This window comes from Brachyhypopomus gauderio, chromosome 8 (genome assembly GCF_052324685.1).
Source record: "Brachyhypopomus gauderio isolate BG-103 chromosome 8, BGAUD_0.2, whole genome shotgun sequence".
NCBI lineage: Eukaryota > Metazoa > Chordata > Actinopteri > Gymnotiformes > Hypopomidae > Brachyhypopomus > Brachyhypopomus gauderio.
In genome coordinates this window covers 1,494,276-1,555,763 of record NC_135218.1, presented here as the reverse complement: position 1 = coordinate 1,555,763, position 61,488 = coordinate 1,494,276, and the positions used below count along the sequence as shown (strand labels likewise).

Below are 61,488 nucleotides of genomic sequence, written 5' to 3'. Positions count from 1 at the left end.
CTAATAAACTAATTTCTGATCCTATCCTTCCTCGTCACTCCAAATGAGAATCTCAACATCTTCATCTCAGACACCTCCATCTCCCTCACCTGTCTCTTTGTCAGTGCCACTGTCTCCAGTCCATACAACAAAGCAGGTCTCACTACTGTCCTATAGATCTTTCCTTTCATTCTAGCTGACACCCTTCTATCACAGATCACCCCAGACACATTATGCCATCCACACCACCCTGCCTGCACTCTCTTCTTTACCTCTCTTTCACTTCCTCCATTACTCTGTACCTTCGACCCCAAGTAAGTAAACTCATCAACCTTCACCAAATCAATTCCTTGTAACTGGACCTGTCCACCGTCTGCCCTCTCATTCACACACATGTACTCTGTTTTACTCCTGCTCACTTTCATTCCCCTGCTCTCCAAAGCATATCTCCATCTTTCTAAGCTCATCTCCACCTGCTCCCTACTCTCACTACAGATCACAATGTCATCAGCAAACATCATAGTCCAAGGGGACTCCTGCCTAACCTCGTCCGTCAGTCTGTCCATGACAATTACGAACAGCAAGGGACTCAGGGCTGATCCCTGATGTAGTCCTACCCCCACTTTAAACCGGTCTATCATTCCTACCGCACATCTCACTGCTGTCACACTTTTCTCATACATATCCTGCACCACCCTCACATACTTTTCTACTCCTTGCTACTCCTGACTTCCTCATACAATACCACAGCTCCTGTCTCGGTACTCTATCATAAGCTTTCTCTAAATCAACAAACACACAATGTAACTCCTTCTCCTGTCCTTTCCTATACTTCTCCAATAACACTTTCAAAGCAAACAAAGCATCTGTGGTGCACTTAGCTGGCATGAAACCATACTATTGCTCACAGATCTCTACCTCTCCTCTAAGCCTAGCTTCCACTACTCTTTCCCAGATTTTCAGGCTGTGACTGATCAGCTTTATTCCCCTGTAATTACTACAGCTATGAATGTCACCCTTATTCTTGAAAATCGGCACCATTATGCTTTGTCTCCACTCCTCAGGCATCTTCTGACCTTCCAAGATTCTGTTAAATAACCCAGTCAAAAACTCCACTGCTGTCTCTCCCGAACATTTCCATGCCTCCACTGGAATATCATCCGGTCCAACTGCCTTACCACACTTAATTCTCCGAATTGCAGCCCTTACTTCCTCCTTGCTCACCTGGGGCACTTCCTGATTCACAACCGCTACCTCTTCTAGCCTTCTTTCTCTTTCATTCTCTTGATTCATCAGTTCTTTAAAGATAATCAAAGGGGGGAAGTGTGACAGAAATTATTGATTAGATCATGTTTAGTTATTATAAGAGATCATTATGAACTTTATGATTTAGTACATGTCCATTCTGACTAAGCAGAAGGACTACAATAATGAAGTAGTGTGATTCAGTGTAATCATGTACTTATGTTTATTTCATATTATGCATGTGTGCTATACTAACCTAGCCACTAGGGTGCACACACCAGTGTATTTTAGTGCCGGTCCCAAGCCCGGTTAATCATTAAAAGGAGAGAATAAAACATTAATTCAATCATAAAACATCAACTCAATTCAGGCCCTCGAATCAGTTAAGCTGCTCAGGGCCATTGGGCACAACCCAGCCAGTCGCCAGGTCGTCCCAGACGTCTTCCTTAAACATTCGTCTCAAGGAGTCTGCTATCTCAGGCTCCTTTAAGTCGCCGCACAAGGCCAGCTGAAAATGCTGACGCATAAGGCCAGTAAGCCACGACGAACAGCAAGACAATATACACAGCAGCATACACAAAATCAGCATAATATTATTACAATTGGTAAAATCATAGTCAGCATCCAATGTCCCCATGGGCCTAGCCATGAAGTGATCCACCCAAACTAAGAATCATCGGCCTGTACTGGTTCTTGAACCTCGGCCTTCGTGTGATCAATTAAATCAATTAAAGTTATATTATCATAAAATTCGTATAAAGTTGTTGACGTTAGTAAGCGTACCGCTTGATTGGCTGCCGGATTACATAAACTAGCAGTGATAAACCAATCAGAGAACATTACGTAACACGCACCGTACGTGCGCTCGTTATGTCGATGTACTGTTGATGTACGTTATGTGTTTTATTTACAATTTTCTGTTTACTTATTTAACCATCATGTCCCTCCATCAATAAAAACTACAGTTTAATGACTACAATGAACTAGTGGCTCATTTCATGTACGTCACAGTTTCTGATGACAATAATCTAATGACCAGAGTGAAGTTAATATAAGCTGGTGCATTATGGTGCAGAAAATACTTTATATTAAAACGTTTCTGTGTATGTTATACTCAGGCATAAAAAGCATAGTGTATTAAAAATACTATTTAAATAGCTATTTCCCCATCTCACCTTGGGTCTAGGAGTGTAGCCACACTGTACAGCCTCTCTGCCTCTATGGTGCTGAACCGCTGTTCGGTTGCTTCCAAAAGGGTAGCTTTTGATGTTTTTACACCGTGAGCCTTTACAGAACTACTCTGTAAAATACGTTTTAAAGCTCCAGTATAGGGCAGTATAGTCAAATTTCCGGCACCGGCGCACCAGCAATCCCCTCCCAGCTGTTTTTGCATCGCTGTTTATCGCGATGACCTGGCACCGTAGCAGAATGTAGCCTCTAACCAACTCGCAAAGTTTCTCTTCTAACTCGAGCGTCATTTTTTAAAGTCCAGTACTCTTCTTCATTGATTTTCCCGAATTGGTGTACGTCCGATGCTTCTGACTCTCTACTGCCCCCTGATTTCCCGTTTATATTGCTCCGTTGCTACGGATTCGTAAGCGCTCTGGCAACGGACCCACTGACGGATGAAACGACCTCCGGAACCGGACGAAAGGGTCCGTATCCGTAATTACCGTAGGGTGTGAATGGGCCTTAACGACACAATGTTTTCAATAACCCCCCACTGACTGGTGGTGAAAGTGGCCGGTAAATCATATTCAACTCCGTAAGCACCCAACACATGTTTTTGTTCCAGTAGACTGTGTAACATATAATAGGTGCTGTTCCATCTTGTCGGAACATCCTGTTGAAGCTTTTTGACCGGTTGGTTCAGCCGAGTTTGTATACACTCGAGCTTCTTCTGCTGTTTGCTGAAACTCGCTATATAAAGCAGCATGGTGCACTCTTAAGTGCCGAATTAAATTAGTTGTGTTAAATGCCGCCTTCTTCAATCCACCACAAGATACCTTACTCTTGCACGTATTACAAAATGCCACGGACGAGTCCTTGTTAATTATTGTAAAAAACTGCCACACACAACATTTTTGTCAGCACATGCGGTAAAATAATTGACTTGTTTTCATGTGCTCTGTTGAAGATGAAAGTGTAATACAGTATGTCTCTATCTAGTGGTCAGATAAGGTATTACACAAGACTAATGATGTAATTCTTGATTCTTCATCAAGCTGCGGTTATGAAGCGGTTATGAATTTGTTTAACGAGATCGGTCAAAATGGAGAGATATCACTGATCCCGATCTTTTATTTTTTATTAAATATCGACCAATTCCGATCCATGTCCGATCTATTGTTCCATCTCTAATTATGATCAGTATAAACTGTGATTGGTTCAGTTGAACTGTCTAGGTAAACCTCAAAGTGTTGTAGGGCTAAAAGAAGTGCAAGAGTCTCTTTTGTAATTTAACTGGTGTTTCACGAATTAGAAAAGTACTTAGAAAAGTAACTAACAGGGTGATCGATTCCCGTAGCGTCTCCCTGTAACAACACAGAGCTTCTGGCAACAACAACTGCAACAGTTCTTTATTGTCACCGGGCATATGGGTCAGTCGATACAGCACACCATGACACACTCTGATTCTCTTCCACTGCTTGACCAATTCTAAGACTGGCTGTGCTTCTATCCTTCGTTCCTCTGCTGAAGGAGGTCGCCCCCTCTTCCAGTACACCAGGAATGCACTGATAACTGGATCAACTGATTGTAAAGCCAATAGGTCAGCTTTCTGACGCAGTGGAAGGGCATCAATCACAGAAATTGTGCCAGAACCCTGTTGTACAGCTGGCAGCCTACCGCTGATATGGGGGACGGTGAACCCTGGGGCTACTTCTTCGACAGAAACAGGGGGTGGCCGCTCGGGCTGATAGAGCATCCGCATTTCGATTTGCACCCCCTGGACGATACTTGATGTCAAAGTCAAAAAGAGCCAATAGTGATGCCCAGCGCTGCTCAACAGCTCCCAATTTTGCTGTCTGCAAATAACTTAACGGGTTATTGTCAGTAAAAACTGTGAACTTGGCCCCCAACAAGTACTCCCGAAACTTCTCGGTGACTGCCCATTTTAGTCCAAGGAGTTCCAGTTTCATGGAGCTATAGTTGGACATGTTCCTCTCAGTCGGATGGAGCCCCCTACTAGCATAAGCGACTGGCCTCTTCTTCCCCTTATGTTCCTGGGAGAGAACGGCACCCAGCCCACTGTGACTTGCATCAATATCCAGTATGAAAGGCCTAGAAAAGTCAGCGTATGCCAGCACTGGTGCAGTCACCAACTTGTCTTTCAACGTACAGAACGCCTGTTCACAAGTGTCATCCCACTTTCCTTCCAAGGAGCTGGCCCCTGGCTTCCTTCTTCCACCTTGAAGGATTGCTACCAGTTTGTGCAGCGGAGCAGCATGCTTTGCAAACTGGTCAACAAAACGGCGATAGTACGATGCAAAGCCCAGAAAGGACTGATGCTCTTTCACTGTTACAGGACGCCTCCACTCTGAAACTGCTCTGATCTTCTCTGGGTCAGTTGCCACCCCAAGAGGAGAAATAACATGCCCTAGATAATGGACTTCTGACTGAAAGAAGTGACACTTCTCCAGCTTCAACTTTAAGTTGTGCTGCTGTAGTCTGCCCAACACCATTTCCAGACGCTGTAGGTGAGAATCAAATGAAGGTGAAAAAATGACTATGTCGTCCAAGTATAGCAACAAAGAATGGAACCTCTCATCTCCAAAAATGCACTCCATTAACCGCTGGAAGGTGCTAGGTGCATTACAGAGGCCAAAAGGCATAACTCGAACTCGAATAACCCAAACGGTGTACAGAAAGCAGTCTTTTGTTTGTCCTTTTCGGCCATGGGAACCTTATTATACCCACTGGTCAAATCAAGATTAGAAAACAATTGGGCACCAGTTAGAGCATCCAATGATTCCTCTATTCTTGGCAAGGGATATGCATCCTTTCTGGTCTTGGCATTTAACTGCCGGTAGTCCACACACAGCCGTATAGTGCCGTACTTCTTCTGCACGACTACAATTGGAGACGAATAGGGGCTACAGCTCACCCGCACAATCTCCCTGTCCAGCAACTCCTGGATATGGGCTTTCACTTGCTCATACTGTGAAGGCGGAAGGCGTCTGTACCGCTGACGAACCGGTATGTTGTCTACAACGGGAATTTCATGCTGTATAAGGTTAGTACACCCGACATCACCCTCGTTCTGACTGAATACTTTACTAAATTGTTGAAGAAGAGCTTTTCCCTGCTGCTCTTGGTCCACAGACAAGGTAGGCCAGGAAAGACCAGACAGATCCATTACACTTTGTTCTACACTCAGAGACCAAATCACAGCAACACGCCTCCCACCCTCTGTCGGTTCCTCAAAAATCACCATCTGACCACTGGTCTGCTGCTCCACCCTAAATAGGGTTCCCAGCACAGTAGAGGGAGAGATCCATACATCTCTAGTCTCCACGTTAACAACCAGTACAAAAACCCACCCACGATCACAAGTAAGAAAAGCTCTGGACAAAAGAATGCCTGGAGGGAGCCTGCTAGTAGCAGGTTCAAGGAACACAGAATGAGGGGATGGCCCCAAGTGCTGGTTCCCTATTGCCTCCACCAACTTCACTGAACCCGCCGGAACACACACTGACGTGCGGCCAGCTACTTTAACTTGTCCCAGACAACCAGTTGGTGACAAACAATCTAGCTGGTGACACTCCATTAACACCTGCTTCCAGGCCTTCCCTGCCAACTGCAGCAGGGGGACCTGAAGCAAAGAAGGACCATGCTGCTGAAACAGCTCACTATAGCAGGAACCAATCACATTCATGCCCAACAAACCTGGCACCTTAGCCTTCTGAGCTCTAGTGTACAAGTCACTGGAATCCCGAACTACCAACACGCCCATCCCTGGTAGCATTCTACCCAAGACTTGGATGTCTATTTCTAAATAGCCCAAATATGGGACTTCCAAACCATTTGCAGCTCTGAGTTGAAGCCAGTGACACTCTTGAAGCTGATCTGACTGCGAACGCAAGTGCTCATAAAAAAACTGTTCAGTAAGAGTAGTTACCATGGAACCTGTGTCTAGTAAACAGGAAACAGGAACACCCCTTATAACCACCTCAACTACCAGACATTCACCCATAAGCTTAGACACACAGCTAGAGGTTACCAGTGAGCCTCCATTACCAGGCCCGTCGCGATGGGGCAGGCAAACCAGGCAATTGCTTGGGGCCCCAAGCTGGCCTGGGGCCCCCAGACAACAGGTTAAGAATTAAATGCAGCGACAAACTGTGTGAGCCCCCCTTTACATTCTCAAAGTCATGAGCAATGACACTGTTCTCAGAATCCCCCTCAAGGGGGCCCCTCCCACCAGCTGCTGAAGGCAGGCAGACACTGTCCTGGCAGACAGCCAAGTTTTAGACGCCGGCAAATATGAAACTTAACCATGAAGCGAATTTATCCATCAGGAAGCCAAAAGAGAAAACAAAAGAAGGAAGAGGAACACAAAAAGCTAGTGGTGGGCCGTTAACGGCGTTAACGGTGTTCGTTAATTTGATACTCTTATCGGGCGATATAAAAATTATCGCCGTTAATATATCTACTAAATGGGTAAGCAAACTATGATGACTTTCAACTTGACAGTTTAGCTCGGCTGTATTCCTAACCAAATTGCACAGTAGGGGCAAGAACGAGTTTTCAAACCTGTGAATTAAAAATCGTACGTGTGTTTACATGGATGCAGCCACGAAGTCGCCAGGTTTGCTTCATGGAAAATTCATTTTTAGGAACGTAAAATATTACCGGAGCGGAGCTCGGAGCGGTCGTTTTCTGCATGGTCCTAGCGCTAGATTCGTCGCTATTTAAATATTTATTTTTAACCGTTAAAACTTCAGAGGACCAAACCGGCTTTTGAAAAAGTCCCCCCCAAATTATGTCCGTGAGATTAAATGTACTAAATGTTGGCTTACATTTCAAATATCATGTTTAGCTGAATAAACATGTTATCAACCCCTTTTAATGTACAGTATGTAGGCTTACAAATTCATGTTTAACTGAATAAACCGTTGAACACGAGTAGCCTACATTTTATTGAGTATGTTTTTTTCTTCAAGTATCAAAGTAGAACAGCTTCCTCAAGCAGTCATTGATGCATTTTGGAAACAGAAGATGAGCCCCTGGTCTAATGCACCCTCTGTATTAAGAAACCCTATCTCAAAAGCTGACTTTTAGTTATTACTTGGGTAGCACACATATGAGCCATTTTAATATAGATTAATCTAGATTAATTTCAAGATTTCAGTGAGATTAATCTAGATTTAAAAAATTTATCTATGCCCACCCCTAAAAAAAACACAAGACAGTGGTAAGTGATGATTTACACTGGATAAATTAGGCCTACCTGTACAAATGGTGTAATTTAGCAGCAGGTAGGCTAAAAACAATATATACGTCCCGGGTAATCCCATACTTAAATCTGCTATGTTCAGCTACAAGTAGTAAATTTGTAAAGTAGTTAGTTTGAGGTGTATATGCTGTGGTTCTTGAAGGTGGACTGCGGCCAGATATGTTTTTTTTTTTGGCCGGAGGGGGGTTTGGGCATGAGATTTCTGGTGTGGAGGTTGGGGGGGCCCCGGTTGGTGTCTTTGCTTGGGGCCCCCAAATACCTTGAAACGGCACTGTCCATTACCCTGCCCTGGTGCTGGGCTCGCTCGACCAGAGAGTACTAGTTTCCCTGTGGCTCAGAAATGCTAGCCACAAACCCTGTCCTGGGACTAGAGCGATTCTCTAAACCCCCAGATGCTGTGCCTGAACCCCTCCCAGCCTGACAGAACCTTGCTATATGTTCCGCCTGATTGCAACGCAGGCAAATAGGCTTACCCGCTGCGTCGTAGCGATAGGCCCTGGTCGGATTAGTGTTAACTGCCCTACTGGTCTGAAGTTGGCCACTAGCCAAAGCAAAATGGCTCAATAACGTGTCTAGCTGGGCTTGTTGCCTTTGAAGGCACTCCTTTAACTCTGCTAACTCAGTGCTAGGTTTAGATGCTACCGTTTGACTTTCAACACTACATTCACCCACCACTTCAACCTGAGTATCACAGGAGTATGCCCGGGTCCTTGGATTGCTCACTTGCTCACCCTCCTCCACCCATCGGATGGCTTCACTGCAAATGGTCAGAAAAGAAACATCTGGATTAACTCACTGATCGTTTGAGCTCCCTCCGAAGCATACCATCACGTACGTACTCAATAAATTGATCACGCACCAGATGATCTGCATTCGGAGCAAATCGGGGGCTTCTACGTTTAATTACCTCCATTAGTGACAGCAAAGCATGTGAATACTCACGTAATGATTCCCCTTCCAATTGCCTGCGCTGGAAAAATTGTTTCTGTAAACCAATATAGGATTGAGAACATCCATAGATCTCCCCTAAAACAGTTAATATTTTTTCTGGATCATTTCTCTCACTTACAAGGCAAAATCTAATTTCAGTCTTCGCTTCACCATCCAAATGGTCATAGATAAACAAAGCCTGTTCGGCAGGAGACATATGACGGCTCTCCAAGGACCTGCGAACCTCCTCTATCCAGTCCTCCACTGGTAAAACATCTGTGGATTTACCCGAAAACTGGGGGCATTTCCTCTCCCTGGGCACGTACACATATATCTCCACTACACCACGCGCATCTGAGAGGTTACTACTCCTAGCCCCTTCATTAACACTAGCACTACTACTTGCCCCATCCGTAGACCTTAATCTATCATTATCAGCTTGAAGCTGTTGCACCCGTTCTGTTAAAACCCTGAGCTGCTCATCCATATTGGGGTCTGCCACAGACATATGAACCAACAAAAGAAAGAAAAAAACAAAACCAAACCAAATGCTGGTCCACCCAAGTTTCTCTTCTTTTTTTTTTTTTGCTTCCTTGAAGGCTTGATCCTTGGTCCCCGCCGGTCTTCAGACAATAGCCACTGTTTTTTTTCACAAGTAAACTGGACGCCCCAAGTCTACAAACTACTTCAAGCCAATTACGTTACCTATCTCTTCTCTGCATCAGAACTCAGATCCTGCTGACTACGCCATAAATGTGGCCCTCACCAAGTGGCAACCCAATCCACTATCACCTTTGGACACTTCCCTGTAACCAGTTATCCCTTTTTCCAGGGCACACAGAACACGACTGAGACTGATGCAGTAGAAGGGTTTTTTTATTACCCCGATGGCTTGAGCAGGAACACAAATTGTGTAACAAAATATAAGCTATTTCTATAAAAATACAATCTACTTAAAATTTACAATTCTATCTAAAAGACATAAACAATAGCTTTAATCAATAAAAATTGTCAGCTGGAACCTGTTAGCATTAAAGACCAACCCTCAGAGTTACTGTACCGTTCCCAGCACCCCAAATGTGGCCAGACCATTCACTAATACCTCCCTCAGTTTCCTGACGTATTAACACACTTTATAATCCCCTATACATAAAAAAGAAAATCAATACATCAAACCTACACACCAAAAGAAAAGTTCACTTTCCACCATACACTGCACACTTCCAAACCACATACACAGCACATGTACTTCCCCCAATTAATGTTAAATATGTACAGTAATGGACCAGTTTAATACCGGTAGCCATTAACAAACAGGTATGAGATTGCTAACTTTTATTTGTTGGTTAAACTAGCTTAAACTATCCTTTTTTTTTAAGACGTAGTTGTGTATTACAGCTCCAGCCAGGTTTGGGTGGCCAATAGAAGTGTAACGTTTGCAGGGGACAGGTGTGACGCAAATGCAAGTTTAGGGGTTTTAATAAAGATAACAAGAATAAACCAACACCAACAGACAGTGACCTTAAGGGAAACACTCAAAGAGAACAAAATCATAAAAGACCACAACGGAACAGGATACAGCGTAACACACAAACAAACGCTACTAAAACTCTAGGGAGGGGATACAACAAAACGGGTATGCAGCGGGCAGCGGGAACAGGCGGGGCCCGCTGTCGGGCAACGGGAACAGGCGGGGTCCGCTGGCGGGCAGCGGGGACAGGCGGGGGCCGCTGCCCGACAGCGGACTCCGCCTGTTCCCGCTGCCGACCAACAGGCCCGGTCGGTCCCTGCGACCCGTCACCTGGCCTACCAGTTCCCCGCGGCCCCTCCTCTGGTCTCTCCGGTCTCCGCTGTCCCTCGATCGGACCTACCCGTACCCATGGACCCCTCCCCGGCTCCCCTGGACCCTCCTCCAGCTCTGCCGGTTCCCCAGGACTCTCCTCAGCCCACGCCAGCCCCCACAGTGACTGCCTTGCCCGCCTGTGGGCCTGGGGCTGGCTCCATGCTGAACTGTCCAGACATTGCCACTCTTGTTAGTCCTGTTTTGCATCTACCTATGTTCCCCCTTTTGCCTTGTCCCCTCCCTGGTTTCCTGTTAGTCCCTGTTCCGGTGTGTGTTTCTGTCCGAGTCCACGTCCCTGTCCCTGTATCCATCCGTGGTGGTGTCCTCCATATCGTCCGGTATCGACGGCGGGCAGCGGGGACAGGAGGCGTCACCGAGCAGACGTCATCGGCGGGCGTGGCAGCCAGAGCGACGTCATCGGCGGGCGTGACCGCCGGAGCAACGTCATCGGGTGGCCCGGTCACCGCACAGACGTCATCAGGGGGCGGAGCCTCCGGGCCGACGTCATCAGGGGGCGGAGCCTCCGGGCCGACGTCATCAGGGGGCGGAGCCTCCGGGCCGACGTCATCAGGGGGCGGAGCCTCCGGGCCGACGTCATCGGAGGGCGTGTCCACCGGGTCGACGTCATCGGAGGGCGTGTCCACCGGGCCGACGTCATCGGAGGACGTGTCCGCCACATTGACGTCATCGGGGGGCGTGTCCGCCACACTTACGTCATCGGGGGGCGTGGCAACCGGAGCGACGCCACCGGCGGGCGTGACCGCCGGAGCGACGCCACCGGCGGGCGTGACCGCCGGGGCGACGTCGTCGGAGGCAGGGACGGCCGTGGCGACGTCGTCGGAGGCAGGGACGGCCGTGGCGACGTCGTCGGAGGCAGGGACGGCCGTGGCGACGTCGTCGGAGGCAGGGACGGCCGTGGCGACGTCGTCGGAGGCAGGGACGGCCGTGGCGACGTCGTCGGAGGCAGGGACGGCCGTGGCGACGTCGTCGTGAGGTGTGGAGGCCTGGGCGTCGCTGGTGGTCGTAGAGACCTGGATAGGCGGAGAGAGTTTGGAGGCTGGGGAGGCATTAGTGTGGGGGACAGAAGAGGGGAAATGTACCCTTTGGTCCATACTTCTCCCCGCATGTCCGATGGGTTCGTCCAGTTGGGCCCTGAGGGGAGGACACCCTCGGTCACAGTCACCCCCAAAAAATCCTTTGGGGAGCACCCCCGTAGCATGTCTCCTAATCTGATGGGAGGAGGGCTGTACAGCGACACCAGCGAACCTGGTGTGCATGAACTTGCAAAACCCTTCCACCGTTAAGGCTTCAGTCATGCGCTTGGACAATACTAAGTTCGCCCACTCAAGTGCTTTGGCTTTCAGCAGAGAGCGCATAAACAGAACCAAGATGTCATCTGGAGGTTTGGGGCATGTTAGTAACCTGATATACAATGTACACTGCATGATGTAGCTGTCAGCAGGTCCGGTCTCCCCATCGTATTCCTCCGGGCAATGAGCTAGCGACGGTAGGGTGACGTAGTTTCCCCTCGAGTCCCTAACCAGTAATGCCTGCAGGGCATCCAGGTTGGACAAAAAATAGTCCTTTTCCTCAGGAACTAAGGGACTGCCTGAGGTAAAAGACTCTTGCTGCGTCATACTTAGGTCGGTCATTCTGTAACGTTTGCAGGGGACAGGTGTGACGCAAATGCAAGTTTAGGGGTTTTAATAAAGATAACAAGAATAAACCAACACCAACAGACAGTGACCTTAAGGGAAACACTCAAAGAGAACAAAATCATAAAAGACCACAACGGAACAGGATACAGCGTAACACACAAACAAACGCTACTAAAACTCTAGGGAGGGGATACAACAAAACGGGTATGCTAAACAACAGGGAACATGAATACACGAGGACGTACAACTAACAACCGTGAGCACATGAGCAACATTGAATACAGGGGCAATGAAATATAAGAATAACTGGAACACGACAGAATAACCAAACAGACAACGAATGCACTGACCACGTATATATACTGAGGACGGGGAACACACCAACAAACACACAGGCGAAACATATAAGGAACAAAACCAACAAATGAGTAGAGGGAGCAAAACCGGACGAGAACCTGAGAAGGGAAGCAAGACAGAGGAGAGACTAGGAACTCACGCACAAGGAATGACCGACACGGGGGTAAAACACTAGGGGGTTTTTATGCACTGAAAACAAGACGGTGAAACGAGACTCAGGTGTGTGGGCACTAACGAGGGGGGCGTGACAGACAGAGGGAGGAACGAATGGGAACGGGGAGCTAGGCGGGACCAGGGAGGAGGGAGGGGCTGGACGTGACAAGAAGCTGGAGAGCTGGGTTAAAGGGGCCTAACACTGCTGTGATACAGGTACAAGCTTGGCTAGTTTTAGTAGCCGTTAACTTTCACACCTAGGCTTGTTTGACTAATGGTATGTTTGTGCATCCATTGCAGAGTACCGGGCCTGTGGGGACAATAGCCACTGTTTTGTTTTTACTGTTTTTCCTGTTTTATTGTCTTGTTTCTTTTGTACTGTTTTTGGTTGAGTCGCTTTCGTTGATAGTCGGAGGATATTGTAATCTGGGTTGCCAAATTATATAGGTACATTGAAGCTAAAGGATACCCAGTTCCTTCCTGGCTAACTAGTGTGGCCTTAGGCCTATATGATATGGTGCAAGTCTGTAGCCTATCTCAGTGTACAAGAATTATAAAGCGCAACACCAATTTTTAGAAAATGTAAAGGCTTTTAGGTTCGTATTATAGTGCGGAAAATAATACAGTTAACATATTTCATTAGTCAGATTTAACGTTTACCTTATGTGTTATTTTTAAATGTCAGATACAAGGACCAGTATTTCTCAGCTGAATTAAAATCAAGGGTAAGGGATGAGCTCATGGATGTGTTGAGTGCACAGACAACCCAGTGTTCCGGTGAAGAAATGCCAGGACCCAGTCAGGCCAACAGAAACACCAAGAAGGCCATCATTATCTACATTTTACAACACAATGCTGGAGGAAAGCAGGGTGGTCAGAGAGAACAACAGTCCGATAGCATCCCAAGTGCGTTGCTATCTTTCAGAGGCTACGATTCCACGGAGTGAGCAACCATTTTCATATTGGAAAATTTCCCTGCACTTGCTGAAGTTGCGCGTGATTTCCTCTCCGCACCCTGCACAAGCGTAGACAGTGAGCGTTTGTTTAGCCCTGCTTCAAACATTTTGACCGAAAAGAGGAGCAGATTATCTACAAATAAGGCTGAAATGTTGCTCTTTATAAAGCGTACAAAGCATAAAGTTTTTTTTAAATAAGTGTTCAATAACAGCAGTTTTGACTGCATTATAATTATTTTAGCACTTTAGTGATTGCAGTTTTGGCAATATTTGTTTGATTGTTAATTTTTGATAAGATTTGGTATGTTTATGTAGATAAGTTGTCGTTTATTTAGATGGTTTGTTTAAAATGGTAATAAATATGTTTCAACCATGTTTCATTGTTTGCTTGTGGTAATATGGTAATACTGGTATTTAGCCCCGCCCAGGATCGGGATCGGCAGATCTCACTGAAAGGAAATTGGGATCGGCCTCAAAAAGGCAGATCGGTGCATCTCTAATCATAATCCATTAGTGTTTTTTAAGCCGAATGTCCAATTCAAACCAACGCCTGATGCGCTGGTTGTTGATTGTACAAGGATTTCACCTAAAAATTGTGCACAAAAAAGGACTGGACAGTGTGATGGCTGATGCTTTGTCTCGGTGCTGATAACTAATATTGTATAGTGGATGATTGTGTGTCTCCCCCAGGTCTCCGTTTTTAAGGGGGAGGGTGTTACATCCTATACTGCCTGGACTTGGCTACCACCTCACTCTGGCTCCAACCTCCACGTAGGCCTCATATATATCAGGTATCATTTATTAAATTTGACAAAGCAGGACACGACAGCATAAAAAACCATTAAGCAGTGAGACCTGAAATGTGTCAAAATTCAACAAATAATATAAAACCTAAATAAACCAAATTAACTTTAAAACATAAAATAATATTTCAATCACTTAAAAAGCAATTTAAGAGCACAAGGAATAAAAGAAAGTTCATGTCTTTTAGTTCTGCTCAAGGGTACTACATATTCTCGCTGCCGACGAAGAGAGTAACTGGATAATGGGGTTGTAAGCAAGAAGTCATGTAAAGGAGAAGATTTATCCTTGAGTATTTCAGTGAGAATACGCAGGGTAGCCTCATCACGTCTTTCACTGAGTGGTGGGAGACATGATGATGGGATGCCAATAATCCTGCAGCTTCATTTTTGTACCTTTTCCAACTCCTCTGAGAGTTTTTTGGTCAGCCCACCCCAAACAGGGCTAGCATACTCAAGGATTGGACGTATAAAAGTCAAATATATTTGTTGGAGGACTTCACGTGGAAGATAATCTCTTTTATCCATGGCAAGATAGTGGATCCTTGGTCTTGTCTTTATAATCATATGTTTGATGTGAGCATCCCAGGATAAATCAGATGAAATCTGGACTCCCAACAGTTTGAAAGTGGTGACTCTACTGATATTTTGGCCAGAAATAATTGGAGACGGTGGAGAGGGAATATTTTCCTGATGTCAAGCACTAATAACCATATCCATCGTCTTGACTCATTCATTGTCAGTGAGAACTCCACATCCAGGATGTCAGCCAGCCAAGCAGGTCACTTTCACAGCTGAAGATGTGCGCCAGCAGCTGAGGAGATGTAAGCCTGGTAAGGCTCCGGGGCCGGATGGAATCAGTGCCCATAATGTGCTTCTGAGCTCTCCCCCATCATCCACTCACTCTTCTCCAAATCATACAGCACTGCTGCAGTACCGGTTCTGAGGAAGACATCTACCATCATCCCAATACCCAAGAAACCCCACCCTTCCGTATGCAATCACTACCGGCCAGTCGTACTTACCTCAATAATTATGAAATGTTTAGAAAAACTGATCTTTAGAACTCTTTTTCCAGTTGTCATCCCACATCTGGACCGACATCAGTTTGTTTACAAGGTTAAGATGGGGGCGGAGGATGCTTGATTGATTTCAGTTCTGCCTTTAATACCATTCAGCGTCACCTGATTAACAAACATTTCTCATCTCACACACTGGTGCACAAACAACTATCTCCAGCTCAACATCAGTAAAACCAAAGTATTGTTAATTACAAACCCCCAGATCACATACACACACAATTCATAATCTAGTGATGGGAATTTCGGCTCATTTTAGGGAGCCGGATCTTTTGGCTCAGCTCCTCATAAAGAGTCGGCTCTTTCGGCTCCCAATTGGCTCCTTTTTTGGGGGGGTGGCGAACGTAATTTGTTGACGGGGGGGCATCGCCGGCATGCAGCACGTGACAGATATGCAAATCATGTTTTTTAAAGCAGGACGCAGTATTTATTTATTTTAATCTATTGATGACAGGACACACGATTATAAAGGAGTGCGTGTAAAAAACATAGTGTGTATACATAGTATAAAACACATATAGTATATAAACCTAAAATGTTTATGTAATTTTTACCCCAGACTCGAAGATCAAACAGGAATTTTAAAAATCATAACCAATAACAGGGACACAAGTGCGGGACATCCAAAGACAGCCACTATCGATCTCTCCTCCATTTTGCAATCGGAACAAATCAGTAGGAACCAAAGTCAGAGGTGCGGTTTCGGAGGAGGGTGCAAACATACTTTCTGATTGGTAGTCGCTGCCGCGCGTCACTGCTCATTTGCATAAAGTTGAGCTGAGCTCAACTTGTTTGCGTCGCTGGGTGTCGCTCACTCTCATTGAAAATGAATGACTTCCGGTCGCCGTGTCGCTTTCGGTGTGAACACACAGTTAGAGGGGAACCGTCTCGGTCTTAGAGGGGAACCAGCTCTCATCGTTCACTTAAAAGAGCCGGCTCTTTGAACCGGTTCGTTCGCGACCGACACATCACTATCATAATCCCATCTGTATAGATCAGCAACCTTTGAGACATGGAGTGCCAACTTCAATATTTCTAGTTAATGAGTGTACTACTATCAACAATAATGGTTAAAAAACACGCACAAACTACGGGAATATGTTCTACAAATTTGGAATTTTTTTTAACATTGAAAATCTGCTCTATAAATAAAATAATAATTACTATTATTATTAATTATTATTATTGGGCAAGTCAAAAAGAGTCTCTGCACAGCTGAGAAAGGCCTCCTTTACATACTCCCCATCAGTAAACGGCTTCCTATGCTTAGCAATACAACTAGCCAGATTATAACTGGCTTCTGTGACATGGCCTTGGTTGTTTCAAGCAAAAGTTGTCGCGGCTGGTAACAAGAGAAATCTGCTGCACCACCCATAACGCTAGTTTAAACTTGACACGTCGCAACTGGCACGAGGGTCCGCACAACAAATGTGACGAAATTGCGGTGGCTCCGCTGTCGCATCGCGAGGTCGTGCACTTCTCGATTTCTCGTTATGTTTGCAGGGTTCATACACCTTTACAAGGTGGAATTCAAGCACTTGTACGGCACTTTCAAGGTCCATTTTTAATATTTTCTAGCACTATAACTTAATTAAGTTACATATTTATACAAATACACATATGGTCGAAATAATTCACTTTTTATCACATTAAAAGAGATGGCACCGTCTCCCCAGTATTCGACCACTGTTATTATTTATTTATTTAAATATTATGTTATTTAATTAAAGGTAAGATATTTGGGACTTTTCAGTACAATACAACCATTGACAAACAGCCCTGTCTCCTTTATGTATAAATACCTCTTATTTGTTATTAACAAACTGGTGTGCAATTTATAATATTACGTGTAGATGGTTCACATAAGTTGTATAAACCAACAGTTTTGATGTTGTCTGAAAAATGTTTTAGTAAAAGCTTTTGCATTTTTACTGCAACTGTCATGCTATATGATTCATTCACTACTTTAGTGCTACCATTTGAAAACATGGCATGTGGGGCCATGCAAATCTGATTACATATAAATCTTAGGTGGAGACATTTTTCTAACAGTGAAATAGTGTACTTTTAACCACACTACTGCAGTAATTCTTTTCGTAATCAATGCAGTTAACACATCATGCATGGGGGAAAAAAACTGTCAAATACCGTGAAACTGATATAATTTCGAAATATATCGTGATATAGAATTTTGCTCATACCGCCCAGCACTAGTGAGTACCCTTTTGTATTCAATAAGACTATCCTTCCAGGTACAGTGGAATACTTCCAGCTTAGTAGATCGCCATTTCCGCTCTAATTTACATGCTATTTGTTTTTAAAACACTGTTTTTATTTTATTTTTGACGGATGCGCTATGATCAATAAGGGATCACTTTGACGTGTGCAGACCTAGATTGGGGAGAGCATATTCTGAAAGAGTCAGACAGAGTTTAAGTTTGAGGCAATTATTATTAATTTTGTCAGAAGCGGACCAAGCGGAGGAAATGTGTGGGTGGGGTCATTCAGAGGTGAAGGTCGTAAATCACTTTGAGTGGACCTGTATTCTCTCTCTGCATGACGTCACACCAGAGATATTTGAACTGTCGTGAACTATTGAAATTTGTTTGTTAATTTCTGTATCTCTGCTGTGAGCCCACAGAAATAAACCTTTATGACAATATTTCATAAATTTTGGGCTTAAAGATTCTGGATTTCTGAAGTTGATATAAGGAAAAATGCAGAAAAAGAAGAGATAAAAAAGAAGTGATAAAGTAAATAACTTCTTATGTAAATGTAAAGAAAATCTAATTAATAAAAACAATAATACAATAAAATACTTCATTAAATAAAATGTATTATATACACTTTGTGTTCTTCTAAAACTTGATTAATCTGAAACCATTGAGCATTTGAGAAAGTTAGACTAGGACCTTTGCCAAGGTCAATAAGAGATAATCTGAATTCTGGTTTGTGGGTGGGTTGGTTTGAAAGTATTAACTCATTAGCTCATTTTATTAATATTCAAACTGGACACCTCTCTGGACATGTGTTTACCACAGCCCCCTAGTGATCACTAGTGTGTATCTCTGTGTGTGTTCTTACTGCATCGATGGGTAAATGCAGAAGACAAGTTTTGATTGGGGTGAAAATCACAATTAGCAATATTGAAACTTAACAAGTGTACAACTGTGATTTATGGTGTAATAACTAACTTATTCAACAATGTATTGATTAAGCATCTTTAGTTGCTCTCACTGGTTCATTGCGTGTGCATGCAGGCATTCTTGAGAGCATATGTGCATGTGTGTGTGTGTGTGGTACCGCCCCTACTATGCTTGAACATTTCACCCTTCAAATGTGTGCGACTACAGAAGTCCACTCAATGCTTGTGTTCTCAGAGGGGTCACAAAGCTTCAGCTTGATAAATAGGGAACCTCTGTCACCTCATCAGAACAGGTGAGTTTGAAATTCTTTTTGTCTAAAATCATGAAAATGAAGCATTGGGAAGTGTCCTTGTCATGGCTGGGTGAATGAAGCTACACAGAATGGAGGAAGCAACAATTCACAACAGTGAATAGTTGGTTTAGTCCACAAAAATTGACTAAAAAAGTATGTTTGTATGTTACATAATTGGTTTGCAGATTTGAAACATGGTTTTATTTATAGGAAGAATTTCACAGAGCTGGTTACTTAATTCCTCATTCACACCAGTTTCCTCATTAACAATAGTGTAGTTCTTTTACCCTATAAAATTGTTCTTAAATCCAGGAAAAATAAGATAAACTTTTTAAATTTACATTTTATGACATCAGTACTTTGACTGTGAGTAATGTTATTGTTTCTGCTTAAATTGCTACATAAAAAGTACAGTAAAATAAGTTTAGCTAATGTACTTGTTCTAATAAAATGTACAAATTGCTGGGTTTCACTGAGCTCCTATAAAGTATATTTTCATTATAATTCATTATAAATTCTGTTTATCTGGTGTCAGGGTTAGTGTTTACTTATATATATATATATATATATATATATATATATATATATATATATATATAGATAGATAGATAGATATAGATATAGAATTGATTTATGCAGTATTCATAGTCTGCTTAGCCTTCACTAATTACCTAATTAATTTTATGAAACATTTTATATTGTTTCATAAATTGATACGTCCCTGCTGAATAATGCAAATATTTAAGTTTTATATGTCAAGCTTTATTTTCAGAAAATCTGAAAGTGCATCTGTGTGTATGTGTGTGTGTGTGTGTGTTTGTTTATGCTTCAAACATAGCAGAGTAAAACAAAAACATGAACCCACCATTGGTGCTATGTTGTGTACTCCTCTGGTCAGTCTTCTGGGCAATAGTAAATACATACATGCTTATGGAGAACCCAAGTGTCTCCAATCAGTCATCCATAATCAAGTTACACCTGGAAAACCAAACAGAATTGCCCCAAGTTATCATAGAAGGTATGATGCTTTTTTTTCTTTCCATTTTGCTCTCTTTTCCTCATTCAATCACTCTGTCCCATAAATGTACTAGCTCTTATCATCATCATAACTGTAAATAATCAATAATTGTCAGTACTATACTACTGTAAATTGAATGTTGATTTTACATTTGTTTCAATTTGTTTAGTTGATTATTGAAAAATATCTGGAAAAAAACTAAATATTTTAGAAATAGTTAATATTTTATTCTTAATATTTTTCAAGAACTGTCAAATACATCAAAGAAGTCCAAGAAATTGGAGGATAAATCAAAAAAGGTTTGTTGAGTTAAAAAGGCAATAAGACTGATATTTATGGGTTTTTTTTTCTTTTGCTAAGTAAAATAACCAATCTCCATTTTATTTAGGAACTGTGTAATTGTTGTTTTTAATAGTGGAAATGTTTTACATGCTGCGTTATACAATAATTCTGTATGATGCTGGATATTTGATATTCATATAGATAATATGTGTATAATCATACCAAAATCAAAGAAAACAAAATAGATAACCTCATATATAGATTACTGTAGTAAGTCCAAGATATTCCTTATGATTTCAGAACAGATTTAAGACCCGTATTAAAAGGCCTCCACCTCCACCCAACTGCGTGCCTCTGTGGGGAAACTGCAAGACTCCCAATACCGTTTGCTGCGAGTACTGTGCATTTTGTTACTGTCGTCTGTTTAAGACAGTGTGCTACTGCCACATGGGTTATCCACAATGTTGAAGATTTTCAGTGACCGCACTTGCAAAAAACTGAGAGCATTTCCTCCATTTTAATACCTGGGACAGACGTAAAAAGAAGACTATTGTGCATACAGACCACACATTTTATCTCTTGGTGTTCAAAAATGTAGTCAGCACAGTGTAGTGTATATACTGTGAGCATAACTGTGCAGCAATAAAAACATTTTTTAAATATAAAAAATATTGCAAAGCACTAATGTGTCGATGCTGACAAAGATTTAAAATCTATAGGGCATACTGTTTTTAAGAGTTCTTTGTTGAATGTTCTGTTCTACATCAATAATTTTCTTAAACTTGTGCTGAACCTAAGTGAGAACATTCAAACGAGTTTCTACAATACTGTAGATGGCTCTTATGCATACAACATGATGACTACAACAAGGCCCTGCACATTTTGGCATTTAGCCTGCATTTTGATTACTATTAATACTGTATATGGATTTAACGCTACACTTGACAAACTGTTTAGGAAATTTAACTAAAGTATCACTGTCAACTGTTTGTGTGTGTCTGTTCATACATTGATACACATGGATGTGTACAAGTGTGTAGAAGTGTGTGCATTGTTGCAATGAAAATTTGGCCTCTGCCATATTGCTCTTTGATATGACATGAAACCTGATACAGTTGTGCTAAAACAGTGATCAAATCTACAGTAAAATAAAGATATACATTACAACTGCAGATGGCTAAGAAACAAGACTATAGATCACAAGAAATTCTCTGATAAAGGTTGAGAAGTGGTTCATTAAATAAATGTATTTAGAAATCAGTGGACTTCATTGCAGATTGACCTTCCTACTAGCCATCTTGTAAACCTCAGAACAAGTTTAGCCACCTTAGTTCAGTTAACTTAAACATGCTGCACACCTGTCTACACACACACACACACACACATGTACAACCTACTTTTGCCAACAAGATGGCACTTAATCTTTTCCTATAACTCTTCACAAGATGGGAGAATACAGAAAGAGAAATCTTCAACCATTCCACAACCTCTCTAAATCATCCAGAGCTCTGGATCTTCTCCTATGCACTCTCTTCTTCAGCTTCAGAGTCCCCGCTTAACGACGGGTCTGGTTATTTCTATATCAGAAGTGTCTAACAAAAACATTTTGGATATGTGTGCATCAACTGTTGCGCAGGTTCAGGGGGCAGGGGTTGGTCAGGGTATAGTAAACAATTTGATTTTTCTCTAGAAGAAATTGTACACAAAATACAAAATCAGTGTAGAGAGACAGTCCTCAAACAATTGCCTTCAGAAAATACACAATGTGTCAATCAAGTTAAGCAGTCTTTAAGTGAACTTGAAAACCCTTTCACACAATTAAATTCTGAGGCAAAACGATGCAGATATTTTTCTCATAAATGGAGCACTGTTAATCCAGTGGAGAAAGTACTTGGTGTTAGGTTTGATAAAAGGAGAAACAAAAGCACAGGAACATATGACCAGGTTGTTGTACGTGACAAGTTTGTCTATATACCCATCTTGGAAACGATACAGTCTATTTTTAAACATCCATACCCTAGTGATATGTTAAGCCAAACATGTTTACCTAGTGACCATGTATATAGGGATTTAAAGGATGGATCATACTGGAGTCATCCTCTTTTTTCTAAAGAAAAAAATGCTTTACAGATTCAGTTGTTTTACGATGATTTTGAAACTGCAAATCCATTGGGGTCTAAAAAGGGTGTACATAAATTAGGGGGTATTTATTTTACTTAAAAAAACTTTTCACCTTGTGGATAACTTGGGTCTCCACAGCTTATTTGGCTTTGTTCAGTCATTCAGTGCAAAAAAACTGCTGTCGTTTTTGCCTCACAAATAGGGAGGATTTTCAGACTGTATTTTCTGAAGATGAAAGTGTGTCTTTGAGAAGTAAAGAACTGCATGTGGAACACTCTGTCCGTGAGCGTGACCCTGAACAATTAATTGTGTACGGTGTTAAAAGCAACTGTTTATTAAATTCACTTGAGTACTTCCATATCATTGATGTTATGCATGATATATTGGAAGGGGTTGCACAGTTTGAGGTAAAGCTTATATTGAAGTATATTGCTGAAAACTTCATTTCTTCCGAGGAGCTAGTGGCAGAATACAGTGTTTCAACTATGGATTTGTGGAAAGGAGGAGTCAGCCCCCTGCGGTGAAATTGGGCGATGGGAGCAATGATTTTGGTCTTAATGCTATACAGTCATGGTGTCTTCTGCGCAATATGCCACTACTATTTGGTGATGTGGTGGGGGTAAATGACCGTTACTGGCATCTTTTGTTGCTGCTTTTACATATAGTCAACATAGTTTTTGCACCAATGTTGACTGAGGGTATCACTGTGTATTTGAAACATTTGATTGCTGAACATCATCGCCTTTTCAAAAGCCTGTTTCCAGAAAAAAATCTTTTACCCAAACACCATTTTATGATTCACTATCGCCGTTGCATACGAAGAATTGGTCCAATAATTCACATGTGGTGTATAAGATTTGAAGCGAAACACATTTTTTTAAGAGACAACAAAAAGGCTTCAAAAACATAACATTGAGCTTGGCAAGCAAACACCAGCATCATATGTCATACAATTGGGAATATTTCAGCCAGAATAAGATGATATTTAGTCCAGGAAAGGAAATTTCATTGTCCGATTTCACCGCAGGTAAAGAGATTGCTCTCAAATTGAATGTGTAGCTCAACACCAGAGTGTTATCAGTAAAGTACCATGGGGAAGAGTATCGTCCTGTTTTGGTAGTTTGTACAGATGTTGTTCAAGAAATGCCTGTTTTCAAGAAAATAGACTGTATCATAGTCAAAGATCAACAAGTATTTTTGGTTGTTGCAGTGTTGGAGACCTTGTGTTTTAATGAGCATTTTCATGCATTTCAAGTTGCTTTCCTTAAAAAGGAGTTTTCTGTTATTGATGTCAAGGAGCTTGTGTACCACAGGTCATTTGATTTGAAAATGACTTACAAAATGGATGATTACAGTCAGTTTCTTGTACCATACTACCACTTTCTAAAATTGTTCAGGTCAATTGTTGTACCTCATTTTGTACCACATTTTCTGTGACCTCATTTTAAATTGATGGCCAAAAATATAATTGCATGTGGCAATTTCTTTTGGATTTTTCATTTTTGGGAACCTTTTGTTTTTATCCTGAAGAAAGTTTTATAACAAAACTAAAATCATTTGAGGAACAAAAAGTATAGATGTTATACTTCACTAATCCGTGTGTGACGCTTGCGGCGGCTGACGGACGAGACACGAGTCCGCTGGTTTAGTGCCACAGACGTCACTTTATTTAACATATAATGCGCAGACAGCGCACGTAGAACAACACGGTTCACACAGAACATGTAGACTCAGACAACGACGAGCACAGGACACTGCGCACACTAAGTAGACAAACCACATAAGTCCCACGTGATTACGAGACAAGCCACAGGTGAGACGGATGATCACAAGACACACCCACACCCACGGAGATCCACAGACGCAGACGAGTAGACGTCGACAACGTAAACACACGCCCAAAAGGGAAGGGCCGGGGTCCTGAACATGACACCGTGCTGATGTTTGTTTTCTTGAAAAGAGTTACAATTGTTTAGTGACTTGGACAAAGCTTAAATAGTAAGTAAATTAATATTAATTCTAAATAAGAGTAAACTGAAATGAACACCAGGGAGTGTATAATATAATAATATATATAATATAATAACACTGCTCAAAAAAATAAAGGGAACACTTAAACAACACAATATAACTCCAAGTCAACCACACTTCTGTGAAACCAACCTGTTCAGTTAGGAAGCAACACTGATTGTGAATCAATTTCACCTGCTGTTGTGCAAATGGAATACTTTATTATTAATCCCCAATGGGGAAATTCAATTCAAGACAACAGGTAGAAATGAGAGGCAATTAGCAAGACCCCCCCTATAAAGGAGTGGTTCTGCAGGTGGGGACCACAGACCACTTCCCAGTACCTATGATTTCTGGCTGATGTTTTAGTCACTTTTGAATGTTGGTGGTCCTTTCACACTCGTGGGAGCATGAGACGGACTCTACAACCCACACAAGTGGCTCAGGTAGTGCAGCTCATCCAGGGTTTGCTGTGTCTGTCAGCGTAGTGTCCAGAGGCTGGAGGCGCTACCAGGAGACAGGCCAGTACACCAGGAGACGTGGAGGAGGCCGTAGGAGGGCAACAACCCAGCAGCAGGACCGCTACCTCCGCCTTTGTGCAAGAAGGAACAGGAGGAGCACTGCCAGAGCCCTGCAAAATGACCTCCAGCAGGCCACAAATGTGCATGTGTCTGCACAAACGGTTAGAAACCGACTCCATGAGGATGGTATGATGGCCCGTCGTCCACAGATGGGGGTTGTGCTCACAGCCCAACACCATGCAGGACGCTTGGCATTTGCCAGAGAACACCAGGATTGGCAAATTCACCACTGGTGCCTTGTGCTCTTCACAGATGAAAGCAGGTTCACACTGAGCACATGTGACAGACGTGACAGAGTCTGGAGATGCCGTGGAGAGCGATCTGCTGCCTGCAACATCCTTCAGCATGACCGGTTTGGCAGTGGGTCAGTAATGGTGTGGGGTGGCATTTCTTTGGAGGGCCGCACAGCCCTCCATGTGCTCACCAGAGGGAGCCTGGCTGCCATTAGGTACCGAGATGAGATCCTCAGACCCCTTGTGAGACCATATGCTGGTGCAGTTGGCCCTGGGTTCCTCCTAATGCAGGACAATGCTAGACCTCATGTGGCTGGAGTGTGTCAGCAGTTCCTGCAAGATGAAGGCATTGAAGCTATGGACTGGTCCGCCCGTTCCCTAGACCTGAATCCGATTGAGCACATCTGGGACATCATGTCTCGCTCCATCCAACAACGTCACGTTGCACCACAGACTGTCCAGGAGTTGGCGGATGCTTTAGTCCAGGTCTGGGAGGAGATCCCTCAGGAGACCATCTGCCACCTCATCAGGAGCATGCCCAGGCATTTTAGGGAGGTCATACAGGCACGTGAAGGCCACACACAATACTGAGCCTCATTTTGACTTGTTTTAAGGACATTACATCAAAGTTGGATCAGCCTGTAGTGTGTTTTTCCACTTAAATTTTGTGTGTGGCTCCAAATCCAGGCCTCCATTGGTTAATAAATTTGATTTCCATTGATGATTTTTGTGTGATTTTGTTGTCAGCACAGGGGCGGCACGGTGGTGTGGTGGTTAGCACTGTCGCCTCACAACAAGGCGGTCTGGGTTCGATTCTAGGTCTGGGCTGCTCTGTGTGGAGTTTGCATGTTCTCCCTGTGCCTGCGTGGGTTTCCTCCGGGTACTCCGGTTTCCTCCCACAGTCCAAAGACATGCGTGTTAGGTTGATTGATCATGCTAAATTGCCCGTAGGTGTGAGTGCGTGCGTGTGTGTTGGCCATGCGGTGGACTGGCGACCTGCCCATGGTGTACCCTGCCTTCGCCTGGAGATGCTGGGATTGGCTCCAGTGACCCCGACTAGTGGGATTAAGCGGTTCAGATAATGGATGGATGTTGTCAGCACATTCAACTTTGTACAGAACAAAGTATTCAATGAGAATATTTTATTCTTTCAGATCTAGGATGTGTTATTTGAGTGTTCCCTTTATTTTTTTGAGCAGTGTAGTAACACTTGTCTAGTGTTAACTAAAAATAACACTTTTGGGAGTCAATTTATCTGCAGAGTAAAAAATTATTAACACTGATGAGTGTTATCTAGAGTTAATATTTGACTCTAATAAGTGTTAAATTTACTCTGAAATTTTAACTCTAGCGATAGAGTTCATTTTACACTGAAGCGAGTGGGACCATATGTTATCTGACAGTGTTAAATGTAACTCTTATAGAGTTAATCTAACACTTGCGATTTTACAAATATATATATATATATATATGTATGTATTCAGAGATGCTCTGAATCTGTATGTATTCAGCATCTCTGAATACACGACATGTCGAACCTTGAGGTGGATGGGCTACAGCAGCAGAAGACCACACTGGGTGCCACTCCTGTAAGCCAAGAACAAGAAACTGAAGTTACAATTTGCACAGGCTCACCAAAATTGGACAATAGAAGACTGGAAAAACATTGCCTGATGAGTCTAAATTTTTGCTGCAATGGTAGGGTCAGAATTTGGCTTCAACAAAATGAAAGCATAGATCTATCCTGCCCATAGACCATTGCTGACCATCCTTTTATGACTAGTGTACCCATCTTCTGATGGCGCTAATTCCAGCAGGATAATGCGACATGTCGTAAAGCGCGAATCATCTCAGACTGGTTTCTTGAACACAACAATGAGTTCACTGTACTCAAATGGCCTCCACACTACTAGATACTATCTCGAAAAAATGACTTAGTATCTCGAAATAATGAGATATCAATTTACTTAATAATGAGAAAAAAATATATATATGTGCTGTTTTTTTTATTTTAGGTGGCGGGAATGGGGTTCCATAATCTGTTTACATTTGATATATCTAAAAATTCTTTGTGGATATATTTACTCATAACTCTGACTACAACAACCTCTACAAGCCATGGAAAGACCTTTTAAGTTCATCTTAACCGAAGCTAAGTATCTTAGTATTTCATCATGGCTGAGTCGCTTGTTTCTTGTGCTGAGTGTGGCATGTATAGCGAATCTTCTTCCATCAGTAGTGATAATTTTATTTGTGACAAGTGTAGATTAATTATTAGCATGACGGAGAAGATTTTGCTTTTAGAGAAGTGCATCCGGGCTTTAGAAAGTCCTAGAGAGTCGGTAGCACCTAGCGTAGCAGACCCGGTTTGTACAGCCGTAGCTAGCGAGCTCCCAGCACCGGCATTAGAGACCTCGCAGTGGGGCGAATGGGTGACGTCTCGGCAGCATAGTCGTAGGGCTGAGCACCATTCGACTCAGTTTCCCGTGTCAAACAGGTTTGCCCCACTCAGTAATACACCGACTGAATGACCTGTTAAATGAGCTCTGGCGATAGGAGACTCTCAGCTCCGACACGTGAATGTAGCGACCCCTTTAGTGACACCAGTGGCCATAGTCAAGTGTATCCCGGGGGCTAGAGCGCCTGACATCAGGGCTAATCTAAAGGGGCTGGCTAAATGTAAATACTCAAAGATAGTTATACACGTCGGCACCAATGATGTGGGGTTGAGACAGGCCGAGATCACTAAAGATAATGTTAAAGAGGTGTGTGAGTTAGCGGAGACGATGTCAGATGCCATAATATGCTCTGGTCCCATTCCAATTTGTCTTGGTGCCGAGACCTACACCAGGTTATGGCCACTACACCGCTGGATGTCTAAATGGTGCTCAGAAAACAAAGTGGGTTATATAGATAATTGTACACGTTTTAAGGGCAGGCCTGGCCTTTTGAAGCGAGACAGCATTCACCCCTCTTGGGAGGTGGTGATAATTGAATGTTAATAATGAAAAATAATTCTCGCAAAGTTAATAGACAAAATTTTATCAATGTTAAATTTAAATACGCTCCCTTAGAGAGTAGTTTAAATCTGAAACTAGGACTGCTAAATACTAGATCCATGTCATCAAAAGCATTGCTTGTTAATGAAATGATTACCAATCATAATCTATGCATGCTTTGCTTGACGGAAACCTGGACCCGACCAGACAACTATATGGCCCTAAACGAAGCTTCTCCCTCTGGCTATAGATATGTTCATAACCGCCGTCCAAATGGTCAAGGAGGTGGGGTCGCCACAATATATGACTCCGATATAGGCATTTCTCAAAAATTCAGCTTCAGGTTTAATTCTTTTGAACATCTCATCCTCACTGTATCAAATCTATCCAATTTAACAATCAACAAAGCATCACAGTCATTTATGTTAATTACTATTTACGGCCACCCTGGTTCATACTCTGAGTTCTTGCAGGAGTTTTCAGACTTCCTGTCTCATGTAGTGCTATCAGCCGATAATGTGATTATAGTTGGTGATTTTAATATCCATTTTGAAAATGTGACTATGTGCATAAATTTTCAAGCAATTCTTGATTCAATTGGTATTACTCAGAATGTGGTGGGTCCTACGCATAATTGTAGTCATACTTTAGACTTGGTCTTGTCATTTGGTATTAACATATCCAGTTTAGCAATTCTTCCTCAGAGTGAGGCTGTTTCTGACCACAGCCTCATAATGTACAAGTTGCGTTTGAACGACGGTATTCATCGGCTAACCGCTACCAAACTAAACAAACTAACATCCATTACCATAGGCGTGCTCACTGATATTTTACCGGGTCTAATAAACATTTATCCACCTGTAGCTCCAGAAGAACTAGAGCATTTTACCGAGCATGTTGAGACTTCTCTTCTCACAGCTTTAATAAACAAGCGTCATTACTAAGTGTTTCACTGTTCATACAGTCACGGAATCTGAGCTGTCAACATGCTATGGAATCCCATTCCCGCCACCTAAAATAAAAAATAAAAAAACAGCACATATATATTTTTCTCATTATTAAGTAAATTGCTATCTCATTATTTTGAGATACTAAGTCGTTATTTCGAGAAAAAAAATATATATGTGCTATTTTTTTTATTTTAGGTGGCGGGAATAGGCTTCCATATTCCATAACTTGCAGATCGGGTGAAGATGTAAAAAAAAAAACAAAACATTGTATATGCGTAGACTGCAGCATGAGGATAAGATCAATGTAAGATCAATCCAAAAGGAACAAGATGTTACGACCTTTTCCAGATGTATTGGAGATGCAAGTGTGCTAGCTGTCAAATTGCAGATCGGGTGAAGATGTAAAGAAGGCATATATGCGTAGACGTCTGCAACACGATGATAATAAGACCAATGTACGGTCAATCCAAATGGAACAGACGCATTTAAGATGTTACAACCTTTTCCAGACGTATTGGAGACGTATATGTGCTATCAGGGTATAATCATTATGGCTTTTAGAAGAATTAGGTTTTTGGGGAGGTGGGCTAGTGCACTATAGATTCCTGTGGTGCCACCTAAGCCTTTGTCCTTAATGGCTTTTTTTCCCCCTTACATTACATGTTGTGAAAAGCGCTATACAAATAAACTTTGATTTGATTTAACTTTTATACTAAAAGCAGTACTTTTAACACTTTTACTTGAGTAAAAAGATTGAGTTGATACTTCAACTTCTACAAAAGTATTTTTAAATCCTAGTATCTGTACTTCTACCTGAGTAATGAATGTGAATACTTCTGACACCTTTGAGTACAGTACACCGCCTCAAGGATCACATACAGCAATATGTATGGAGGACCCCTGCCAGCCACCTCCATCAGCAGTAGTTCATGTTGTCCTGTTGTTATGGCGTCGTGTTTGTCCCTCAGGTGGGCGGGGCCTATTAGGATACCCGACACCTGAGGGTCGTTTGTCTATATATGTCGTGTCTTTGTGCTAGTTGACTGCTGGTTATTGTATCCTTCATTTGGATTATGTCACAGGTTTTCAGTTGGTGCACGTTATTAAATCCTCCCTATTCCCTGAGACTGGCGTGATCGTGTCCTTTTTATTTGCAGTCGCCCGTTACACACTGAAGTGGAATTAGCTTTCCTTTTTGGGGAAAAGGCAGTATAGCTTATATACAGACTGAACAATCACATAATAAAGAAACTGAATTAATTGCTCTCAGCACAATAAAATGATACTGTATACTTATATTAATGTGAAACCCAAGATGTGCACTGTACACAGAAAAAGTCCATGGCCCATCAGCTCTATGTGCATGTGTTATTATTAAAATGACGACAACACTTAGTTTCTTGTGTAATCAGCTTGTAAATAAAAAAGAAAATGTATATCATATGGAACTAGAACAAACATACATGCGTGATTTTTCCAGACCCAGATTAAGTGTGGTCATAAATTAAAAACGCATAGAAAATTATAACTGACAAGATCATTTAAGTTGAGACTAGTCTTAATTTATACCCAGGAAACCATCTTTTAAGGTTCCAGATGCTACACATGGTTCCTATTGCTTTGTAAAGGAAGAGTATGAGAAGAAAAAAGAGAAAACCCTAAAAAGTACATCCTTAGGTGTCACGGGGTTTTGGCATTTTAATGACTAAAAATGTCTAATTACTTACAGACTAGTGCTTTTTCTAATAGTGATAACAAAAGTTTTTACTACAGCACAGCATTCACATTTTAGGGAAGACTAGATTAATTTCCTACAATCATAAAACAGTCCTCTCCCACATCTTATCAGATTATTCCATAATTTTTCAAGCTTCACATAGCACATCTATATTGCAGTTAATTACCAATGATAAATAAATCTTTGTACTACCTGTTGACCGGATATAATTATTAGAATGGTAGTCATATGTTATATATGTTAGTCATACAAGGCCATATGTTCTACCAGTATCATCACTTTAAATGATGTAATCAACCAAGGCCCATGTTTAGGGAGGGTGCTAGTGATGCATTATTACCAAGTGTTCCTGCTGAAAGTGTCCCATCCTTAAAATAATGAATTATACATTTACAAATTATGTGACATATTGCTGCCATTACAATGCTAGCAGCTGGGATGGTCCATCACAGGATACCAGCCATATAGCTACTCATGTTAGTAGTACCCAGCAGATATATTAATAATTCACTTAATTATTTCTGTGAAAACAGTCTTTCATGTCTGTCATTTTAAGTATCTTCTAAAAGCTATAGAATTATGTGTTTGTAATCCCATATGAGCATCTCATGATTAATAAACATATGCTGCAGTTAAAATTAAACAAGACCTTGGTAGCACTGTCCTACAAATGCTCCTTCTCAATATTATAACATATAAAATAAGACTAACAAGGTCCTAGGTCCTGAGACTAATAAGGTTCTATCCACTCTGCCCTGAGGAAAACAAGCTAATTAGAGTGCTATGGAATTTACCTATTCTATTAACACGTAAATATCTTTTTGTCCAATTCAAATGTAATGTTAAAAATGTATTGTGCAGTCTGCATTTTATATTCAATGAAACAAAGCTAATTTTCCCTCTTTTCTTTTACCAAACGGCTGGCTGCCTACCCGAGAAATACTGAGAATTTCCTGATATCCACCCTGGGCCAGCCGTGTGTGTGATATCTATATATATATCTCATTTGTATCTTTTCTTTGTGTATGTATCTCTCTTTGTGTATGTAATTCTTGTTATGGTGACTGGCGTCGGCCAGAGGAGAATAGGAAGTAAATTCAGACAGCTAATGAAAAAAGAATCACAAAAAAAGTACAATAACAACCATTAGCATAACATAAAAGAGTTAGTGGTAAACAAATTTGATTGTAGATTTGTCTTGGTTCCTCTCAAGGTTTCTTCATGCTCTTAGGGAGTTTTTCCTTGTCACTGTCACCCTTTGCTTGCTCACTGGGGGCTAGGACTCAGCTGCTTTGTGACAACAACTGTTGTAAAAAGCGTTATATAAATAAAATTTTGACTGAAACAATAAATATTGAAGACTCAAAGGTTTACACTTGTTTTTTATTAAATTCTTTTTAAAACAGGCCAGTCATTTTAAAAGCCTAAAATGTACTGAAATTAATAATGTGCAGAAGGCTGGCCCTGACTCCATGTTAGGCTTGAAACCTCAGAACACAGGCTGCAATTATTCATAACTATCAGACTATCTAACAGGCTTCAGTGAGAGAAATGCACCTCAAACCAGCTGCAGGCATGACTCTGGAACACGCCTACAAAAAAAAATGCAAACCATACAAAAGTACAGTACTTTCTTTATTTGGTCTTTAAAAGTTTGTGATGAAACATGACATACAATATTTCATGTTGAAATATTAAGGGCATTCAGAATCCTCCTTATGAAGTCAAACAATGAAATACTACAGTAATCATTAACTTATCATTTTAAGGAGTTGCTATTAAAAGGCTTACAGAAAGTGTTGATGTCCAAAAGATAGACATCTTCCAATGTACCAAGTTGTCTCAAAATTTTTTGAGGAAGGCATGAGGACTCTGAAGTAACACAGTGACCAATGAGCACTGAGCACCAAGAGCATTAAATGACATTACTAGCATATGAAATTTGCAAGAGTTTCACTCTTAATTCACTCTAAGCTCAATTTGAAAGTGAGTGAAGCACTTGCTGAGGTCAAAGACAGAAAAACTTTAGTCAAACTTTGCAGGTATTCACTTTGAGTGCTAAAGACATGTACACTTTTAAGGGCAGTCTGGATAACCATCATGAATGATAGGACAGACAGTGCATTGTATTCTTGGCCTGTATTCCATCCACATGTCTGACTGTGGGGTCTCACTACTCAGAAGCTCCTTAATATCGATAATGGTCTGGTTTAAAAGGACCCTCGTGGGGTATGCCCAAATATTTAGCTTGACTCTCTGTCAACTTCGTCAGTTTGACACCAAGTTTGTCCAAATGGGCAGCAGCTACCTCCTCATCCAGCTACAATTATAAGGACATTAGAGAAACAATGGGAGCAGGGTTATAAACAACAAGCAAAAACCATGTGTCCAACAACCAACCACGCCAGGGGGGTATTCCAGAAAGCGGGTTTAACAAACTCTAAACTTAACCCTGAACTCTGAGTTGTCTTACCCCAAGCTGACATACTCAGAGTTTTCGGTTCCAAAACGGCTGATCGGAGTTAAAGTAATCAGGGTCGCTCAACTCTGAGTAGGTTGACAGACAGAAGCGCGTTCACTCGTATCTATAAAAAGGCATTCTTAATGGAACGCAGATAAATAGGATTTATCATGGACTTAAACGCAAAAATCAGCCAAGCATCGTATTTCACACCACTGTAGCTTGAAGTATTAATGACTGCGTATGCAGAATATTTAGATATTATTAAACGTAAATGTAATACTGCGGTAGCTGCTAGAGAAAGGCAGTCAGCATGTCAAAAAAATTGCCAACAGAGTTAATGCGTGAGTGAAAATATTTTTATATTTAGCACTAGGGTTTGCAATGATTTAACTATTACACTGCATGTGAACAAAAGCAAAACTAGCAAAACTACCACAGGCCTACTCTGTTCAGATTTGTTGTACAGTGTGGAATCATACACGGATCCTGGCCATCTGGCTTCAACATTTGTGATGAGGTGGGAAGCATCACTTATGATTTTGATGGGGAGAACGGTCAGTTACAATAGCTACGTTATTTTTGTTACCATTAAAGATAAGTACATTATTCATTAAGGATTATAAAGGTTAGTACCTGTACATTAATGCTATGGATGGATTTTCTGTTTATGTATTCACCTTCATGTTCTAATGGTGCTGTAATAGGTAGCATATGTAGGCAGGGGAGTAGCAGTTAATTCTGGGCCCTGTACACTCTTAATGTCAGTGGGCCCCTATAAATGCCAGAAAATGAGGCACATGAGCAAAATGGGCCCCTCTCCCTACTCGGGCACTGGGTAGCCAGGTCCACTTTTCCCCCCACTACCACACCCATGTATGTAGGTTCCATCAATGCAGCCAATCACTCTAGGAAATCCTTAAAATGTTAATGGAATTAAGTTTGTTATATATTGCTTCTCCTTTGCTTAATTTCTTTATTGTCCGTGTGAATTAAAGACAAACCAACGATACTGTGGAATTCCTCTTTGATGTCCATAGCTGGCTTTTGCCCAGGAAACACCACAAAACTGGGCACTAGTCGTTTTAATGCCAGACATACTTTACAGACCGACATACAGTAGCTTTGCTGACAGATTCCGCATCTCCTACACTATAAAGAAAACTTCCACTAGCAAAAAAAACTAAGAGCGATGTATAACAATCTGGAGAAAATTTAGGGCTGATCCGCGATGTGTAATATTTGAAATTTGACGCTTAATAATGTTATTGATGCAGGTAATGGATTGTGCTGAAAAACGATAATGTTCATTAAAAAATAATACGAAAATTATAGTAGGCCTCTATTCGGGGTTTTACAAGGCGTTCCCGACGAAGAACTCAGCGAATAAACTGAGCTTCAATATCCACATGATCCTCGAGGAAAGGACACGTCACGATGACGTGTTTGTAACTCTGGTTCAGGTCCAAGTTAACCTGCCAGCGAGCAGGTTAGCTTCAGAGCATAAGTTGCTATAGTAACTGACTCCGGTTCTCTCCAAGCTCGGTTTCTGGAACGGAAAACCTTGAGTTTCCGTGAACTCTGAGTTAACTTACCCGGTTTTCTCGCTTAACCAGCTTCTTGGAATACCCCCCAGGTCATATAATCTCTTGTATCACACAACATGCTGATAGACAAGTTTGTTTGAAATTATAAGACTTAAAATATGTGTGATGAAAATATGTTAATAAAATCTTGAGAAAAAATACCTTCTTTGGCAGAAAGTAGACACCAACAGGATATTTGCCAGGATTGCTCCAAAGCTCAATCTGGGCTAGGACCTGATTGGTGAAAGAGTTGCTCATTACAAAGCTAGGATGACCCATTGCACAGCCCAGGTTCACAAGACGGCCTTCGGCCAGAACAATCACATGACGTCCATTCTTCAAGCGGTAACGGTCAACCTGATGGAAGAGACAGGCATGGTTTTGAAAGGAACAAATTTCTTGATTCTTAACTCGGCATTAAACATAGTAATTCAAGTACTGAAAGGATACTTATTAGATATGACTAGAATGATACATGACGACATGGCTGATTAATCAAATTTACTTGAATTTTCAAGCAAGAAATTATTTGCAAGAGATTAAGATTAACAAAACTCCTGAAGGCCTGAGTCATATATGTCAAGATGAGCCAGTACCTTCATCCATTGTTTTCACCTTAAAAAGATTCGAAAAAGATAAAGCTGCATTCGTCTTTTTCCGGAGTTCCTCCAATTAAAGTAGGTAATTTTAGGAGCAAAGTTCAAAGGTTGGCATTATGTGACCATAAAATCTGACATGCAATCACAATGAAAACCCTAAATCAATATAAATTATGCAGAGTGTGTTATACTGGGGAAGAAATATAGTCTGAACTAACCAGCTGCATTTTTATAATGGTTTTAATTACATGGTTTTAAGTATAGCTCTAGTTCATGCTCACACTCAGGAGTATTTACAAATTTTCCTGCAACTTATTACAAGCATTACAAGTTATTTGGCAACACTTAATTGTGGTATTTACATCAGCAGGGAGCTGCTATGATTTATTAGAATCTGCTTAAGAAGTAGGATATTTTGAACTTTTTTTCTGCCCAAATAAAATTGAATCCCAAAAGGAGCCATACTCCCCCTTCATGTTGAGATGTTTCTTTTGTGAGTTTTTATTTTCGTATTAAAATTCTGTTGACCTATAAAGCATTAAATGGTCGTGCTCCACAATATCTGCGTGAACTTGTTACATACTATAACTCATCTCGCTTGCTGCTGCACACTCAAAATGCAGGAGTTCCAAAAATTAGTAAGACTACAGCAGGAGGCAGAGCTTTCTCCTTTATAGCCCCTCAGTTGTGGAATAGCCTTCCAGCTCAAATCCAAGATTCTGACACAGTTCCAATCTTTATTAAATCTACACTTAAGACTCACCTATTTAAACAATACTTCAGTTAATATATTTCATATGAAGGTGTGGAGCTCCCAGTCATTGAGTCTTCCGGTAATCTGAGATTCAGGCATGTCATGTGATCACTAGTTGTGATAATGACTTGGGTGGAAAGCAATGTCTCAGTGAGCCCTCATAACTGTGGTCACCTCCAGGCCCCTCCCTTTAGTTATGCTGCTATAGATTAGCCTGACAGTGCCACATACTAACCACTGGCACATGTGCTACATATTTGAATGTCCCACACAGACAATTCCATAAAAGCACCTAGTAGATGCAGGTGTGAGGCAGAGACTCCTACCTGAGGCTCAATATCCACACTGGAGGGACTGTGACTGCTTGGCCTAAAAATAGAACTATAAACATGGACTTCTACTAAAGTGTAAATGTGCCATGTGAATTTCACCCCAATTGAATTTTTTTCTCCACATTTTACCCACCTGTGCAGTAAACACACTAGCGATTACTAGGGGGCTGTGGTACACGTGCCCAGAGCGGTGGGCAGCCCTAGCCAAGCACACGGGAGCAGTTAAGGTTAGGCGCCTTGTTCAAGAGCACCTCAGTCATGGCCTCAGGCCTGGGAATCGAACTCTGGGAATGTGACCCTCCGGTCACAAGACCAGTTCGCTAACCACCAGACAACGACTGCACCCAGTCTACTACCAATGGAAGACCTTCCCTTTTGAGTCATAGTGCTCCCAAGGTTTCTTCCTACAGTTTTTCTTGACACGCTTGGTTTGCTCATTAGGGATCTGGACAAACACGCTTGCGAAGCCACTTTGTGACAGGTGTTTGTACTTTTACAAACCTGGGGCTTGACATTGATTCTATCAGCAGCATTTTGGTTCAGCCACTTTATGTCAATCTCACAATCAAAGTGGCCAATGTTGCAGACGATGGCATCATCTTTCATTTGCTCAAAGTGTCTGGGGTAAGGCAGAGAAAGACAAGGGGGAAAAACTCAGTGTAAGAATCATAAAACATGCAAAAAAAAACACAACATCTCAAATTCTTTACCATGGACAGTTTGAGATGAAATATTTTGGCTCTCCTGACGAGGACCATCAATTGCAAAACTCTAAGGAAAGAATTTAAGGCCAATAGTTCTCACATCTGTACACAATATCTACCAGCAGTCCTCTTCCCCCAGCTGCTGCACTTGCTTATCCCTACAATCCATCATAAGCTGGGGCCCTGACACTCCCCATACAACCTACAAGCCACTGTCCATTCTTACCTCTCCCATTTAACATGTGCATGCACTAAACACCATGACCGTGTTCCATTATACCCCACATAATTTACGATGCAGACTCGCACTGGTTTAGTTTTCATTTAGTGTCTTTTTCTTGAATTAGTTGTCTATTGGAGCCTTCCAGCTCCAATCCAAGATTCTGACAATTCCAATCTTTAAATCTAAACTTAAGACTCACCTATTTAATCAAGCCTTCAGTTAATATTCCCCTTGTAAGGTGTGGTGCTCCTTACAAGACGAGACGTTGAGATTTCTGGTAATCTGAGATGTTGGTGCTGTCATCCAGCTGTGTCATGGCATCACTAGTGACAATGACTTAACTGGAAAGCAATGTCTCAGTGAGCCCTCATGCCTGTGGTCACCTCTGAACTCCTCCCTTAAGTTATGCTGTAATAGATTAGCCTGCCGGAGCCACATGCTAATCACTGGCACGTGAGCTGTGTACATTTATATCAATGATGGTTTAAATTGATGTCCACACGCTCAGTCTTTTTTGTCTATCTTTTTGCATGCTTCCACCCAAGACGATTGCATGCAAGCACCTACAAGCACCTGGGAGATGGTGTGGCTTGCCGGTGGATGTACTGATGCCGGGGTTGGATGTGCCATTTCTGTAAGAGGTCGTGCTGATGCTATCTCCTACCTGAGGCTCACCATCTACACCGAAGGGACTGTGTCTACTTGGCCGGGGAACAAGAACCTTAACTATTACTGTAGAACCACCCTGCGCACCACGGACTTGTATAAACGGGCCACCCAATTGAAGATGGGTTCCCTTTTGAGTCTTGGTCCTCCCGAGGTTTCTTCCTAATCCCCACCATCATAGGGAGTTTTTCCTTGCCACTGTCGCCTTTGGCTTGCTCATTAGGGATCTGGACCCATACGATTGTAAAGCTGCTTTGTGATATCGTGTTGTGAAAAGCGCTATGTAAATAAATTTGACTTTCACTATTACAATTTAAAAAATTACATAAATTACATGAAACAAGTAATAAAGTAATAGCACACAAACATAGATCTAGTTATCAAATAAATGCACAGATAAGTCTGGCAAGATGTAGATTTATGTATACATACATGTATACAGTCCATATGTCTAATGCGTTGTGATATGTGTGCTGAAGCTGATGAGCACATTAGTTTGAGGTCACACACCTGCCCAGGATAATATCCTCACAACCAGTAGTTGTCACAAATATATTTCCCTCCTTGCAGGCCTCATCCATTGTTGTCACCTCATAGCCTGTAAAGTAATTTGTAAATGAATTTGAATCCTTTCCAATTACACATTATTTCCCTGCACCTTTGGGGAGGGGGGAGGGGTGTCATACAAAATGAACCACCGAAATTCCCTTTAAAAAAATCAAACAACCAAAACGTGCACCTTCCATGGCTGCCTGCAGGGCATTGATGGGGTCAATCTCAGTGACTATGACTCTGGAGCCAAAGCCTCGGAGAGCCTGGACACAGCCCTTCCCCACGTCACCGTAGCCAGCCACCACAGCCACCTTGCCAGCAATCATCACGTCTGTCGCCCGCTTGATGCCATCAATAAGGGACTCACGGCATCCATACAGGTTATCAAACTTACTCTGCGGAAGAGATGCATATGTGGTAAGGCACATGTAAAACATCAGACATACTGCAGCTTACAGAATGACAATGTTCTCCCAACATATGAACATGATAAAAGCTCACTGGGATAGTGGTTAATTTTTCCCCAGGATATATTCACTACTGAATTTTGGTTTCATGTCATGATTTTGGATACTCAAATGGTCTCCACAGTCACCAGATCTCAATATAATAAAGCACCTTTGGGATGTGGTGGAACGAGAGATTCACATCATGGATGTGCAGCAGTCAAATCTGCAGAAACTGCGTGATGCTATCAAGTCAATATGGACCAGACTATATATAGATTATATTGAGCTGTGTATACAATCTCTTTTGAAGTGTATCAATTGCTGCAACTTTTTTCCCCCTTTCTTGTTTCATTCTGGAAAAAAGATAAGACTCTGCTACAATGAAAGGCTAATAGGCTAAAGGCGTCTGCTCTGCATGCTCAGGCCCAGAGTGGTTAATAATGGCCATAGCCAGGGAAAATGTGGTCCTTGTATTTTGTTCAGCGAATGTTGATTGTCTACACTTCTGTGGGAGTGGAGGAGGTGGTGTCCAGAGTGAGAGGAAAACATCTTCCCACACCTTTCCTCTAATCCAGTGGCCCCCAATCTTTATTTGCAAAGTCCCTTTTTAGAGATGAGAATATGAGACCCCCCACATGCCATGACACACTGCCTTGCTGTAGCATCTTTTGAGCATCCCTTGCAATAGTCCCCCTCATATCCCCCCTCATACACCACCTCCCCCAACAAGGAGCCACACCCTCTAACTTTGAGAACCACTACTCTAATCCATGTCAAAATGCTAATGCTATCTGGGTAGCTCTGCAAAGTAAAAGGCAAATTGCATCACCTCTCCTAATTTCCCCCTTAAATATTTGCTAATCCGGCATGTTAAGTGTTGTCCCAATAATACAGAACAGTGAAAAAGCTTAAACCTCTAGCAGGAACGCCTTCTGCCGGGATGTGAGCAATGCAGAAGAAAATTACATCTCTGAGAATTCCACACTTCTGTACATGTAAAAGGCTGGGCTGGATTAGTGTAAACACCTCTGTTCTAATTAATAAGTTTAATTCAGATATGTAAAGGTGACAAGGACGTATATGCTTAACCAAACATGACATAATGATAAACTTTCACAAATCTTCACGGGGCGAGGAAGAGATTGGTCATCTTTCACAACCAAAGAGAAAGCAGTAATATTCTTGAGGTAATATGCAAATGGTCAACATAGATCTAATCCAGTCTATTACATATTGCAGGGTATGTCCTCTCTCCAGGTGTGCTGTTGCAGTGCACTCTCACACCAGCCCACAGACAATGTTGTAGAAACATATTTGGCAGGACTGAAGAGGAATGCTGCTGCACACAAATATATGGAAATTCCATTTTCACACCATTTACGACTTTGGTTCTAAATATATTGACCAAAATGTGTCTTTTTGATTAATAAATGGCGAGACATCTGCTGTGAAATGCCTATGCAAATCTCTGTATTTCAGCATTCAGCACCATATCTGTCCACACTCTGTACAAAGGTTATGCAGTAGATGTTTTTATGGAAACGTGTCAGCTTTAGTTTGATGTGAAAATGCTCGCAAAAAAAATACATGCTGACATGCTCATGCAGAAGCTCACAAAAAGCTGTAAGTAGTATAAAAATGATTCTTACCATTTAAAAGAATTTAATTAATTAGAGATATTTGTGTATTATGAATTTGATGCAAAAACATTGCAGATACCTTAGTAACCGAATCATTCACATTGATGGCAGGAACTTTGAGTTCATCCTTCTTCATCATTTTATAAAGGTTGTGAACCCCAGTGGTTGTCTCCTCAGACAGACCCCTGATTCCTGCAAAGAAAAATTTAACCACTGTGCAAGGCCACCACCTGGTGGTTACATATATTAATAAAAACCTCTGCATATATGTAATGCAGAATCTGAAAGCAATGAAAACGTCTGTATATGATCCAAATTCTAGTGGAAGCCAACAGGCGCCTATAAAAATAATTAAATAAAAAAGCAATATTAAACCATGTTGATTATATAAACATAACAATGCAATACCAACATACATGTTCTGAATAAAACTGTAAAATGATAAGTACTTTACCCTTTGTATGTTTATGTAGCACTTGCATCATTGAACATTATAGAACATATATTATAGAACATACATTTTACAATTTACCTTCTAATAACTGGGGGTATTTCTGATGAACTAGATTGGTCAGGTCTCCTCCATCATCCAGAATCATGTTGAGGGGCTGGCCATCCTTGAAGTACAAGGTCTGCTCAATACACCACACATACTCCTCATCTGTCTCCCCTTTCCAAGCGTACACTAAAAATACAGTTGATTATACATTAGTGTGACAAATGTGTGCACTCTATTGCTCACACTGACTGCCTGGCAGGCTAATGATGAATAGGATCATAAGCTGGAAGTAAATTCAGACAGCTAATGAAAAACTCACAAAATAAAAGTACAATTATAACCATTACCATAACCTAAGAGTTAGTGGTAAACAAATCTGATTGTAGATTTGTCTTGGTTCCTCTCAAGGTTTCTTCATGCTCTTAGGGTGTTTTTCCTTGTCACTGTTGCCCTTGGCTTGCTCACTGGGGGCTTGGACTCAGACACTTGTAAAGCTGCTTTGTGACAACAACTGTTGTAAAAAGCGCTATATAAATTTTGATTGACTGATTGAAAACGAACCACTGGTGTATAGCAGAAACTTCTTAATAACAAGGAGTCTAAGACAATACTCAAGATTTCTGAAGTAAAACCAGATTCACAACAAACATTAGATCTAATTGATGCCACAAAGGCAGATACCAAAAGAGAACTCAGGCTTTAGCCTCACATGTCACATTAGCAAGTATAATAGGTGCACCTGCGCTATTCTACAGGCTTACAGTGTGTACAAGTTACCACATTTTCATACTGCCTACTAATTGCAATTTGTCTAAAAAAAAAAAGCCATTCCTACTTTTAAAATTAGGCAAACGTATTTTAAAATCAAACAAATGTGGTGTTAAGAGGGGTAGAACCATCAGTCAAATACTAGATAGTACTAACTGCTACAGCTTATTGGTCAAGTCATCCATCTGTGTTGTACAGAACTATAAACTATCAACTATCAAAACAATTCCACTGGCCTGGGGAAAAGTCCACTGGACAGTCAATCTGATGAGCCCTAAACAAGCAAGTCATTCCAAAGTTTGACGAGTAGAACACTGCATGTTTTAGTCTAAGTGTGCTACATTGGTACTTTAATGTTTGTGACACAAACAGGAATTATTGTACAATAGGTAGGAAATGTAATTATCACTGCATATTTTCAGGTCACATTTTCCTTTTATATTATTTAATATTAAATTTAATGTCATTTATTTTATGACTATTTTAAGATTAAAATCTATGAATACAACTCTTTTTTAAATGCTGGCTTTAACAGGTTCAGAGTGACACACACACACACCTGGAACACCAGTCTTCGCAATAGCAGCAGCAGCATGGTCCTGGGTTGAGAAGATGTTACAGCTGGACCACTGGACCTACAGTTGGGAAGAAACAGAAGAAACAGCAGAACGAGAGAGAAAAAAAACTATGAGAAACACAGGATACAGTTTAGACACACACACACACCTATTAACAGAGGTGGGACCAAGTCAGTGTTTTGCAAGTCTCAAGTAAGTCCAAGTCTTTATCCTCAAGTCCCGAGTCAAGTCTCAAGCAAAGACAGTCAACTCAAGTCAAGTCTCGAGTCAAGACAGGCAACCGTCAAGTCAAGTCCCAAGTCTGAAGCTTGGAATTTCAAGTCCTTTCGAGTCTTTTTTTTTTTTACAGGCACCAACGCTTTATGAATGCTACGCTGATGCGTTTCTTTACTCGTTTTGTTGGTGTCCGCCAGCCAAAAGATGACAGATCATTTACATTTTATCTTCTCTTAATTACATAAATGTACTTAAACAAGAATGTTTCGTTACATAATTTTACACGAAAATAGCAAGCTTCATCGTAAGCAAGATGCTGTCATTACGAATGGTTATTCTAAACATTTGGATAAAATGTTTAAATATAGACTAATAAAAGGTTAGGGTTATTTTTTCATTGTTTTCTGTTATTGTGGGGTCACGGTGAACTATTGTTACCTGGAGATTCAGTGGGGTCACATATTCTGATGGCTGCCGTCAGAATTGGTGACCCCAGTTAAAAAGGCTCACCTGTATATCCCATTCATGATTTCTTTGTTGGCCTCAATGGTGAGGGGATGGTAAATCTTGTTTAAGTACATTTATGTAATTAAGAGACGATAAAATGTAAATATAAACATCTGTCATATTTTGGTTCGTGGACACCAACAAAACGAGTAAAGAAAGTGCATCAGCATAGTTTACGTAGCATTCGTAAAGCGTTTGTGCCTCTGAACAGAAACTGTGAAATAGCGCCCCCTGTGGTCACAAAACTCGACGGTCACAGAATCTGGTGTAACGCCGGTCTGCGTCAGAAGGACGGAAATGAAATTAATGGGGCGCACTTTATAAATATTAATATGCGTTTTAAAATTTAGATTTGGGGTAAAAAAAAAATCAAGTCTTTGCAAGTAAACAGGTTCAAGTCCAATTCAAGTCCCAAGTTATTGGTGTAAAAGTCCAAGTCAAGTCTAAGTCTCTGAATATTTTTTCAAGTCAAGTCAAAAGTCTTAATATTAATGACTCGAGTCTGACTCGAGTCCAAGTCATGTGACTCGAGTCCCCACCTCTGCCTATTAAACTGACTATATTTAAATTTGAGCACATATAAAACATCAATCAGTAATGTATGTATGTATCTATCACATTCAAAGTTAATCTGTCACTCAATTTCCCAGAAAGTAATTTTCTCTTATTGAGATCAAGCACAACAACTAGTTATAATCTGGTAAGTGTACATTTTGTCCTAGCACATTGCTGAAAAAACTGAATGGCCTTGAGTGGGGACATTCCTAACCCACAGAGAAAACAGAGAAGAGATGGAGAGTAAGCTTTGAGAATATGGACCTTGGTATAATTATTTACTTTTTTCATGACATTTTATTCTGTTAATTTAAAAGGACCGGTTATATATAAAAAATTAATTTTCTAAGTAACAAATTCAATTGTTTAACTGTCTTAAACTGTTCTGTTTAATCATTAGGTGTTGCTACAGCCATGTTGAATATATGTAGTTAGCTCCCACCTCAGCTCCAAGAGCAATGAGCGTCTCAATGAGCACGGCCGTCTGTAGGGTCATGTGCAGGCAGCCAGCGATGCGCGCTCCCTTCAGAGGCTTGGACGACCCGTACATCGCCCTCATCTTCATCAGACCGGGCATCTCATTTTCCGCAATGTCGACTGCTTTACGCCCCCACTCGGCTAGACTGATATCAGCTGAAAACATAAGCTGGTTTTTATTACCATTCTTATTTATTAATTTTAATAGAAGACTCTGACTTAACCAGACATTTTCCCCCAGATATTAAAAGAGCTTTAGCAATGTTTAACCCCAGGAGATAATAGCTAATGTTTAAATGTTGTTATTCTCAAAACAATTTACTGAGAAAGTTTACCAAATTATGCAGTTTTGTAGTCAAGGAATTTACAACCAAACTGACCCATTTGTGCAACAATTCCACTGCTGTAGCCTTTTTGGTATTGAAATAGGATATGCACAGCTTGACTTACAGACAGCTGAGCCCATGTTACTGTATGTAGGGCCCATGTCAAGAAGCTAATGTATTTTAAGGGTCAGAGGCTCACACGAGGAGACTACAACTGGAATTCTCCAAATGCAATCTAAAACCACATTTCTGAAATGTCCCATATCCAAACCCCACCTCCTCTACCAATACAGGGCTTATGCATGCACACATGCGCACACCCACAGGCACACCAAGACCTCTTTAAGCAAGATCATGTTATTGTTGCTAGTATTACATTTTTATTGTTTGGTTTTATGTGACCAATTCAGAACTAAGCCATGCTGTATTAGACCCTATTTTAAAAACAATGCTCTTACACGTCATGTCATATTGCCATGTTTCTGAAAACTGAACTTTGGACCATCAAGCCTACTGTTCAAAGTTCAACTGAAATCATACTGATTACAAATATTGTGTGTCAGAAACAAACACAGAAGCTGTTCAGGAACAAACGACAGCAAATCGATATAGCAAATGCTTCAATCGTATTTGATGGGGTCCTGCTTATTTTAATTGAGTTAACAACATAAGATATATAAATACTTAACTCAGGGGGGAAATGGTACTTAATGTATTGAATACCGAAACCACTGTCCATCAAATGTTCATCAAGACTGCTGAGGCTGCAGAGATCTGGCGTGTTGACGCCGCACTACGTGCGCAAGAGAAGTTTGTTCAAAGACTACAAGCCAACATGGCACCTCAACTCTCCTGAATGAACCACGCTGTCCAGAGAAGTGATGGTGTTATGCACGCGTAGCACACTGTAATATGTGTATGCATAACACACTTCTGGTCCACTCACACATCAACTCAAGAGCAAACTAGCCAAGTTTATTCACAGTAAACGACCTGGTGCTGTTAGCGTTACCAACGCAGCTTCAGTCCATGTGGTAGCTGGATAACTAACACCATCTCTGGCTTCCAAAAAGTCTCGGAATATCAAAACACGCTGCGTTAGGTAGACCTGTCAGAAAACGTGTTAGTGCCCCATCTACCGTGTTAGTGCCCCATCTACCGTGTTAGTGCCCCATCTGTGCGGCGCCTTTCTTCGTCGTCGCGTGTTTAGCTCGTTCGCTAACTACTGAAGCTCTGAGTTTAGCTCCTAGCTGTCCAGCTGTTTGCAGTAAAACTGGGTTTTCTAAGCATAGTATGAATTACACGACTGTTGTCTACCAGTTGAAACATACTGACCAACTTTGAAAGGTAGCTTGTCGGACATTATTCTTCTTGGTGTCGCTGATTTAGCTAAAATGAGCCCAGTCACAGTCCTGAAGCGGGTTTGAACAGAGGGGAATAACCATAAGTAGCCCGGCTAGGTAACTCCGCCTCGCTGTAATTATTCATGAGATCAACTCACTTCTCGTTTTTCTTTGGCGTGGCGACAATCAATATCAACCAATCAAACGCCGAAGGAAAGTGGCGGGTGTGTTTATGGTAGGTGACATTTTTGTGTGAAAATTGGATTAATTCATCACCATCAATATTTAACAAATTCAGTACAATGTTGAGGATTTTTTCCAGTAGTTTTTTTTTCTAGTATCACACTGAAATAAAAATGTATTATGTATATATTTGATCAGGTACATTATAGACTAGCTTTCATTTACATCATTTGTATTACACATTATGTAAGGTAGAGCCACATTTAGGTAATTAACATAAGCAAAATTATTAGATATGTGATGCTATTAATTTTGACCACTTAGTATTTATACAAGCCCTTCACAACACAGCATGAAAACTCACATATTGGCATGAAGAGTTATGCAAGTTTGTCCAAATGGTACAGGTTCATCATGTATGGTAGTATAGCAATGAGTTTTACACATTGTCACTGCTATGTTTAATAACTTTGCTTGCACATTGAAAGATCTCTGACCAAATCAGTTTCTCTGAAAAATGTGTACTTCACTGCAACTTTTACCTCTCTCACACAAATAGAACGTCTTGTGAAAAAAAAACTTGTGGTATATACATAATCAGTGACAAATATTTAATACATTTTAAGAATAACAGAATGAATAAATACAAGGAAAGGAAAACAAATCTAAATTAAAGCTTCTTCTTTCAGAGCCTGTGCAGTCACTTTGCATATAGCATGTACAATTAGGCTTTCCCTCCACTTTAATGTTAATGAAAATTATCAAGGTATCACTGAAAGCATACACATAAATGTATCAACCAGTACATTACTAGGTAGAACATGAACACGAAATGCTTTGAAGGGATTTTTCAAAATTTGCCAATTATCTTACCATAGGAGATACTTTGAATGGATATTCTGAATTTTGAGTTTTCAGATCAGACCATTACATTAAAAATGATCTTCACCTCATGCAGCATCATACACCAACTAACACACTAAGTCCCCAAGTAGAATGATTTAAATGTTAATGACATATGGTGAAACTATTTTCACTCAAATTAAGATTGAATTTTCAACAAAATCCAAGAAAAGTGATCATTTGGCAAAACTTTTAATTTAGGTATCGTTAGAACACTGAAAGGCAAGGCAGGAGAATGTAAGAAAGCAAGGCTGTATATGGGAAAATAAAGACAGACCCAAACATGCAATCAATCGAATGTCAGAATCAAGTACTTCTGAGCATGACCAAATAAACCCAAGATGTATACAGATGTATACATTTCTATCCCTTTCCATCGTATGGAACATAACAGAAATCATTCATTATATGAACAAAAACCTAACCTTTGTACCAGAATGGAGTAACCATCTCTGCAAAGTACAACATGATATTAAATAAATCTGCATCACCATCTTTAGCAAACCTGTTCACACTCACACTTTACTATCAGACAAAAATACGTTTGTGTTTTCTTGGAAATGTACAACTCTTTTCCCAGAAAGCAAATTAGGAAACCATTTCTAGTGCCAAGAGACTTTGGACATGATTCTTCATACACATGTGCTCAACCAAGCATTTTCTGAACTCAGCCAATCACATTTCAGAGAAATGTCATGTGTTCAGGGGCAAGAGAGGAGAAAACATTTTCAGTCACCCACAAACAACACATAAAAAGAGCTCTGTACTCCTTTGCTTTTTTTGCTATGTATACATCAAGATTATGATTTAACTCATAGTGCCACCAAATGTATGCCCATAGCAGAGGTACTAAAGAAGAAGCATCTTTTTGTATATTTAAACAGATTTTATTTTCTCAGCATGATGTGTACCTTACAGATACTTAATATATTAAGTTAATTATAGAAAATTAGTGTTCTTTTAACATTCTGTTAATAATTGGGGAACGCAAAGGTACAGCACACTTTTATCCCAATCATAATGTTGGAAGATCAACGCAGATTGTTTGTGGACATGTATGTCAGCAAGGTGGTTTCATCTCTGTTGCTTTCTCAACAAAAGCATTACTCTGGGTATGGACAGAAGATGTTCAGACACAGGAGAGTTGACAACAAAATGTGGATAAAGGCCTCAAATAATAAGGGTTCACAAAGATAAACAAATGTTACATTAGGCCGATTTTCAAGTCTTCTGTCTTCATGGTTCATAGATGAAGCCACAGCACTGAGAGATGCACACAGCCTTCACTTGGATAACTTGTGCAGACATTAAAAGCATGGCAAGAACTTGAATAGTAGTATTTGCTTTTCTCGTGTCTATTCAATAAGAAGCTACTCATCTCAGTTCCTTCCAAAGACTTCAAACTAAACTTTAAAGTTCTCTCGGTTCCCGACAATTGTAAATATTTGTGTGTGGAGTGTATGCACATATGGGTGTAGAACAGCAGTTGTTAATTGGCTGCCCACGCCTCCAAATCTTTCATGTCATCCTCATCTTCTTCTGCTTTTTGATGCTTTGCTACAATCACAAACACATTAAAACATTTACAACAATCCCATTATCTTGAGCTTTGCAGTACAGGACTGTAGTAATATACACTTCACCGACCACTTTATTAGGCACACCTTGCTAGTTCTTGGTTGGACCTCCTTTTGACTTCAGGACTGCCTTAATCCTTCATGGCATAGATTCTATCATGTCAATATGGACCAGACTCTCTGAGGAATGTTTCCAGTACCTTGTTGAATCTGTGCCATGAAGGATTAAGGCAGTTCTGAAGGCCAAAGGGGGTCCAAGCCAGTATTTGCAAGGTGTACCTAATAAATTGGCCAGTGAGTGTATATCATAGTAATATAGACACACACAATGCTTAAATGTAAACAGCATCAATTTTGGAGCAATAAGGTTGCAAGTGGATGTAGCCACTAACAGATGTACCTGGTCTGGCAGGTAAGGATGTGGAGGGCACATTTGGCAGTGGTACATTCTCTGTGCTTCCAATCTCCAGCAGGTTCTTATCCAGTTCCTCCTGTTCCAGCTCCTCCAGTTCAGCCAATAGCTCATCCTAGAAAGAATTAAATACACACAATAAGCACATGTCCACAAACAGTTATAACAACTGGAAATCATAACTGCTTGTCTCAAAAATAAAAAAAAGACACCACATTTTGCTGTGATGTTAAAAGATGGGCAGAATGCCTTCTAACACACTCCATCCAGGGTATCTGCACATTTTTAAATCTCAAATTCAATGACTTTTAAGACCTTTTTAATACCTCTCACAAGAAAAAATAATACTATTACTGGGGATGCAGGTGTGTTCCACATCGTTGAGGGGGGGGGGGGGGGGTTGTGGCGAACGAGAATTGTTGACGTTGTTGAGGCCGTATACTCCAGCGCTAGGACCTAGCGCTAAATTCGGCAAAGTTCACATCGCGCCAGAAATTCCAGTACATACACACAAATTCCAGTACATTTCCAATACATTTTTAGGCCTTGAATATGGAAAACTAAATTTAAGACTTTTTAAGGACCCGCGGGTACCCTGTCCATCTTACCTCATCAAACTCTTCACCAAACCCAACGGGTTTTGAAATTGCGTCTGAAATTTCCTGTGCCAGCTCCTGCTGCTCTGTGATGTCCTGCATTAGTTCATCCACTTTGTCTATGTCCCTAAGAACAAGAAATATATTCAGGACTTTGAGCATTTATGTGGCTATAAATGTATCCACATCCACGAAAAAATTACTGATTACAAACTGACCCCCCCACCCCCCGTGCTGAGCTTTTTCAATCAAAATAAAGACCAAATTGCAAATAAATTCACTGGACTTCAGAATACAATACTTAGTAGTACAATTTACAACACCTCTAATCAATACAGGAGATTAGATTGTTAACCACGCACATATTATCATGAGCAGCCTTCATGGCCTTTGCTGCAAAGCCCATGTTCTTGATGACCTCAGTGTTGGTGTTGGCGTTCTCCAGGGCCTCCCTCTGGAACTCAATAGTGGACAAGGTCCCGTCGATTTGAGCCAGCTGCTTCTCATATCGCTTTTTACGCTTCAAAGCCTGCAGTGCAGCTGTGTCAAACCAAAGAGAACAACCTGTATATTATATGTTTAATACATATTTTTAAATCATAGAGAATATGACCAGTTAAAAGCACTGTTTTGTGCCGTCCCTTCCTTTAAATATTCTAACCTGATCTGACGGACACCCAAGATATAAACTATTTGTGATCAGAAAAAAAAAAAATGGCACTGTACACACTGAGTCTATTTTGTGTAGATGCAACACATCAACAAATCTTATTTACAACCTCTTAAGGGTTTCTCTTTAACAAATTATAAAGTTAAGAGATACCACATATCACTATGATTAACATCAGCAGCCTACCACAGTTGCTGGTAGTTCTGATTCAAACCACAAGAGGGCCAATTCCCCATCATACTCTGTAGCGGAACAAGCAGCCTAAATTTAATTTGATCCGACATCATAAGAATAAATGCAGAGTTTGCGATGCTCTGCAGCTTGTGTAAAACTCAATGAAAAGGTAATAAAATAACCATGGGAACGGAAAAGGTGAGCCATGATAGTACAGGTTTACATTTTGTTTATTGTGATGTCAGTATGAAGGCACTATAATAGCTCAGCAGCAATAACTTACACACTACTTTTAACACGGACCATCCACATTTTATACACTTAATGCTCCACAACTTAGTGCTGTACACAGAAGTGCTGCAGCAATTAGGATATATGCCCAGTACTATTATATCTTAAAATGGTGAAACATTCATCTACTTGCACAGACTAAAACCCAATCAAGAACTTAAAATCAAGTTCTAAGAAAGGGTGAATTAGAACTGCAAGCAGTTTTAGGCAAGTGTGAAAATTTAGGCATGCACTTAGCAATTACAGAATGATCGAAATGTAAAAATAAATAATCAGGGTAAATATGATTTTGGTCTATTGGAATGTAATTTTGTATGTTTGTATTATATGTTTCTGTCTACCTTATGTATTGTAAGTGTCTTTGGGTCTCAGAAAAGTGCTATATAAAACTAAAGTATTATTATTATTATTATTATTATTATTATTATTAATAATAATAATTTGTCGTGAAATGAACAGAGTTCACTACGGAGTTTAATTGGGTTAAATTTATATATCCTACGTTTACTGACAATGATGAGTGGAACAAAGCTTTAACTGAAAACTCCAACCGTGTGAAGTGTTGTATATTATTAGAGACCCATACTTGAGTAAAAGTACAAGTACTCTATAAAAAATTGACTTGAGTAGAAGTTGAAGTGTTCTTTAAAAACTTTACTTAACTTTACTTAAGTACATTTTTTGTACTTAAGTATTGCAAGTAGTTTATTCTAAAATTTATTACTCAAGTACTGAAAGTAAAAAGTACAAGTATTGTGTTTTGAATGAATTAAAGAAAGCCATCAAAGTTTGATTATCAATTGTTTTTATATATCACTTACAAATCAAAGATGTCAAAGACCACAAATACAAGTGTTCTGTATGTACAAACAAGTAGCAACTTATCTGTTTTTTGTGTATGAAGTGTTAAGCCCAGTTAACACATGTCCCGATACGTCATAGGTTTGACGCAGCAGTACAAGTTCGCCTTAATTTAACTGAGAAAACGGGGTGTATTTTGGACATCCGTCCTTCGGATTCTAAGGGTGAGCCTACTGCCCTGCGTTTACCCTCAATAAATACCCTTAACCTATAAAAACACTACACTATAAAAATGGACACATGATTAGTCAGCACGAAAAGAGACACGGATTACTGTTGCTAAAAACACAACTCAGCGTGATATCGCCTTTATGATTGCCAGCTAATGTTAAGTGAATACTGCAGCACGTCATGAACATAATTAGGTTAGTTAGCCAAGATATCTAACCTAACTCTAGATAGGGCCAGGGTGGTCTCCTTCCTCAAACACTGTCTCTAGGTAGGGCCAGGGTGGTCTCCTTCCTCACCCTCACCACCACAATCACTCGATGTTGAAGGTGTGGAAGGTGCCAATATATGTACATTAAAATGCCAACAAGCTTATTATGCAGCATTTCTGCTGTTACCAAACACTGTACCATCTCTTTTAATGAGATAAAAAGCGAATTATTTGGAATAATTTCGAGTATATGTGTATTTGTATAAATATGTAAATTAAGCTGAAGGTGCTGGATAATACTGAAAATGGACCTTCAAAGTGCCGTACAAGTGCATGAATTCCACCTTGTAACTTCACACGCACAAAAATCGAGAGGTGCACGACCTCGCGACGCGACCACGCGTGTGGCCAACGCGCATGGGCGGAGCCACCGCGATTGCGTCATTTTTGCCGCGCGGACCCTTGCGGCAGTCACGACGTGTCAAGTGAACCTAAATTACGAAGCTCAAGTGTTGAGTGAAGGCAGCAGCAGAGTAAACGAGACGCGACCGGAGCATGCGCAGTTTTCTCATAAGACAGCCTGATCGCTTGACCCGGTGACAGCGCCAGTTAACATGTTTATAATTGTAACGAGTAACTATACAGCACGTAAAAAATATATCGGAGTAAAAGTATTAAACTGATGGAAAATATATAGTGAAGTAAAAGTGGAAGTAGGAGAAAAAATACTCCAGTAAAGTACAGATACTGCATTTTAGTACTTAAGTACAGTAGTGAAGTAGTTCTACTATACAACTCTGGAACTTGGTCAGATTTCTGCAATTCTCTCTTCAATGTTACAAAAGAGCATTCAAAAGACTTAATTTGACAATATTTTTTACACCTGTTTTGCGGCCACACTGATGCTTCACACCCATTACTGTCATGTGTTTATGGTTCCGATTCGATAATTTTTCTCTGAATTAGTGAGCACTTCTTTTCAAAAAGTACTGTTGGCAAACCAAATTGTGCTTCAATTTCGGGTTAAACATTAGGCTCCAACATTATTTCGGCCACATTACGGAGACAAGGAAGAGCTGCAAAAACAGTTCTGTTATAGTACACCAACGTGCCACATGCTCCGTCTACAGTCACATGGCGTGAATCGGTACGCCAAGCACCAGTAACTTGTTGATCTCGTTATTCTTAGCGTGAAACAAGCTAGCTAATTTTATTACTCGACATGCTGTAGTATACACAGATAACCTGAAAGTCCTTCTTAATTTAAACTAAAGTGAAAGGGGAACAATCTGAGTGTGTCGCATCATTTCTTCACACGGGATCAGCTTACAGCTCCATTTAAAATGTAACGTTTAGATAGATAGATAGATAGATAGATAGATAGATAGATAGATAGATAGATAGATAGATAGATAGATAGCACACTCACTATTTTAATACACCTTTCCGTTGCTAACAATGTTATGGTATAAAAACGACATAACTGGACACCAATGATCTAGCTTTCTTACTGACACTAGTTATATGGAGCTAGCCTACATCATCTTAGTTATGCTTGGTGGCTAACGGTAGATAGTAAATGTACTGCCGTTACTTCCTTCTTCCTGACAGGCAATTTAAGGTCAAACGCATCCGCCTCACCTCTTTTATTCTTGGTGCCGTTTCTCTTGGCCGTGAGGAGTTCCTGGTCGATCTTCTTTTCCAGAAAATCCTGTTTCTTCGTCAACATCTCCTCCGTGTCTCGGAGTCGCTGGATCGCCTCTTGAGGGCTGGGAGACTTACCCCCTTTAGCACCGCTACCAAACAACTTCCCAAACAAAGACATCCTGGCTCCTAACTACAAGAATTAATGAATTTTTTCAATAAAATCACAACAACCTTTTATTTACTTGTGACTTTACAAAAATATCAGTAATGTAACACGGTGGCGTCTTTCTATCAATGGCCAAGCGAGGATGTGATGGTTGTTGTTGTTTCTTCTTCCTCCACCAACAGGCCTTATGACGACATAACGTCGCGCGGACGTGAGTCACGTGGTGATGAAGAGGAGCGGACTGAGGCCGACGTAAAAATCTGCCTTCTCCAGATTTAACGCGCGTGTTCCGACATGACACAAGGGCTTTCTAAATGTGCCAGTCATGTATGACAATGCACGCGTTTGCGAACTTACAAAGTCATAAACTATATATACATACTCATCTTGGGATTCTATGGAAGCCCATTCCCGCCACTTGAAGAAAAAAAAAGTCCATATAGTATCTCATAATTATGACTTAATATCTCATAATTATGACTTGCTTTCTCATAATTATGACTTAGTATCTCGTAATAATGACTTACAATCTCATAATTATGACTTAGTATCTCGTATCTCGTAATAATGACTTACAATCTCATAATTATGACTTAGTATCTCGTAATAATGACTTACAATCTCATAATTATGACTTAGTATCTTGTAATAATGAGATACTAAGTCATAATAATGAGATACTAAGTCATAATTATGAGATACTGTGGCGGCATGGGTTTCTTCTGGAAGTACAGTCCAGCGTGCACACATCTTTTTCCAACCACCCAAAGTTTATAATATAAGGTAAGCATTATTCTACACATAATAGTATCATCGTTGTCAATAAAGCCCCGTTTCTTTCTATGAGAGAGCCAGTGTGTATGTTTATATTTCACATTGAGTGCAGGGTCGTTGCGCTGTTAATCTGAAGAACAATCTAGCTAACTAACTGCCTCGTTAGCTAGTTATATTTTGAAACTTCAATTTGAACGGGTGACAAGCTGTAGATGGCAAGATCAATGAAAGTATGCTTCAGTTTTGAGCATCGAAAACAAGCAGATGTAGGTTTTACGATCTGATCCCAGCCAACATGTCCACATGGGCCCCAAATGGGATTTAACTGGGCAGTATGGGTTTTATCTGGGCATGGGCTTAGAGTGGGCTTTTTTAAGGGTTCTATTCGGGCCCCAGTTGAGTTACATTTGTGGGCCCCATTGGGGTTATAAATCCCGGCCCCAGTTGGGTTATAGTTGGGACCCACGTGGGCCTGATTTTTAAAACAGCCTAATATTTTAAAAACGGACTTTTAAATACCATTTACAAAACAGACATTTTTACATAGTACATGATTTTATACCTCAGCTCAAGCAAATGATGGTAGCACACAAACAAATAAATTGCATGTTGATATAGTTTAATTTGTGAAACAGTTATAATAACTAAATTCATTCAAAATATTAACAAAGTTAATAGGCCCTTTTCACACTTCCGCATTTTTTCTTCCGGAAGCTCTCATTGCAGGGTAAAGTTACTTCCGTTACACATTAAACAATGGCAGAGTCCAATAACAAGAGCTTTTTCAGTGCACCAGGGTGCTCGATCTCGAAGCAAAAACAGTCGTATCTCAGTTTCTACGGTTTCCGGCTGACGACAAGCAGAAAAGAAAATGGGTTTGTGCAATTAGGAGGGATGAAGGGGAAAACTTTGTGATACGGAGCATCTTTGTGTGTAGCCAGCATTTCACTGCTGCAGACTACATAGCAGGAAGCTCGCGGCTAAAAGTTGGTGCTCTTCCCTGTTACTGTCCCCAGTACTGTTACTGTTCCCAGCCGGTTTCAGTGGAACAGTTGCTGTCCGCGTTTGAAAGATCAAGCTCTCGGCTGGGAGTACACGTACGTCCGCTAGCATCTAGCCCCGGTTCGCTAGCTTCTATCCCCGGTCCGATAGCATCTAGCCCCGGTTCGCTAGCATCTAGCCCCGGTTCGCTAGCATCTAGCCCCGGTTCGCTAGCATCTAGCTCCGGTTCGCTAGCTTTTAGCCCCGGTTCGCTAGCTTTTAGCCCCGGTTCGCTAGCTTCTAGCCCCGGTTCGCTAGCTTCTAGCCCCGGTTCGCTAGCTTTTAGCCCCGGTTCGCTAGCTTCTAGCCCCGGTTCGCTAGCTTTTAGCCCCGGTTCGCTAGCTTTTAGCCCCGGTTCGCTAGCATCTAGCCCCGGTTCGCTAGCATCTAGCTCCGGTTCGCTAGCTTTTAGCCCCGGTTCGCAAGCTTTTAGCCCCGGTTCGCTAGCTTCTAGCCCCGGTTCGCTAGCTTCTAGCCGTGATCCGATAGCTTCTAGCCGTGATCCGATAGCTTCTAGCCCAAGCTCTCGGCTGGCAGTACACCACGAACATCTACTAGTCGAGAGTTTGCTCTTTCAAATGTGGACAGCAACTGTTCCACTGAAACCGGCTCTGAAACTAGCTGTGATCCGCTAGCATCCAGCTCTGCTCGGTAGCATCCAGCTCTGACCATCACTTTGCTGTCGACTATATTGGACACTGAATAAACAATAACACGTAATAACTTGGTGTGTGTCATGAACTTTATTGATACTGATGTAAACCAAACAATCAATAGCTGACGTCTCTTGGCTTGCTAAAGCTGGGCGTACACTGTACGATATTTTAAATCATGTACTCAGCTCCAGCTCAAACTACGACCAAATCGCAGGGAGAGTCTGCTCGTGGAGCTGCTTCAACAGTGCGATACTCTCACGAGGAGCGATTTGAATTTCAAACATGTTTGATATTCTTGCGACGCTGCGATTTCTGATCGGGAGTTGGTCGTGAGGTGTGAATCGCTCCTCGTTTACCTGTGTAAACTATACGATGCACGACACGCGATTGAGCCGAAACTCGGTCCGATCGCAAAAATAGTCGCACGAGTGAAAAATCGGCTGAAAATGGGCCAAAAATCGCACAGTGTACGCCCAGCTTAACCTAGCTAGATATTGTTAACTAAAGTTGTCAGTATCATTTGTAATATTATAATATATATCATAATAATATAGACTGTTTTACCACTCCGTAGGATGACTAATGGAACTAGCTATACCTTAAATAATAGTTAGTTACCTAGCTAGTGCTAGCTGGTGTTAGCTTACCCTGGTATAACTGAATAAATTGTTCTACAAACAATTTGTAGCCTCTATTTAACTTGGAACCGTTCGTTGTTTAATGTTCTCCAACGATACTGGAAACGTATTTAAAATTCAGTCTCGGCAGCGACGACAGGGATGAAGTAAACACACGCTCCATGCTGAGGTGAATTGACAACAACTATCTTCTGCGAGTACCGGAACTTGTTTTACCCGGCGGTGACGTATTTCCGCTTTGTTGTGAAAAGGGCCTATGAACCTGCTTCAGATGTATGGAATAAACCATTGCCTCGCCTCCTCTCGTGCGCGCCCGCCCCCAACGAAAGACTAAACGGTCTCGCCTGGCCTGACTGAAAGTGAATTTTTATATCCGTTGGAGATATCATTCACTGAGGTAAGAAATTAACTTTTTATCCGGTTTCTCTAATTTGGTTATCAATGTGTAAAAGAACAAATATACAATGAAAGAAAGAAAAATATCTGAGGATATAATGCCTGACGTTATATTTAATTCAAACCTAGCTACGTTAATTAGCTAGCTTGATGGCTAAAACAACCGTTAGTGTTGAAAGGTAGAACGCAAGCCGTTCATTTGTTATGGCTAAGAGGAATAATATGTGGGGGGAAATATAGTGTTTAAAATGTCTATGTTTACACATTTTCGACGTAACCCACCTAGATTTAGTTAACTAATTTTCCTAGATCAGCTAAGACATAAGTGCAAATTTCGATGTTGCTAGGCTAGCTAACCTAAGATAGTGAGTTAACCTATCTTAGCAAACACTAGAACTAAGTGGTCACCTTGGTTAGCTAGCTAGCTAGTTAGGTTTAGAGAATGTTTGCTTAACGTTTTGGTAGAAAAGATAATTGTCCTGTTAGTTATTAATTAAGTGATAAACCTTTACAGTTAATAGTAAGTAGTATCCTGGCATTAAATATACCAAATACAAATGACTGCATTTCTAAGGTAGAGCTGTGTAGTATTAATCCCAGTATGAGGGGGAAAAACAAATGATCGTAGTCCTAACCTACCATAGACAATCTTGTGTATAGCAGAAAAGAGTATTGTCTTATGGATAAACAGCTACTAATCATTCTTGTAATGGGTCCAAGTTAGATAGCGGTTTTCTCGTTTTGGTGCTCTGTAAAGTAACATGTGGTGGTTGTTTTTGCCTCAGCTTATTCTATCTGAATTTTAAATTTTGTTTTGTAGGTGCCCTAAAACAAAATGCTTATCTTCAGAATTAACTAAAGAAAATGTCGAGAGAGCTGTCTCAAAGTGGTTTACCAATGCTCGTGACCATGATGGAAACCGTGCACTGAGAGCGCAGAGAGACTTTCAAAAAAGGAACGCAGAACAGATGTAAGTAATCAATAGTGAGTTACACGTTTGTGATAATGTGACTATGAAGGCATGTGAAAATCATTGTCATTTTTACTTTCCAAAACCCTGACAGCTCCTATATTGGAGTTTTTAAATGTTTTATGTACACCTAACTTGTAAACACATCACTTGGCCTTTGTAAAATCTCCCCCAAGAGGTGATTAAAGTGTTAGACATCAGTGTCTTTGGAAATTTTGAGTAACTGCAGCAGCTCAAATTAATGAATTGTATAGTATATTTGAAGGAGTACTGGTCAGGATTTTATTATACTGTGCAAACTAGAAGCTGGCAAGAGCCTTCATAGAGTTCTGTACAGTGTATTATGGTCAGGACCCAGGTGGTGCAGAAAATGCATGCCCATTAAACAGGCCTAGTGTGCTAATTCAATAGTACAAACAGGATATTTATGCTTTACCATGTTTTAGATTCACAGAGAAGGATGTTTATCATTGCTAAAAGTGGTTTAGATAATCTGCAGTGTTACTGTTGTGTGCTTTAATTAATACTGTTGTCTGTCTCTCCCTCCCCTCTTCTCTCTCTCTCTCTCTCTCTCTCTACAAGATGTGAAACTACACAACTCAGCAACACACAGTAAAGGATTCTAAAGACTCTTAACATATGTTTTATGGACATTTATGGTTAAAATTGTTAATGAGTTGTCGTTTTCAATAAAACATTATTAGGATTGATCAAGCATTTGTCGTCATTTAAATGTAAGTATTATTATAAACAGCTCATCTCTGATTGAAATTACTTATGATAATACAGTCTTTAGTGCTGTGCTCTTATACAACAGTTTTGCAAAGTAAGAAAAGCAACTGAATATTACATTAGGTATGTACAAAAAAGGGCCCATGTGCCAGCCCATTTCAAACCCATGTGGGGCCCGCATGGACATGTTGACTGGGATGTTTTACCACTAATGACTGTTTAATGCACAGTGATAGGCAGCTATAGAGGTTAGATGGCTTAATAGTGGTAACGACATCTAAAATTGTTAAACTATTGTCACTGAGCGACGCATATTGTACTCGCATTGAAAAAAAATACTCGTAACATTTATTTTTTATTGACTGGTATAAAACTTACAATTTATAAAAGGTTAAGTAAAGTTTTATGTAGACAACTATCTCTAGCTGCTGCAATAGGACTCGTGACTCAAGCAGACATGCTGTTTTGACGTCTGATAATTATATTAATAATCACGTGGTTAATCATCCATAATTTCGTCACACTCCTTAAACAGACAATGCAAATGTCAGAAGTAGATCAGACGCGATCAAGCAGAGACTAGCCTAGCTGAAATGTTGATAGCTAGCCAGAGAGGAAGAGACTGGGAATCTGACACGTTTTAGTCCACTTAAAAATGTGTTAGGTAGCACGCATGTCTCCAAAAGTCATTCCAATTATGACATGTTTTAACTAAGTAATATCAATCAATACAGTGTTGTATATTTGTAATTGTTTATGTTCAACTTTCAGTACATTTGCCAAGACATATGCACCAGGGAAAGAAACCGTCACCGTGGTTCTAAATCTAATTCCAGGTAAACTGTAAGGACTGCTCTTGTCATATAACTTTCTTTGCATATTACATTGCTTTAAATGGCACTTAATTCACAAATGTGAATGGGGCTTAATGAAGGCAATTCTTAGAATGATTTGAGACTTAGTGCAAGATTACTTATAGTAATGTAAATTTATTTCAAAGAATAAAAATGTCAGTGTGTTGATTTTTGGTTGAGAAATGACTGGTCAAATCTTCATATTCTGACTATAAAGTTACAAAGTACTCATAACAAGGGTTCACTCGTGGGCCAAATAATGGCCTTGTGTGTCTAAAAAATGAACTTCTGTACTTTCAGTAATATGATTAAAATTACAGAATGTTTAGAAGGTAATCTTTACACATAAACACTAATTTGTTCAAGGCTGTCAGACTGCCCAGATGCTAGATCACGGTCACGGAACGTACCTGAGGAGACCATACAGGAGCTTGGAAGGGATAAGGTAGTGAACCCGTTATAGGAATGATAAAAAATCTGTATTCATCCTATTCCAACTGTGGTTAATATTAACCATAAACCAACTCCATGAAAATGTGCCTTTAAAACTAAGATGTTTTTTCTTTTATTTAGCTAGTCATTTTATTGAAGGGGCTAGAATTTGTGGAAAGGATTGACAACTATTCATAAAGCATTTTCTTTTGTAGATTGATTCCAACGTTATACTGTTCATGACAGATGACCAGCTGAAGGGATATCTGCCATCCAATGGTGACCGACTAGCGGTTCTTGGATATTGCAGACGGAAAGGAAACAATCCCATAAGCCGCAAATCTAAACTTTTTGAGCGTCTAAGAGCTAAGTTATCAAGAAACAAAACAGATGATCGCGAGCATTCAGCTAAGGAACCCCCTAGGAATGCTCAGAAGAATGTGCGAAAAATTGAGATTGGATGGATGCATTTTCGTAAAGATAAGTTTTTGCAAGTGAGAACCAAAAAAGGTGGGGGTACAAGAAGAATCACTGTGTCAAAGGACTGTAGAAAAGATGAGTTGATAGAAAAGGCTTTGGATTTGTTTTTTCCTGATCAGAGAAGTCCAGAGGGGAGTATCACAGATTTTGTGGTTGATCTAACTGATTTTCAGGAGCATTCATTTGATCTAGAAGTTCTTTATTGAAGGTGTTACGGAACAGCTCCGGACCCTTCCCTGTGTGCGTGTCATTATGTCGTCTGCGTGCAGTTATGTCCATGTTAGTAGTTCCGTGGGTGTGGGTTGTTTGTGAGCGTGTTCGTTTGTTACACCTGTGCCTTGTCTCGAGGTCACGTGATCCTGTGTTATTCACCTATTCAATGTGCGTTCGCGCGGTGTCGTGTGCTCGTCTTTGTCTAAAGTTCCGTGTCAGCGTGAGTGTTGAGTTTGTGCTGCTCGCGCTCCACCCGGAGTCTTGCAGTGTTCTGTGTTCACTGCAAGACGCGTGTCGTGCCTCCTGCTTCCTCCAGCACCACAGCGTCACAAAGACGAGCCAACAAAACAACGTATGCCAGGATACGCTACCCGGGCACCG

General features: G+C 40.9%; 2 protein-coding genes and 1 long non-coding RNA gene across 3 annotated transcripts; 1 reads left to right on the top strand and 2 right to left on the bottom strand.

Moving 5' to 3' along the window:
* Nucleotides 1-32,449: 32,449 nt before the first annotated feature.
* Nucleotides 32,450-46,190, bottom strand: ahcy (adenosylhomocysteinase). Its single transcript, XM_077013748.1, has 10 exons — nt 46,055-46,190; nt 44,359-44,549; nt 42,620-42,695; nt 41,326-41,478; nt 40,873-40,985; nt 38,892-39,099; nt 38,663-38,750; nt 37,061-37,178; nt 35,037-35,231; nt 32,450-33,147 (listed from the first exon to the last, which is right to left on the bottom strand). Exons 1-10 carry the CDS (start codon nt 46,080-46,082, stop codon nt 33,016-33,018), a joined length of 1,302 nt encoding a protein of 433 aa, XP_076869863.1. The 5' UTR covers nt 46,083-46,190; the 3' UTR covers nt 32,450-33,015.
* Nucleotides 46,191-47,324: 1,134 nt separating this feature from the next.
* On the bottom strand, nt 47,325-54,123 carry chmp4ba (charged multivesicular body protein 4Ba). Its single transcript, XM_077013747.1, has 5 exons — nt 53,750-54,123; nt 50,096-50,273; nt 49,746-49,860; nt 49,126-49,252; nt 47,325-48,705 (listed from the first exon to the last, which is right to left on the bottom strand). The coding sequence occupies exons 1-5, from the start codon at nt 53,931-53,933 to the stop codon at nt 48,638-48,640; spliced, it is 672 nt and encodes a 223-aa protein (XP_076869862.1). The 5' UTR covers nt 53,934-54,123; the 3' UTR covers nt 47,325-48,637.
* A 3,219-nt stretch (nt 54,124-57,342) lies between these two features.
* On the top strand, nt 57,343-59,092 carry LOC143521004 (uncharacterized). The gene is made up of 3 exons (XR_013132581.1): nt 57,343-57,427; nt 58,247-58,396; nt 58,979-59,092. It is a non-coding gene; the product is annotated as an uncharacterized LOC143521004 (long non-coding RNA).
* The last annotated feature ends 2,396 nt before the right edge of the window (nt 59,093-61,488 follow it).

Bases quoted from the DNA above. Each gene is read 5' to 3' on its own strand.
- ahcy (XM_077013748.1), bottom strand. From the start codon at position 46,082: ATGTCCGACAAGCTACCTTTCAAAGTTG. The intron at 40,986-41,325 runs GTAAATTGTAAA...TTTTCTTTGCAG, and splicing joins ATACCCCCAGTTATTAGAAG to GAATCAGGGGTCTGTCTGAG. The intron at 35,232-37,060 runs GTTTGTAAAAGT...CTCTTCCATCAG, and splicing joins GAATCAATGTCAAGCCCCAG to GTTGACCGTTACCGCTTGAA.
- chmp4ba (XM_077013747.1), bottom strand. From the start codon at position 53,933: ATGTCTTTGTTTGGGAAGTTGTTTGGTAGCGGTGCTAAAGGGGGTAAG. The intron at 49,253-49,745 runs GTAAGATGGACA...AATTCTTTCTAG, and splicing joins TTGGTGAAGAGTTTGATGAG to GATGAGCTATTGGCTGAACT. The intron at 48,706-49,125 runs GTACATCTGTTA...TTGTGATTGTAG, and splicing joins ATCCTTACCTGCCAGACCAG to CAAAGCATCAAAAAGCAGAA.